We start from the raw sequence: 52,899 nt of genomic DNA, 5'->3' as shown, positions 1-52,899 counted from the left end.
CACGTGCCCACCCAGGCCCACCCTTAGCTACGCCACTGCATGCATGCATACATGCAGTGTAACTCTATAGAGATACAAACTTGTTACTAACTTAATAACTCAGGTTGTCTCTATAGGCCAATATTAAAGTGAATAGCATAATACGTCTAGTAGTTGCGCTCATATTAGCTTGGATGATTGGTTTGCTATTAGCCTGCTATGGATTGGAAGTGTTACATAATTATTAGCAGTAACACAGGGCATTCGGGATTTTGCCTGATACTATGCTCTTAGCCCTTGGGCTGTCTGGCATACACATCAGGCAAAGCCCTCATGCCCACAATACAACTATTACATGTATCATGTGTTGTACGACTATTGTGTTTATGTTAAGCATCATCATACATTGCATAATTCTGATCTGCAAAATAAAATGATTTCGTACCAAGGAGGCATTCCTAAGGAACAATACAGGGGAACCAATACATTGCCAACCTGGACATGTCGTACTCATATTCAAGCAGTTATGACTAAAACAAGTGTGTTGAAGAAAGTGTAACAGCCAATTGATATGTGCCTAACAAAGTGTGAAAAATGAAATTAAAAACACCAGTCCAGTAGTCCATTACAGTGTTTGTAGCTACCTTCCCGCATGCGCGTACATGTGGAAGCAGTTCTTTTCAGATTGCTTTATTCATTTATTACTGATCAGACAGTCTAGCTGGTGTGGTCAGGCAGGGGCGGATTTAGGGGGGGGGGGGGAGGGTTGGGGTGGGCTATAGCCTCCCCCCCCTTCCTTTCTAAGTTAGTACTTGGCCAATAAAACCCTAAATCTTCTATGTGTATCAAAAGCAGACTTATTTCAGGAACAATGCATCACTACCAACACAAACAATGTCTATGTAACTATACCTATTGTTCAACTCTGTTCCAGGAGAATATATCAACTCTGTTCCAGGAGAATATAGCTTCCTTTTCCTCAAGAGTTCTTCAAAAACAGGTTTCGATTGTGGGTTGCATCTCCAGCTACAAAATTTTAATTGTGGGTTTTGTTTTATTCAGATAATTAGCAGTGTTTTCCACTATGGCTATAAGAGGTGATTAGTGTGGTTTTTATATTTTAAAATGAATATATGATTCAAAAAGTGTTGGTTGGTTTAATTGGTTAGAGTTATCAGCTTCAGTATAATAATAGCTACCAACTCAGCCATTTAGCAAACTATAGTCTTTTGGTAATTTGCAGAATTACAGTCTCATAAGGCAGCTATAGCATATTCACCCACTTTTGTCTATGAATGTAAAATCTGTATCAGTTACCTTCTGATATGACCCCATGCTGTGGACTACGGTGCTGGCATTTGTAGCTAGCCTATAGTTCAGTCTTCATAACCCGGCAGATCTAATAAGTTGACTACCACAACAGCAAATTCAGAAAGCCCATAAATGCAAATATAGTTGCACTTTGCTAAGGATTGCCAGTGGACTAGCTAATAGCTACTAGTATCCTTCACTGCATTCTGCTTTTCTATATTGGTGTTATGGCGAACAGAGTGTCACTAGGCTAAGGAGCATGCATACTAATATTTGTGATATTCAACACCACTACTACTTAGCTATACATGTTTCTGCCTCACAGATTTAGCTGATTAGAGCATGGCTAAGAGGAGCTGATGCATTATGGTATATATCTAAATGTTTGGTAGCTAGCTACAAATGAAAGGATTTATCATGCATGTGTGGTAGTTATACTCAATGTATTGCAATCAGTCTTCATTTAATGGAAAAGTAAAATGAAGGATATAAACTGAATTCCATTATTTTCCACTGAAAACTGCTAAAAACACTCTCAGATGCACCTTTAAAGGGCTGAATTTTCAAATTTTCTGGAGGGGGGCAGACCCCCTTAGGTTGGAATGCTTCGCACACTAATGTAGTCACTAGTCCAAATAGCTAATTTGACCATGGATACTACATGAATCTCACCAGTAGAGACTTGTGGAAAAGCCTGGTATCTTCTAATGTCTGGCTAGTAAGTTACCTATATTCTTGTCCAGCTTAGCCCTCCCTTTCAAAACATCCTAGATCCGCCGGGTTACCCGGGTAATGCACAATCAGAAAAATGTTTAAATAAAATTTATCAATTTCTGCATGAAATTCCAATCTTTAATTGTTTTAAAAAGTATAGCCGGCTGTTCTGATATGACATGGTGGATAAGCATGGAAGGATGAAATGTTGTGGATGGTACTGTCTTGTTTCACATTCTGGGGTCACAGTCATCATCCCAGCACTATATTATATAGTGAAGTTATTGTCAGTTCGATTCAGATAAAAATATTACTGTAATAATTGTAGTACTTCTAAGGGAGACTTTGTTTGGAGCTTAATTAAACCCTCCAGACATGTGGACGTCACAGGATTTCAAAACTTCCATGCACTCCATCAACAATTATCCATCCGCACTATTCCATCTTACTATTTGAAATTCATGACAGAGAAAAAAAGGCAGCTAGGTTGTAAATAGAAGTCATGTTGGCTTATCAGGTGTTTTAACCTTGTTGTCGTAACAATTCCTAGCTACTTTTCCAACACTACCTATCCCACCCACCACTCCATTTTAGGATTCCTTTTTTCAGAACAAAATTAATCACTATACATTCAGCTATTACCCCACTGAAATCTGTCCGTGATTAGAATAATCTACCCACTGACATTCGATAAATTATAATTTAGTTTTGTGATTTGTAAATTTCTCCTTTTTTCCCTGAATGTATCAGTGTGTTACCTACTTTTCAGTACTCATAATCATAATCAAAATTACTGTAGATACACTTGTTATGTAGTACTCTGTTTGTAGCAGTAGCAGCAGCAGCAGCAGCAGCAGCAACAGCAGCAGCAGCAACAACAACAACAACAACATCAAACAACATGCAGCGAGCAGCAGCAGCACAACAACAAACAAACAAACAAACAACATATGTGCTTACGCAAAATTTGCTGCATAAAATGACGTCACGATGTATCGGGGGAAATTCCTTTCAATGTCCATTTAAAATAATCAGCAGGGCAGTGATCACTTAGTAAGTTCAATGTTGTTGTTTTATATGATTTAGTGTGGTTTATATGCGTGTTTTAATAACTGTGCCAGTTTAGATGTGTAGCTATAATGGGATAAAGCGCACTCGTAAACAGCCCTGTTACGTTACACAACTCAGTTTTTTTTTGCTGCTTAATCAGAATTTCTTTTTTGTTTTACATATGTCAGAATAGCTTTAACTGCCAAGAGTCTTTTTGTGTTCTGATACATGACTGTTACGATTGATTGTCAGTGGCAAGGTCAATGGACGATTTTGAGGGGTGGAGCAGCACGTGCCCCGAGTCTTGAGTATGTGTGCGCGTGCCGGCTTGTTTTCCTATTGCTTGAGTTAGATTTTATGTTGTTGATTGCACTTGCAGAATACCATTGATTCTGTCTCACTGGATTCAGGAATATAATCGTTTGTCCAGTATGTTATTTAAACTTTGTCACTCTACTCAGCCTAGCTATATACAAACAACCATGTCACGCGGTTTTAACTGGTTGTACCATTGCACTTGATCAAGGGCAGAGATCAAGGGAGACACACTAGCCATCTTGACTCTGTTTTGCAGGTTTTTGTTCAGAACTTTAAAAAGGATTTACCACCTTGTTATAAGTTTATGCTGATCTTCCTGGCTACCAGGCGAGTGTTAGTCTCCCAAGTACTATTACACCTCATATCACATCTACTTTAAGCAGACCTGATCTCGTGCTAGTCAGTTTCCACAGATGTTAGAAAATCACTGTGGTTACTAGTAGTCAACATTACTTTTTGGCTGAAGGAACCGTAAAGAAGATTGCTATATAGTTCATTACTGCTGGACCTTCAACATGCTGAATTTTCGGTTATTGTTATTGTTATATGGTTGATCTTGTGACAGTTGAAGTTGACTGTCTAGGCCATTTCATGCCAGTGACCATTATGTCATCTACCAAAGAATGCAATACATTGCATTCTTCAGCAGGCAGCTTGTGTTGCCATCTCTTGTTCGTACAGGATATTTAACTCTCAGGCTTCAGCATCATTGGAAGTATGTAGCCAATCTGAACTGTTGATATAATTGTTTACATTTATAAGTAGCTACAGTTTAATTTTTTTTGTCTTACCAGTGCTCCAGTTATTATTACTTTTTTTAGTAACTTGGTAACCCTGAGACTAGACTCCTGACCCCTTGTAATATATTGTACATGTAATTATGGCGTTATCATCATCATTGCAACAGGTGTGCTCATGTAATGTTCATGTTAGTAGCTACGTATGTAGAAGCTTTGTTATTATTACTGGCAGTGTGTCGTGATGCTCTTTTACCTTTGCTATTGTCATCCTTGCATTGTTCCATAATGTTAGCTGTTGAAAGGGGTTCTTCCAGTTGGCTAACTACACTCTTCCTATCTGAACATGGTTTTAGTTTACACAAAGGGATGTTCTATGGCTGGCAACCACCATTACTATGTACCTTCAAGCTCTGTGTGTGTGGCAAGCAATTCTCAATTGAGCATGCCTTTGGATGTCCCTGTGGAGGTTTTCCTACAATACGTCATAATGAACTACAAGACATAACTGTTTTGACTGAAGTATGCCACAATGTTAGGGTTGAACTTCTTTACAAATGAATCAGCTAATGTTGAAGATGGTACACTTCTTGATGTTGTCGCTGATGTTCTGGGAATATGGGCAGAAGGCGCTCTTTGATGTGAAGGTGTTCAATCCTCTAGCTCCTTTGTACTGTTCAATATCTCTACCACAGTGTTACAGGCAAGCAGAGTTGGAGAAGGAAGAGATGTACAAAGAGAGGATATGGGAGGTGGAACACAGAACTTTTACTCCTTTGGTTTTTCATGCACTGGAGGAATAGGTCCTGACTATTGAGTTTACAAATGTATTGCTACTTTAAATTTGTTGTCTGAACATTCTAGGGAGTAGAACACTTCACTGACTGTGCAGCATAATTTTATAGATTCTAACTAGCTAATCTAGCCATAGTCAGACTACTTGAGGTCAGTGGATGGTCAATAATTGGGAGTTGACCATTAATGTTCTTTATGTGTCTTTCTTTCTTGTGCTTGAGGATACATCTGTGCAGGTTTGTGCATATTTTCTAGCTATATGGCTGTAACAAAAGCTGTGATCTGGTGCAAAATAGTTCTGGTTAGGTTAATATGGTCTAGCATTAATGGCCTGCATGGCTGAACTACTGTGACAACAAAAATGGGACTTGTTATTTTACTATGGAAGGACCTATACAGACAGGTGTTGAATGTGGTCCTCAGATCCTGCTATAAAGTTTTTTATGCTGCTAAAAGTTGATGACTACATACTTCTAGCACCCTTCTTTATTTTTATTAATGTGTTATGTCTCCTGGCACAGTTCAGTGCTCCTGCCTCAACTTTTAATTCAAACCATCAAATTGCTAAGCATAATATACTCCCTGTGTTTTCCCCAAACAATTTAGCTATTGCTGTGATAGTGTCTATATATTGTCAAGTGAAATATTTGAGTCAGTTAATATGCACTTTTTATCAACTTGTACTTGACATGTCAACTCAAAATATTAATACCATGTAAAGTGTTTTTTTGTTCTTCTAGCTAATTATGTACATACCGGTTGGGATTGTTTCACTAACAACTGTGTTGTTGCTGGTGGCCTTCAGTGGTTGTGCATTGACACAAATCACTGATACAGGCAGTGGATCTGGGAGTGGTACTGGTGAGCTCAAAACTTTTATATATAATCTTGGTAGCTATATATGTCACTATGTACTAGCTATATGTGACTGACTGGTCTTATCGCCCATGGCATCAGATTTGATTTTTCACCAAGACCACAAAGCTACATGAATAAACTATCAAATTTCATTATCAAAATCAGCTAAACTTGAGTGGTCTGCTTTTGCTGCTGCTTCTTCCAAGCACAATGGTGATCTGTACAAGCAGTCTGGGGTCCTAATAGAGCTCTCGTCAGGCTGTAAGTGGCTGTAAAATGCTGTGGTGCTGACTGCTAAATAAAACCTGTGCTGTAAATATTCTTTCATTTTAACCAGTATTGAGGCCTGAATGGGCCATAACTTGGCCTAATTCATCCATACGGCTTCCTCTTTTAAGATTTTTAAACAGCCTCTGGCCCTCCTCTCCCACCTTGCCTGATACAGTCAATCTTGGTTTTAAAAAACTACCTAAAATGATGGGAAACTTAGCTGTTGGCTACTTGTACAGTGGATGCTGTGGAAGGTAAGGAATTGGTGTAAAATGTGTGAAAATTTGGTACACACATATAGCTTCAACCATTGGCAAGCTACAACACACTGAATACTTAAAACTGGTATTTCTCGATACTTTTAAATAGATGATAAGACTGGTTTTCCCAGACTGGGTCACATATAGGGACCACTATGATAACTTATATTTCTACCTATGCATGCATGTGTGTATAGACTATCTGTCAACTCAAGTTATATTTGTAATGCTGACAATGCAGCTAGTAGAGCTGATGATGCAACAGGAAAACAGGAAACATTATGCACCAAATATGGTATTTGTTAGCATAATTATCATGGGAAGTTTACATATCTAAAAGGTGTTTTATGTTTGAAATTTTGCCATAGTATAAGTATTATACATTTTAATAAACATTGTTTGGGTTTAACACTAAGCTATACAACCGATTGTTATGCTATACAATTTCTGCAGGTAATATGCCAAGTTCTGCTGTGCTTCCATTTCTTTCATTTGCTGATGGGAAGAAACAACTAAGACGGTACCTTGATGGAGTGTCTGACACAATCTATATCCCCAATGGATTTCCATTTGGGCTTCAAACCCACACACTGGCTTATGTAAGTTCTTACTCACTCTATGTAGTATAAATATACAAGTTGAACTGAACCCTGAGAAAACAGCTAAAAAAGAAAAGTAGCATTTTAGCCAAGTAGATGATTAGTGGTGACAGTAAAGATGTCAAGAGCAGACAAGTGTAATTTGGCTCCATTACAAGCCCAGGAAAGGGTCATGTATTTTATGGCTCCCCCATAGAAAATGTATAGCTAAAACTCAGAATGTGTTGGACATTTGACTGAAATCATTTCAAAGTATTTTTAAGCAGTACTACAAATTAGCCAAATTTTAAGAACTTGTGTAATTCCATTCATGAGTTATTAAATGTTTTTTTGTGGGTTCAGCACAGTGCGTACATATGTATGACATATATTTATATAGGCATTGTAATCTCCCAGTGTATATGTACATATATATGTTCCATCTAGGTTAGTACCAATGGAGTGATCTCGTTCAGTAGACCGTTCTATTATTGGTGGCCTTTTCCATTTCCTGGTTTCTACTATCTGAGACGATTTCATGTTGTGGCTCCATATTGGTCTGATAATGACATTCGTAGAGAAGGAGAAGTGTCTTATGAGATATTTGAGAAAGGAAGAAGTAGCTATGATGATGTGTTGTTGGATAGAGTGAATACATACCTTACTGCTAATATGATGACAAACTTTTCTGGTACATTTATGATCCTGGCAGAATGGCGAGATGTTCATCCTTACCCTCATGGATCCAGCTATTTCTATTATTTTCAAATTTACTATCCTACAATCAGAAGTTTTACAAATCAGGTATTATATGTTCAGAGACAAGAATGGTCCATTCATACATATAGTTGTATTGCACGTGTGGAGTATGTGTACTGTTTTGCGTTACTCACTTAGTGAGATCTCTAATAATACCTATATAGTTTTGGTTAAAAACCTCAGGTAGGAAGCTGATGTTGGGTAGATTCTTTTACAGAATCTGTCCATCACAGCATTTTTGCAAAACTCAGCATGAATCATACAATTGGGAATGTTATATTGAAAGTATTGCATGCGTGATCAGAATGCTGCAGTTGTATAGATAACACTTCAAGTTTTGAAATTAATGTGTCAACTTTAGTATTCAAGGGTTCACACAATACAGGAAAGGCATGCATTATGTATAGAGAGTGTTATAGTATATCTGTGTACCTTCCAGATGAACACTTATCAAGCAGTGGTGATCACTGATGGATCAGAGTCTTATGCAGTGTTTACATACATGTGTGACTTGATGAAATGGAGTGGCTTGTATAATAACCCTACTATTGGATTTAATGCTGCTGGAACTTTTTTTGCCAACCATCCTTTAACTGCTAACCGAGATGCCAACCAAATTGACTGCACTGGTGAACACCAGTACAACAATGTTATGTATAAGATAAGTGCTGATCCTGATTTAATCGAGCAGCAACGAAGGAAGTGTCTTTCATGGTATTTCTCAGACATAGAGTCTTATGGAAGTAGTGAAAGCATGACCGAATTTAGCAAGGGTCAAATTGCATGCCCTTGTTCCTGGCGACAGGCACGATGGGAGAGACGGTACTGGTTCTTCACCATCAAAGACGATTCATTTTGCTATATTGAAAGATTTCGAAATGCATTAGGTGGAGCACAAGAGTGTTGTTACTCAAGATCTAGCACTTCATTTGGAGCACTAGTTCTTCAAGGAAGAAGTAGTGGAGGATTACTCAGATATCATCCATACTGGTCATGGATAATAAACTATCCCAACTACATTCTGTATGACAGGAATGCTCAGGACACATGTTGTTTAAGCGAAGTAGGCTTTTGTAAGTTCTATCATGAGAGGAGACCACCAAATGATTGTACAGGATATGTTCCTCAACGTAGAGGTATGTATACATACCAATCTAATTATAACCTGAAAAACCATCTGTCTGTCTGTCTGTCTGTCTGACTATCTGTCCATCATGTTGCTTATTAGCCAGTCCTTGTGAATCGTGCCTAGAATTAAGTGCTTGTATAACCGTAAGATATTTATTGCAGGTTTATGCGTGCTTTCATTTATTTTCTATAGTGTGTTGAAGGCCATAGTATAGAGAAACTTGAGCTTACGTGCATTTGAAATTATGGTAGAGTGCCTACTGTATGTCATGTGTTCAAATCCAGCTGGTGGCTATTTTTTCTTACCATCTATACCAACTTTAAAGCCAAACAGTTAGCTCATAGTTATTCAGCAGCATCCAAAGCATGTATTAACAATTTAACTTGATATTTTAACAAACACAACTTAAATATTGTTGCTATAAATCAACACCTGCTCTTTACAACACGTTGAAGGTGCTGGTGTAAGGAAGACCAGGGTGGGGTGGGGGGAGGGGGTTTCTGAGGTTTCCAAAAAACTGTTCAAGTATAACTCTTAGGCTGCATTGACTTGCAAAAGTTCAGGTCTACTGGAGCAGTCAATCACCCTAATAGAGCACTCACATTTTCTTATAAACTAGTTATTAGTTTACCTGTACCAAGTACCAACACAATAAAAAATAGTCTAAAATTGTATTTAAAACCCTTAGGAGCATGCCCCCAGACCCCCAGAATGACATCCATTAAACTTCACATTACTCCAACTCTGTACTCTTTGCTGATACCTGTGCCAGCAGAGCAAGCACAAGCAGTCTATATCAATAAAATTCCTACCATGTGCTTTATAAATGTCAGCTTAAAGATTTTTGTGGCAAAAATTGTTACTCAGAACACATATTTTTAAAAATTCCTGAGGGAGCATGCCCCTAGACCCCCTAGTTTTTATGTCTGCATGCATCAGAAAGTTTGGAAATCTCTCACCAATATTCTTGGAGCCACCCTTTCAGGCTCACTGAAAAGTTGGATGCAACTAGACATCTGTTGCAACTGTTATATAAAGCATATGTTATACTGCAGCCTGGGCAGGAGGAGATCCTCACATCACCACTCTTGATGGTCGCAGATACACTTTTAATGGATGGGGAGAATATGTGTTATTGAGGACAACTAGTAGTGACTTTAAATTTCAAGGGAGAACCCAACCTCCTGCTAACTCCACTGCCACTATATTTTCTGCATTTGTGTTACAAGAAGCAAATGATGTTGTTGAGGTAGGTAGGTGTGATAAGCCAAGGTTTTTTAAATGTTAACATATACGTAGCCATTTGAGCAGTACAAAACACTGAGAAAACAATATCTAAATCCCTCACTGTGCCATAGTTTTAATGAACATATAACGTGACAACAATTTGAATATAACAGATCTCCTGCTCCTTGTTGTTGTGTATATATATGTCATTATTATTATTATTATTAGCACTTTACAGTGACCAGCACTGAAGGTCTGACAGCAACATGTGCTGCAACACTCTATATCATGGCTTATCCCAACCCTATGATCATTGTAAAATTGTAAAATGTACAAGTTCATGTTGGCCACAGCACTCTCTCCACTATAAGTGTTTAAGTACCACATATAATTGTATATATAACTATCTTGTACATATGTAGGTCAGTATTGATACCAGTGGTGAATCGTTTGCTGTGATATTCAACAGTGTTGATATGTCTGATAATTTGACCTCAGTTGGTGACAACATCACATCTTCATCAGCTTTTGTTGAAAAGAGTAGTAACAATTCCATAGCAGTATCATTTCCATCAGGAGTAGGAATAACCATCAATGTTACAGCTGGATTGTTAGTGTATACTTTAGAAGTTCCACCATCTCTTGAAGGAACCACTTCTGGTTTATTGGGTAACTACAATGGTAATAATTCTGATGAATTTGTGTTTCGTAATGGAACTATGATTTCAAACTCATCACCAGATGCAGTAATCCATCAATTTGGACAATCCTGTGAGTTCATAATGTAACGTACGAACAGTAGCAATTTTACCAATATTCTTCCAGGGCAAGTCACTGGTGCAGAAAGTCTCTTCACGTATACATTAGGTGAAAATGTGGACACCTATTCAGTTCCTGACCACATCCCACCATTTTTGGATGAGATTTTATCTAGTTTAATGGGGAACTCATCTTTGCTAGACGTATGTGGTGATAATGTTGAGTGTTTGTTTGATTTCAACCAAACTGGTGATCCTAATGTTGGCATGGCTGCAATGATAGTTGAAAATCAAATAGCAACAGAGATGAATGATGCATGTAAGTCATGTTTTGTAAGGACTGTGTTCAGAATTGCATTTTGTTCAGGATTAAGTCTTTAAATGAATGACTATATATCAATAATACTGTTAGGAATTCTCCAGGGGTGGAAAACAGTACTCTAAAGTGAGGGGCAAGTCATTTAAAAATCGTACTTGTATGCATGCCAATATTAGTAGCCTGGTGGTATGCCCCTATAGGAAAGTTTGAAATTTAAATGCTTTAAGATTGAATCTGAGAGCATTTTCAGTGCCTATCTCCATTAATAGATGTAACTATACATAATTAAGTGCATGAGTCTATCTGTAATGCCTTCGTTTATCAATGTATCTACTTGCACGGTATCTTAATGATAGGAGTATCCCATTCAAGTACAGTAAACTATCTGAACACCTGTGTGCCCGTTCAATCATAAAAGTGTTCAGACAAGCGAATTTGTTCAAATAAATGAAGCCCACTCATTTATATAAAGAGAAAGGTTAAAAATACTCTAATAGAACATACACCTGTTGACAAAATAGTCTAATAGAACAGTCACCGCTACTGTTTGGATAATCATTGAGGTCCTACTGTATACATTTACCTGAATAGCAGAACCAATTATGTTTCCTCTGAATGCTCTATTAGAGTAGTTAGGTGACTGATCTATAGAGTAATTGATCTTGTGCACTCCCAGTACTGATTCACATAGCATTCTATTCTTGCATAGCCTTTAGCATGAATCCCACTAAGTCAAAGCAAAGTAAGTTGGCTAATGACTAAAAAGAGGTACAATAGTGTATTTTAGCAACTGGGCAATGGAAAAAATGACGGGGCACTATACTCAAGTGAGTGAGGAGGAGGGGAGTTTCCCCTTCCTCTTTCCCTTTATTTTTCTGCCACTGGCATTCTCTATTGGTATGCTCTTGAAGGATCTAATACACTATCCGGTGCTGAACCACAAAAGAGGGATGGAATTTACTATGACTACACGAACTATCATGCATAACACGAGCCTATGTAGTGGCTGGCTAGTCACTCAAACAACCATCACTGTTGTCACAATTCTATCTGTATTACAAGTACATCACCAGCATGCAGCTAGACATATATAAAATGGTTGAGTAGATTCTGTAGAGACTCAACACACAATTAACTTCCAAGAGGTTCAGTGTGTGTGTGTGTGTGTGTGTGTGTGTGTGTGTGTGTGTGTGTGTGTGTGTGTGTGTGTGTGTGTGTGTGTGTGTGTGTGTGTGTGTGTGTGTGTGTGTGTGTGTGTGTGTGTGTGTGTGTGTGTGTGTGTGTGTGTGTGTGTGTGTGTGTGTGTGTGTGTGTGTGTGTGTGTGTGTGTGTGTGTGTGTGTGTGTGTGTGTGTGTGTGTGTGTGTGTGTGTGTGTGTGTGTGTGTGGTGTGTGTGTGTGTGTGTGTGTGTGTGTGTGTAAGAAACTTTGCTCACATTGGTCCAGTCTACCCAGCTGTTAAAGTGGGGACCTGGTGGTCTGGTGCCAACTGGGGGAAGTAGCCCACCCAGCTGTAACATCAATGGGTACCTGGTGTAAACTGGGGAAGCAAATGCTCAACTGCCCATGTCTCATATAGCAGTTTAATTTGGGTGTCCACGCCTTCAACTGTGAGACATGGTACAGCCTCCTGCAGGTTACTAGTCCTGCCCCAGGAGGGCATGCCTGCGCTGACTCATAGCACCTGAGTAGCGCACAGGTGCCCCAGTGCTGGCCACTGGGCAGTGTGACCGCTTAGTGGCAGCTGAAGACTTTGCTTTGCTTTGTGCGTGTGTGTGTGGTTGTGTGTGTGCGTGTGCGTGTGTGTGTACACTGATCATTGATCCTTGACAACGCACATGGTCACACATAATTATCACTGATGCCTTCATACAAGTGTCACTCATAACTAGCATATAAGTCATGTATCTACAATATTGACAAACATAAATTTATGCTAAAGTATACATTGCATTCCTTCCCTTACAGCAAGTTTCCCTCCAAACATAACTGCACCAGAAATATTCCTGGCTACAGTTGGGGAAGACTCAGTGTACACATTTACAGTTACTAGTGATAGTGATAATATTAATGTGATGGTACTACATGATGGGGAGGATATGTTACCTGATAGTGTGATGATGAATGATCTTGATGGTGACAGTTATTCCATAACATGGACTGCTGATAACTCTACTGTACTAAATCTGACAATAGTAGCTAATGATCCCAGTAAAGAAAATATCTCATCATTGTTTATTCCAACTGTTCATTTGTGTGCTTGTGAGAATGGAGGCAACTGCACTACTAGTGGTTTATTGAACATTGACACTACTTTTGTAGTACTGAATTGTGAATGCCCAGCAGGTGAGTTTATATACAGAACTACAAGCAGAAGGAAAAATTAAGAATTTCAAGGGATCACATAATAAAGTATAATGAACAAGAGAGGTTGTCTATACCTGCAGATATACTAAGTTATAGTTAAACCCCACCATGAGTAGGATATCATAGTTATCAACCCAAAGCTGAGGCCGAGGTGTTGATAACTAGATATCCTACTAGTGCAGGTGGGGTTTCACTGGCTTCTATCCCACACTTTGAAGCAGTCAAGTTCACAAACAACGTGTTAATAAGGCTAGACAAGCATGACAGTTGTGCATGGCTCAATTTTTGCTGAACTTGTAGTTTTACTATATACTTAGTCTAGATCTTGTCCCCATATGCCCACACACTTGATCATGTGCCCTTCGCATGATCGGGTGCGTGGGAGACTGGGGACAAGACTATACTTTTACAATGTGTATGGCTTCAATTTTGTTGAGCTTGTAGTTTTATATGTGTAAGGCTTCAATTTGCTTTGAATATGTTTGTTTAGTTTTTTGATGTAGCACAGCTAGTTACAGTGTAACTTGTGAGCTAGTTATTATGTTCCTGTACAGATCTATGACCTGTCTCAGTATGGTGGTCTGCGTTCTATTCACCCGGGCCGGAAGTTGTTCAAACGAACAGACCCTTTCAGTTATCTGAAGTTGAGTCTCAACTAACAGGATGAAGTAATTCAATTTCCACTCGAGTACTATCCAATCACTCGCTGATTTTGCCATCCGGCTGAGTCAATGTGTTCACAGGAGCAAGCCGTTGAGTATCAGTCCGTCTATTACTGTAAGTAACAAATCTCTTTGTTGATTGCAGTCCAGGCATTGGCAAAAGTCGAAGTGACAACTCAGCAGCCTTAATGTTTCTCCAGATTTCACGTGTAACACTTGAAATTATATGCGCCCCACTCTTTCAGCAGCATAAGCGCTTTCCAATTTTGTGGTGTCCACAGAAAAGTGTTGATATGGAAAATTAATGCCTCAGTATGCTTTCGATGCTTGAAGAAGAAGACAACCTGATTGAAGATTAAAGGAAAGACAAGGAGCACAGGGCGTACACTTGTCGGAACCCCAAAAGGCACATCCCACCAGTGAGTTTGTTGTTGTGGTGTAAAATGGTGACTGTGCGCTGCTTCAATTGAGCTCTAGGCTTGCGACTGGTGAGTGAGTGAGTGAGTGAGTGAGTGAGTGAGTGAGTGAGTGAGTGAGTGAGTGAGTGAGTGAGTGAGTGAGTGAGTGAGTGAGTGAGTGAGTGAGTGAGTGAGTGAGTGAGTGAGTGAGTGAGTGAGTGAGTGAGTGAGACGAAATTTCAAGTTTAGGAGTTATTTTTTAAAATTCTATATCTGGTCACCAGTAAGTGTTTTCTTGTTTTAATGCTGTATTTCATGTTAGATTGACTAATACTATTCTGTAAAGGTGATTTCCATGGTGTAAGATGTCTCTAGGATGATTTTAAAAAGCAGCATTTTTGGTGGCGCTCATCATTTTCGGGGGGATCCCTACTTAAACAGTACTACCGTACTGTTTGATATATGTTGTCTTCCACAGCCATAAGCACTGCATGGGGTTTAACTGCCATTCCCAGGGTTTAACTACCATATACTCCAAGTCTTTTACTTTGATGTAGGGCTTTAGTGGGATAAAATGGGAATTTAATCCCTGTGCTGTATACTATGTCTAAAGTAGGGATTAAATGTCCATTAGTATAGCTGGTATAGACAATCTCTCTTGTTTCACTACTTTTTATCCCTAAACTACACGTGCCCAACAACCCATTACAGTGAAGTGGCCATTATGCTTCATTTTCAGCTATGTTCCATCCATTACACAGCATAACAAATGAAGAGCAGTACGAGAAATATCTCTGCAATCAATTTAGTCGCTAATGAAAATACAGGCAATAATCGTGATACTGTATAACTTAAATATTTCAAGGAAGAAAAGTTTTGCTGATTTCAAGGTTTTGGAGGTTAGCAGCAAAATTTTATTCTTGACTTCCATATCCAGTAGTTTAATACATTTTGGGACTGTTAACAAATCTGTGAAAAATTTAATTAATTAAACTCGAAAACTTTGCAACTCGAAATATTCAGGCTATACAGTAGCTATACAGTAGTCACAGGGAAACCATATCATGGTATCACTAATTGACACCTTACGTTGTCAGTGAAAATAACTGGAAGACAAAGGTAAGTCCATGATGTGTATATTATATGTATGTACTGTGGTTGGCGAAAAGGCACATCTCAGGCGAAGCAACATCAAACGGTGAGAAATCAAGCCTGGAGCCTTATCCATTGTTGAGTTATGCTTGGCTGGAGCATCAGTTAGTCAGGCAGTAGAAAATTCAGCTAAATAAAAGAATTTCATAGAAACGTGTTGGAAGGGTCTGGCATTGGTCTGAGTACATTTTTGATAGCTAGTGCATGCCAAGCTGCCATGAAGGAATAGTACTACCATATTGTATGATAAACTTGCAAACAGTTAAATACTTTCTAAAATCAATTCTATCATTAGCATCACCAATGGAAACTTCAATCTTTGTGAACGTAACCTAATCGTATTGTTCATACAAGGTAGACTAGCTTGCGTTTAACCATTATCTGTGGAACAAAATTTTTGTTACATACACAATAATACAGATAAGAAAAGCATTTTTAAAGTTTACTTAGATACTCTTCCATAAATGACTCTACTGAGTGTGAAACTTGCAATGTACACCCATACAAATGTACTCCATAACAAATATGCTGCAATAGCATTACGAAAATTCACTCAACACATGCAAGCTAGGTAGCTATCTCTGTGTTGAACTGTTGTTCAACTGACTATCTAAATAGTTTGAATATTATTTACAGGTTATGATGGGGAATACTGTCAGAATGATGCTGATGGTTGTGACATAATTTCATGCCTTGAAGGTCAACAATGTTTTGACTACCCTGCTCCACTGGTTGGAGCAGAATGTTCTTGTCCTAGTGGATATGCTGCTGGAAATGACTCTAAATGTGTTGGTGGGTGTAATGCAATGTAACATGAAATTGTTCACAATTCATCCACAATAGATATTGATGAATGTGCTAACAGTTCCAGTAATGTATGTACTCAACAGTGTGTGAACACTCCTGGTAGTTATCAGTGTGACTGTTATGATGGATATCAACCAGTTGATGTTAATGCCACTCAGTGTGAAGGTAAGGTAACCTTGTAAAGGAACAAAAACAGCTTAAAAGAGCAGCCCTAATAGCTACTAGCAATTTTGTTCATTGAATTGTTTATGGGTATAGTATAGCTAGCAGGAACATGCTATTCATTTCTTTCTTTTAAGGTGCAATACTGTATACATACATGTGTATGGACATAATTGTGTTTGGTTTTTTAGACATTGATGAGTGTATGGAGTACAATGATTGTCATCAGATATGTACCAATACTAATGGATCTTATGAATGTAGTTGTAACCCAGGATTTATGTTAATGAATGATAATAGGACTTGTACAGGTGTGTGTATGTATGTGTGTGCGTGCGTGCGTGCGTGGGTGTGATGTGTGTGTGTGTGTGTGTGTGTGTGTGTGTGTGTGTGTGTGTGTGTGTGTGTGTGTGTGTGTGTGTGTGTGTGTGTGTGTGCATGTGTGTGTAGCGTAGTGTGTCTGTGCACACACGCGCGTGCATGTGTGAGGCAGCATAGCCAAGTGGCTAGAGCATCAGCCTAGTAATTGAAAGGCTCCCGGTTTGATGCTCGGTTACACCAAATTGGTGGCATTGTTGTTGTTGTTGTTGTTTCGTTTCCTTGAGCGAGAAACTTTACTCACATTGCTCCAGTCTACCCAGCTGTTTAAATGGGTCAACTAGGGAAACAGCTCATCCAGTTATAACATCAATGAGTACCTGGTATTAACTGGGGAAGCAAATGCTGCCAACTGTCCAAGTATCACACAGTGGGTGAAGGTTTAGGTGGGACTTTAGGTGCCCACACCTTCACCTGTGGGACATGATACAGCCTCCTGCGGGTTACTAGTCCTGCCCCAGGAGGATTTGTCTGTGCTGACTCTGAGTAGCACACAGTTGTCCCAGTGCTGGTTCACTGAGTAGGCGTGACTGTGTTAACACAACAGTGAAGGCATTGCTTGCTTTTGTGTATGTGTGTGTGTGTGTGTGTGTGTGTGTGTGTGTGTGTGTGTGTGTGTGTGTGCTTTGAGGTATTGTTTCACAATTTGCAATTGCTTCATTATCTGATTCTACATGTAGCAGTTCGCCAAGTAGATGACTGCATTGTACATGTTTTCGATTGCTTGTGCAAGGCATGTAATAGATGCTCAATATACATGCATACATTTTTTTGTTTCCAGAGAATTTTATGCTAGCACATGCAGTTCACACTCCCAAAATGCTCTTTGGCATTAACATACATTTGTGAGATGAGCTGTGTGCTTTAGGACAATATCATTCATGAAAGGTGTCTACATACCATGTTTTGCATTATCTTTAGCTATCACTGAATGCAATGTTGACAATCCATGTCAAGAAGAGTGCGCCATTGTTGACCTGATTGAAACATGCTTTTGTCCTCCTCATTATGAAGTAGACCCAAGTAATTCAACAACATGCAGGGGTGAGTGAAATAATGTTGTTTTGCACTGTTCCACAAAATATTTGTGCATACTTAAATTTGATAATAAACAGTTTGTTTATATAATATAGCCAGGGCCACCAATAGGGAGGGGGGAACTGGGGAATTTTCCCTAGACCCCACTTTGTAAGGGGCCACCTCCAGGGGCCTCATGGCTGCCCCATAGCTACATTATCCACACACACAATGTACAACAGTGCGAAGACACAGGAAGCCTCAGTAACAGCTACCATCTATTAGCCAGTAAGTTCAATAAGATCCATAGCAATATCTCATAATGATAAGCATGACCTTTGTGTATTAGTGCTTCAAATTATCTATCAATTATACCAATTGCATACAATATGCATGCATTTGGTAGAATTCTGAATAATTGTCTTGATAACATTTCTGCTTATAAAATACATAATAGTATACTGTACCTATCAGGCAGTTCTGACAGAGAGGTGGTATGGATCTGCCAAATGGATCTGCCAAGAGAGGTTTTATGGTATATTTCATCACTCTTGGGTATTTGAGTGATGAAATATACCATAAAACCTAGTGCAATTTTGGTGCACAATTAAACCTGTACAATTGATTTGTGGATTTTTTTTTGCAATTGTATTTTAGTTGCTTACACTCACATTCATTTCTAATGGTTTTGTTTATGTATAGTAAAATAGAAATATTCTGTGATTGTGGTACTGCAGATATTGATGAGTGTGGCATGGATGGAGCTTGTGATCAAACCTGTACAAACACAGATGGCTCATTTGTGTGTTCATGTGATAGCGGATATGCATTAGATGGAAATGGAAGAGATTGTAATGGTACGTACTTAAACATGGAGCCATGTGGAATGCTATTTGCTTGTGAATGCTTCTTCTGCAGATATTGATGAATGTCTTGCTGTTGTATGTCCAACAAATATGATCTGTATTAACACAGTTGGTGGTTATAATTGTAGTTGTCCTCAGGGAACAATAAGGAATGGATCAAACTGCGATTGTAAGTATTTTGACTTGTGATGACCATAGCATGTTGTCAATGGAATACTTCTTTACAGTGGAAGTACTTGTACCCCCACCAAGACTGGTCATTACTCCATCAACTATAACAACTGTTTCTGTATCATCACCCACTAACTCTCCCAGTGTAACACCAACTTTGAATGTAATACCAACACCTATTGAAAAATCAGATGACACAGAGCTTTCTGTTGGAGCTCTTGTGGGTATTATATTTGGAGGCATTATTGTTATTATTATTGTAGTGTGCTTGGCAACACTTTTGATCTACGTAGTAAAAGTTAGGTAAGCACATTCAATTAATACATGCATTCCTTTGAGCAGTGGCAACTGCTTGCAGCAACTACACGTGCACATAAACTAGACAATTTTTTTACTGTCATGTACAGAACAATGCATAATAGCAATCATAATGATATATTGTTATTTGACAGTTCTGGCTTAGAGCTCCGCCAAAAAATTTTCACCTATATACGTGGGCTGTAAACCTATTTTGGTCAATCATGAAATTCCAAACACTAACCAAAGCCATTTGCATATTTAAGCGTGCACTTAGTTGCCTAATACCATATGACAGAAGGAAACTTTGGGTGAATTTACCACAACAGGATTTTGGCAAGAAAAGGTTTAAATTTGTTAGTACCTTATACTAAATTGTATTGGGTAAACAATTTGGCAGATTTTAGTTTGGAAAAACACACCAAATTTGCCCAACTTTCCTCCCGCCAAACTTTCCAGCTATACATACGGTATACAATTGTCATGTCTTTTACATTGGTAAGATGGTGCACACATATATGTGTATTACTGTTTCAGGATATTATCAGCTAAAAAGATATCTAAAGTACTTCCAGCAAATGAATCCTTGGTAATACATAACACTAAAGCAGCTGAGTTACAGATGGATATCATATCAATTGATGAAAATGAATAGTATATAAATTTTTGCATGGTTATGTATAATTGTTGTTACATGACATTAATCCTGTAATTGTTTGTAACAATATTTTTATGTGTGTTATATATTTTTGTTTTACAGGTTACACATTTTAAGTGTCTTGAAGGTCAGTACCCTGTACTGGTGGCCAAGCTAATTTGAAGAAAAATTATTTGATTAGCTAAACTACATGACTACAAGTAATCAAAATTTGGTACATTGGTTAATTTGTTACATCTATACTACATGGAAATAGAAAAGAATACAAATAATTCTGAAGTTTATATTTGATTGTAGCAGGACATAACAGTTCATGGCTATTTGAATGCTACATGCAGAATCATGGTTGGACAGTACAGATAAACTTATCAGTATGGGTAAAAATTTTACAATTTGCAATTTTCCCATTGTACATGTACTTTTTACAGACCTCTGAACCTGATTTAATTATTGCAGGTGACTTTAATGCACCAGATTTCATATGGACTGAAGCGTTGTATGGCCAAGTGAAGTGTAACCCATCTTATAGCACTGCAGTAAATTTTTCATTATTAGATCTATATAACTATATAATGACAACCGGTTAATACACAACAATACTCAGCAATGCCACATATTAGATCTTGTGTTTCACACTAATCCTGCACTGAAGTTAACAAAAAAAGTCTTGTGAAGGGAAAGGTAATGCACTAAACAAACAATGTTATTCTAAGCCTATAATACTATTTCCTTCACTACTGATGGTATAGTCAACTTGCTGCAACAGTTTGTATGTAAACAAATCCTCTGGGACCTAATAAAATCCAAGCAACTGTTCTCAAAACATGTGCTTTAGAGATTTGTGCCAATCTTACAAATGATTTTTACACAATCAGTAACTACAAATACTATCCCTGATGACTAGTTCTTGGCAAATGTAGCTCCAATTTTTGACAGGGAACACTTAGCAATTATAGAAGACAAATTTTGTTAACTTTTATCTGCTGTAAGCTAATGATAGTCAACACTTGAGTTTTTTACGTTTTCACTTTTTTTTGTCTAAGTTTGTACTTGTCAGTGTCAATAGCTTTGGCTTTTAAAAATTGTCAAAGCCAGAGGCCAGGGTTTGCCCTCAAATCAGGGCTGTAACCATGGAGAGACACAAACTATAGCTCCATTGCGTGGCCCAGACTATTCAGAAGGTATTAGGCTCACTGTGATAGGGAATACAGCTACTGTACTCAGTGACTACTAGCCCAACCTAACCATTTCCACCCCAAAAGAAATGAACTTCTACAGGCCTGTCACAGCACTTTACAAGTGCCTTGGATTTGGGTTTATATTGAGAAGGCAATCATTATGTGCATGGCTGATACAGCTCAGGGGGGTGCAACTGCATAACAGTATTACGGTTACCCCAGGTATCAACCAACATACATACAAATTTAATGTGTGGTCCAGCTGACAGTTATACTTGATCACAAAAATTCATGTGATATATAGGAGAATTCATCCAGGGTATATATAGTATGTCAGTATTAATGGTGAGTGGGGAAGAAGCCGGCTTTTCCAGTAGTAAGTGAATGATGTTAATGGTGGTATTAATCACAGATGGTGAGATGTGGGACATGGTGTGAGATAAACAAGTGTTCTGGGATACTAATATCTGGTGGGTCTTAATTTTCTTGGTCTTGGTCTTAATTGTAATTAATCTGCGGCTGTATACCTTCCTGACCAAATACCTAGCTGCAGTGCTGTATTTTTTGCATGGTGCAAAACTTTTACAGCAAAACTTCTAGAAACCTGTCAGCCACACCCACTTAAAAAACTCATAATATTATTATCAAAAAGTTTTGCTCCCTTGACCAGATGACGATAGCCAATTTACGTCACCATAGCTGCATAATGAGGTTAAGATTTCCGGTTGACCTTACCGGGTGTGGTTACTAATTACGGAAATTCAATAGAAAATAATTGAACTGACCACCCGGCGGAGCAAGTAGTGAGTATTTTGTTTTGTCTGCCAAAGATTCTGTACCAAAATACCGTAATACTGATAATTCTGGTGCGTTGATATACTCGTTAGCTACATTGCCAAGTTCTCAGTTCCGCGAGAATATAGATGTAAATTTGAACGAGAATAACAGACTATGTGCAAATTTGAACGTTTGTTTACTGGTTACTAGGCGTGGCTCTTACTCAATTTTCATCGTTGACTGACTGCCGGCGCACCTCGCCAGCCTAAGCCGGCTTATAACTATTAAACATGTACATTTAAACCATTTTGCAAGCCGTCCGTTTAAAAAGAAATGTGTACTAGATCACCTAGCTCCAATAAAAAGGGGCGTAGCATCCGGGGCTTTCAAATGCATGCCGGCCGGCGCTGCATTTCGAGTGGTTAATTTAGTACACGTGAGCTCTGCCTTCTGTATACACCCTCCAGTGCCTAACTGGTAAAGCAGATAATAACAACAACAACGTGAGGTCAATATGGCGTCTCTCTTTATTGCCAGCAAGTGATGACATCTTATTGCTGATGGATTTCATACAAATGCAGCCATCTGTGCTACGTAGAGTTCTGCTTGTCAGCAGTATAGCCAGCTATAGTCATGACTGAAGTAGGGATTAAACAGAGGCTGCAACCTTAGATCTTTCTTGGGAGTGAACTTTTCACAAAGTTAACAATGGAGATACAGTCCTTTTCAGCTGCAACCATGCATTTCAGCAAAGTTATATTATAACTAGCACTTTAGGATTCATGGCATTATTATTTTTTTATTTTTTTATTAAGGCTTTACAGCACAATTGCTGAAGGTCTGTAGGACACTTGGTCCTACAGCCTGTTCAAAGTTGTTACAGAAAGTATGCTTGAAAATATGGCCTCCTTGTACTAGTTAGCTATATTTGAAAGTTGCGTATTACTAGCTACTAGTGTACTATATTAATAACTTGCAAGGTGTGTGTGCTAGGTATACATTACGATTGTGGAAATTCATTATGGTTACCATGGCAACCGTAACTGGATCATGTGATCAGCTGTACTACACACTTTAATGATCATCTTGTGTATTTACGAGATGCCTTGCAAGTTCAACTACGTGGATTCTATCATGTCCACACAGTGTGGCTATCTTGCAACTGAACTTTACAATAATAATATCCCGCCTGGATTCCGAGTGACCTTTCAAAGTTCCAGTACACTGTTTGTGGGTACCCCTGTTTGCTGTCCTTATACAACCCATCTCTAAAAGGAATCAATCAACTGCCATTGAGAGTTCCAACTACCAAAAGAAAATTTGAACGAGAGATCACATGACTGCTAATACATCGGCATTCCAGCGAGCACTGCTAAGTTTTGAGTTGATAAACGTCAAGTAAAATGTATAACTAGTCATAAAAAATCCTGGGAGTGAGGAAGAAATTGTAGGTGCGAGATTACAAATGTTGGGCGTGAGAGCATGACCAAATCGTGAGAATCACTTCTAAGGTGTGAGAGTTGGAGCATCTGATTAAATGTCCTCTATAGGTGATCTTTGTTTTGTCACTTTTATATTTCTGTGATCCCTACTCAAATTCAAATGCTCAAATCCCTACTCAAGCCCTGAATATTATTATTGGAAAGTGAAGTGGCTGATCCACAGCCAGCCACTCATTGTTTGCGTTACAAGAATAGTACGAGAAGTGCATCTGCAATTAATCCAGTTACCATAAAAATTACAATTATAGTCAACCCAAGATGCCATATATGTGCCACCTACTTCTCAACACCTATGTGGTAGTGGAGAAAAAATGGATCATGAAAGAGGACATGATACATGTAGCTATTGTAGTGGCAAAAAGGCACATCTCTGGTCTAAGGAACATCAAACAGCAAAGAAATCAAGCCCGTAGTCTTAACCATAGTCAAATGTAGGTGCCATGCAGTTAGTTAGCTCATCAATAGAAAATTCAGTTAATTAGAAAACTTGTTGAAAGCGTTTTGAGTCACTTTGTAATACATTTGGACTTTATTATGCCTAACCAATGCTGCCAAGCTGTCATGAAGGTTTTGTGAACTTGGTTTTTAGGTTATATTTTTAGGAGAAAAGTTAAAATCCTACTATCATGCTGTGTGATTATGGTATATACATAAACATACTTCCTTATTGCAGTTGAAATATTCAAGTAGATATGATTCTGAGAACTATATTGCTGGTCGTCTTCAGTGGCCATGTGTTGGGGCAAGACAATACTACAGGTAAGCTTTGCTACCTAGCTTGTAGCATTGTGTAACAAATATAATACACCAGTTATATAGATTTTTATTGCTTAGTAGTTAATATTACATCAACAAGTCCTGCATTTGCAAATACATCTTCAATGATAACAGCCATGGGTGTTATCAATACAACTGCTGTAATGACTGCTAATTCTTTGATGACCCCAGTTGACAGTACTGATGCTACAGGTAAGCTTTGCTACGTAGCTTGTAGCATTGTGTAAACAAATATAATACACCAGTTATATAGATTTTTATTGCTTAGTAGTTAATATTACATCAACAAGTCCTGCATTTGCAAATACATCTTCAATGATAACAGCCATGGGTGTTATCAATACAACTGCTGTAATGACTGCTAATTCTTTGATGACCCCAGTTGACAATACTGATGCTACAGGTAAGCTTTGCTAACCTTGTGGCATTTAATATACTATAGTACACTAATTGTGTTGTTTGCAGCAGGAGTGAATACATTAGTAGTTACTACATCAGCAAGTCCTGCAGTTGCAGATGCAACCACCATGGTTTTGATGATAACTACTTCTGGTGTGATCAGTACTACTGCTGGAGGAACTGTCGGTTCTTCAATGACCTCTGGTGCTATTGTAACTACAGCTGGAGGGACTTCTAGTTCTTTGATGACCTCTGGTGCCGTTGCTACTTCTGCTGCAGGAAATGCTAGTTCTTCAATGACTATTTCTTCAGTGCTAAGTTCCTCAGGTGCTGCTAGCACTTCTGCAGTAGGAACAGCTACTGGTTCTGTGACAACCAGCTCAGTGACTAGTTCCATTGGTGATATGTCTACAACTTCAATAATGAGCACATTAACACCAACAACCACCACAAGCAGTGTGACTCCCAGCATAACACCCACTCCAGGACCTACAGGTAACTAGTATGTGTTTAAATCACTGTATGTATGTAGTTTTATACATTTTTGTTGTGCAGTATTGGATTAAGAAAAGTAAAGTGTGCTCTATAGCTATGGTACAAAATTTCAGGAGAGGATAATTATCTGTACCTATACAATGTTCTTATACACTAACAATAGTACAGTGAGACATGGGAAGGTTTCTCATGCCCTACTTAGTTGGTATGATTATGATTATGATTATGATTATGATTAGATACTGGAAAGACAGCACTCAGTGCTGGTTACATCCAGGAGGGGGGGGGACCCTCAAAACAAAAAGGGGGTTAATTACAACAAATCTAGTCCAAAAATACAATTATTAAACTGTTCTAGTGACTCTGTATCGATGATGTGATTAGGGAGGTTATTCCATTGCTTGATAGTTCCTGGAAAGTAACTCTGTTGGTAAGCAAGTGTTCTAGTTGGAGGAATTATATATCTGTATTGGTGATGCAATCTAGTTGGATATGGTATAAACCAGGTCACACCTCTGTTTGATTATGAGAAATGATATTTGTTTGATTATGAGAAATAATATTGTGTTAGCATTCTTAAAGATAACCCATACATATTAAATCTTCACAGATGATAGCGTTCTTCCATTTCTTGAGTTCAGTAATCAAAAAATGAAACTAAAAACACGCCTTGATGGAGTCTCTAATACTATTTATATCCCTAATGGATTTCCATTTGGATTGCAAACACACACATTGGCTTATGTAAGTTGCCATAATCTTTATCTTCTAATTCTAAGCATGTTCTTTGTGTACACAGGTTGGTACCAATGGGGTGATCTCATTCAGTAGACCATTCTATTACTGGTGGCCTTCTCCATTTCCTGGTTTCTACTATCTGAGACGATTCCATGTTGTGGCTCCGTATTGGTCTGATAATGACATTCGTAGAGAAGGAGAAGTGTCTTATGAGATAGTTGAGAAAGGAAGAAGTAGTTATGATGATATGTTGTTGGATAGAGTGAATGCATACCTTGCTGCTAATACAATGGCAAACTTTTCTGGTACATTTATGATCCTGGCAGAATGGCGAGATGTCCATCCTTACCCTCATGGATCCGACTATATCTCTTATTTTCTGAGTTACTATCCTGCAATCAGAAGTTTTACAAATCAGGTATACACAACAGACAATGATATTACGCTATACTGTTTTTATGATTGCAACTATTATATAAACTTCATCTTTGTAAAGCTGGTGAAGTTTTAAATCCAAATAAGCTCAAATTTTATTCTCTTATGACTTCTTAATGCAAAACGTCATGAGGGTTGAACTGTGCATGCATGTGACCATATCATAATTATGCATGAATGTAAACATCTTAGGTCTTTATAAGGCCTTCTGGTATACAGGCTCTGCCTTGGCCAGGTACTTTAATCATAATAATCATAATCATAATGAATGCACATATTAAAACTCAGTGTATGAAGTGACTGTCCTGGCAAAACCAGGCCAACCCTAGCTTGCCTTTAACCCATCAAAAATCATTATGCTTAATGGGGGAAACCTCAGTTTAGCATTAGGGTTAGAACTGGGTTCAGCCTTGGTTTCTTCACTGGGTATGGCTCCTTCTTTTTAATAGAGCACTCTTCTTGACTTGTATTTACGATGTAGAAAAGACAGGGAATGGGTAGCTGGGAGCATTGGTTGAACAGTAAGGATCCTGGGTTTGATTACGCTGTGGCTATGAGTCAGCAATTTTTTTTTCTCATTTTCTCTATGTATTTTTGTCTAAGTTTTTGCTGATCAGTGTCAGTAGCCTTGGCCCATTTAAAACTGATGTATATAATCTGTCAAAATCCTATAATGTATTAAGTTAAGTGCTCAAATCAAGCAAGGAAAACTTGATTCCTTATTTCTCTTTACTGGTCATATCACTTCCACCCCACTGCTTCAAAACCAATTTTTTTTGTTATTGATTACTTGTGCAAACATTTCAGTGTTGAGAAAGACTGGCCATCATTTTAGTGCAGCGAAGAAGATATTTCTTCCTGCTTAAGAAAAGGCTAAGTATTTAAGTATTAACTTGTAGAAGACCTTAGATAAGATAACCTATTTGGTGATGCTGTTGCTGTGATGTCTTGGTATTTCCACCCACATCAGAATTGAAGAAGTGACTGATGAGAAATAAGGAATCTATTTTGCTGCACATATAATGCACATATTTTTGTAATCAATCCACATTTCTGGTGAAGTTCATGATTGTATTAAGGAAAGTAAAAATGATGGATCCAGAGACTAAAGACCAGGAACTAGGAATTTAACAATCACATTGATCAAGAACACCTGGAGATTTTCTTTAGTTGTAGCTACACATATGCACTTAGCAAGATAAATGGCATGCTGGTAATAAAATTTTACAAGTACACAGAAAAATTTGGAATTTTCAACTAGAGTAGGGACCATAGCACATTGATAAAAAGTACTGAAACAAGCTGGAGTAGTGCATGATATTAAATCACAGTAAAACAATAAGAAGTGTTATATCCTTACTGTGCTCAAGATACCATAATGGAAATGCACAGTAGGGATATAACACTTCTTATTGTTTTACTGTGATTTAATATTGTGCACTACTCCAGACTGGGTTTCAGGAAATATTGTTCCGATACACAAGCGTAATGACAAGCATAATCCTAGTAACTACAGACCAATCAGTCTCACTTCTGTTGTAATCAAAGTTTTTGAGCGTATTTTGCACCGACACTTAGTTTCTGCTTTGGAGCGTCACCAACTGCTTAGTCCTTCTCAATCTGGCTTCAGAAATAAAAGATCTACTGTAACTCTTATGACTGAGGCTGTTGATGATTGGTCTCAATGTTTAGAACAACGAAGCACTGTACATTGTCTACTGCTTGACTTTGCGAAGGCTTTTGATTCTGTACCACATGAACGCCTTCTGCTTAAGTTAAGCTCTCTAGGAATTCATGGTAAAGTACTGTCATGGCTTAGATTTTTTCTAACTAAAAGAAAACAAAGAGTGGTAATCAATGGTACTTTTTCAGATTGGACCATTGTTACTTCTGGGGTTCCACAGGGAACTGTCTTGGGTCCACTTTTGTTTTTGATTTACGTAAATGATTTGGCTTCTGTTGTAAAACACTCCACTGTTAAAATGTTTGCTGATGATGTTTTACTTTATGCTCCAGCTAACACTCTCAAGGAATGTTCTTCCCTACAAAATGACCTTACTGCCATTTCTTCTTGGGCTAGTCGCTGGCAATTAAAGTTAAATCCCACCAAATGTGAAGCTTTGATGATTACTAACAAATGCAAACCAATTCCATTTACATACTCCATTAACCATCAACCTATTTCATGGAGTAATCCTGTGAAGTATCTTGGTGTGCAGGTAGATTCCAAGTTAAACTGGTCTAAGCATTGCAAGTATGTTGTCAGTAAGGGCACCAAGTCTTTGAACTATTTACGTTTGGTTGCAGCCATGCAGCTAAGTGTGCCGCATACAAAGCTATCATCCGGCCAATGCTAGAGTATGCTGCAGTCGTATGGAATCCCCATAATTTGGGAGATATCCAACTACTAGAGTCCCTACAAAAGCGGGCAGCTTAATGGATCTGTGGGAGTCGCTGGAGTCCATCTACCAGCTCTTGGACCATTTCTTCGAATGATTGTTGCTCCCAACTTCACCTTCCTTCTCTCCAGTCAAGACGAAGTTTCCTTTCGGTCAGTTTCCTCAATGACATATATCACCAGCAAACATCTATTACATTTAATAGTCACTGTTCATTTAATTCCATGGCATCTACCTGAAGTCACCATCTTTCACTAGTCCCTCCACAGTCCACCATTAATTCTAGGAGATATTCTTTTTTTGTCAACACAACTTTCTTCTGGAACACTGTGCCATTACATATCCTTGAAGACAGTAATCGAAAGTCTTTCCGGCATCACCTTTATAATTACTTATGTGTCCAGTAACTTCTTAATCACTGTTTTGTGTTTTGTTGTGTACTGTTTAGTTTGTAGTGTACTGTAGGTATATGTATATGTATGTTTGTTTTTTGTAGGCGGACACCTTGTACAGGCTTTGCCTTTTGTGTACGCCTTCCTTTTTGGTAAATTGATAATTATACAACCAAGTACTAAGAATAATACGAAACGCGGTTAAAATTACGTCATAAATAAATAAATAAATAAATAATTAATAATTAATGTTTGAGAAAACTACGAGGCCTAGAGACATGAACTAACCGGGGATAGATTCGCCTGTGAATGAAGGCACAAACGTATAATCGTCGCTCCTGTTTGTGCTGATGACTTGACCATACGTGTAATTCTATATAACGCCCAGTACCACACCCTTGCTTAATTACTTACATATTGCGCGAAGAAGATTGGCGAAGAAGATTAGTGATGCCCGTGCAGGAGAGCCAGAAGCCACTTGTGTAAACAAGAAGATTACAAGTAAGTTTTTATGTTTGTAACATCTCAAGTCTCCATGCCAGCTGCCAGTGGATTCATTCACGTAAATAAACAATACAAGAAAACATTAAACTGACATATGCCACGCTCTTTACAATAAGCTTACAATTACATATAAAATACAAGTAAACAATTTTGTCTTGTTCAGCTGGCATGGCGAACTTTCTTTGTGTTGGTGTCAGGCAATTCAATACGTGCTTAATCTTTTTTGCCTTCACCTGGCGTAGCTACTAGGCTCTAGTGGCTTGGCTGTCTTCCTTTATCTGGTTCATCTGGCTTGCATATGCCTACAGCATTGTGTAGCTATCTCCTGAAAGTTGTGTATGCATAACTATAGTGTGTCACCCATCACTGTGCCATTGCTACATCACTGATGAACCGTACTTAGCTCTAGTTGATGTTGATATGCATTGCTGTATATTGGCTAATAATTTTTATCTGCATGGTGATGTTGCCTATAATGTATTGCTGCATACAATACTGCAATAATGTATAGTTCTCTCCTGTATGTTTTGTATACATATACTTTGTACACATCACTGTGCCATTTATGCCATACCAATGATGTACTGGCACTTAGCTACTGGTGGCCTTTAGTTACGATGCCACTATTGTGTTATATCTGTCACTACTGTGACATATTGAGTTGATTTGGGGATAATGCATTCACCACCTAATAGCCTCACCGGGGGGCTGTCACGTTGGTGTATGTACTTGGTTGTATGTGACGTGGTCCTAGTAATAATAATAATAATAATAGCTTGTTTCAGTACTTTTATCGATGTGCTATGGTCCCTACTCTAGTTGAAAATTCCAAATTTTTCTGTGTACTTGTTTGTTAACTTTTTTTGTAAATAATTATTATGACTGGTGAACCCACGCATCTGAAATGGCACCGCATGCCCCAATTGTCGTCTGAAAAGTGAAGTATCCATTATGCTTCGTTGTCAGCTTTGTGCAACCCGTTACACAGCATTTCGAATCAAGAACTGTTCGAAAAGCACCTCTGCGATCCACGCATACCGAAAGAAACGATGCCGCGCACCCTGGCTATATCAATTATCGTCTGAAAAGTGAAGTATCCATTATGCTTCGTTGTCGGCTATCGTTACACAGCAGTACGAATGAAGAACTGTTTGAAAAGCACCTCTGCTATCAATATAGCCACTATGACAAATACAGACGATTTCCGTTACACGGAAGGGAAGCCATCACGTGCTATTGGCAAATTGACACTTTTTGCTGTCAGCAAAGATGAATGGGACACAAAGGAGGACACTGGTAAGTCCATGAATAATGCATTGTACGTACTGCGGTATGCCAAAAGGTATCTCTCGGGATGAAGCGACGTCGAACAGTGAAAAAAATCAAGTCCGTAGCCTTAGCCGTTATCGAGTTACGCTTGTCTGAAGGTATCAGTCAGTCAGTCACTAGAAAATTCCATTAAATAAATTATTTTAAAAATTCCGTAGCAACTTGTTGAAAGCGTTTCGGGTCGATCTGAAAGCTTGTTTGGACTTAATATTACCTAACCAATACTGCCTCATTGTCATCAGGGGAAATTGAGGCTGTTTTTTGGGTCATCAGTATTATTTCGTGGGCCACACTACTCCTTTGTGGTCCCTACTATACAGTTACTATCATACTGTATGATTGTCATAATAAACAGTCAGCACCCACACTCTCTTTTTTCTCGGAATCTTACAACAGAATTTTGCCTAGTTCCTTTACACTAATTCTCTCACTAGCTACTGAATTTATAAACTTAATTTAATTTTCAATTTGTTTATAAATTGCTCACATAAGCTGATTTAATGTACTAGTAAAATAAAATACTGTGATCTCTTGGTATACTCTTGGTTTGTGTATTTCTAACTCATCAACTCATCTTCTTAATAGCTTATCCCTCATCTGCTGGATAATAGTCATTTACCAAAGAAAATATAGCATGCTGCATTACATGTTTACTAGTCATTTCCTGTATTCTGCCTTATATTTTGTGCACTAATCTTACTGTTTATTCCAATCCACACAAAAACAGCCAAGCTGTGAAAAAATGGTGTGGTCTTCAAGTTGAAGCATAATTAATAAACCATTTCTTTTGCTTCAATGCTTTAATACAAGTACAGTACACTATTGACCTCAGAGTTTGTTCAAGGAGTAGCTTGTGCTCACTAACAAAACATCAGCAAAAATACCCTTGATCACATTATTAAACACCTAGGCAGGGTATAATACAGCAAACTGATAGTGGGCCAGAGATTACACAGTCACAGTGATTAGCACATGTCAATAAACCATGTAAAAACCTCATGGGTGTACATGTACTTTGACAATTCATAGGTGATTCTAAGGGGGACCAGGGGTCCATGGACCCTCTTGCTGAAAACTAAATTTTGAAAACTTTTGGGGGAAAGATGCAGTATAGATTGGCTTGATTGTTATTTTTAGCATTTTTTCATGCTTTAGCATATAAACTTTTGGAGATTTTGAAGCCTTCAAATTGCAAATATCCTGCAGTCAGACCTCCTACTTTATATTACAGCCATACAACAATAGTAATGCTGTGCTCTACTTAACCTCTGTATATAGTCAGGTCTAGAATTACAACAAAATGTATTTCTCTTCTAGAAAAACACTTATCAAGCAGTGGTGATTACTGATGGATCAGAATCTTATGCAGTGTTTACATATATGTGTGACTTGATGCAATGGAGTGGGCGATGGAGATACCCAACTATCGGATTTAATGCTGCTGGGATTCTTTTTGCCAATCATCCTTTAACAGCTCGAGAAGAGGCCAACAATATTGACTGTATTGGTGACAACCTGCCATATAATAATGTTTGGTACAAAATAAGTGCTGATCCTGAGTTGTTTGAGCAGTTGCGAAAGCAGTGTCTCTCATGGTATTTCTCAGACATAGAGTCTTATGAGAGTAGTGAAAACCTTGCTGATTTTAGCAAAAATGAGATTGCATGTCCTTGTAGTTCACGACAAGCATGGTGGGACAGGCGGTTTTGGTACTTCACTAGAAAGGATGATTCATTTTGTTTTATTGAAAGATGGCCCAACTCCTTTGGTGGAGCACAAGAGTGTTGTTATTCAACTTCTAGTAATTCATTTGGTGCACTAGTTCTTCAGGGAAAAAGTAGTGGAGGATTGCTCAGATATCATCCATGGTGGTCATGGACAATAAACTATCCCAACTACTTGGAATATGATAGGGATCCTCAAGAGGACTGTTGTCTCAGTAATGTGGGCTTTTGCAAGTTCTATCAAGAGAGGAGACCTCCAAGAGATTGTACAGGATATGTTCCTCAACGTAGAAGTAAGTGCAACGTGTTGATATGAGTTCTCTGCATAATTATATGCTTCACAATACATACTTGAGCCTGTTGCATAAAATACCCATTAAAAAACTTAATAGACTCCTCACTAAAACAACTGGTGTGGAATGCTGAGTAACATTGGTTGAGCAAGGCTGAAAATTAATGCTGTTAATCTCTCATAGTAATAGCATTAAATAGCATCAAGGCACTTCCACTCTGACAGTAAGCATGGTATCACCATAGCTAGTTCCCATCTGAGACTTTGACACTTTTAAAAAGCCAACCCACTGTTACTTGATGATGATCTGCAGACCACTGGCCAAGTTGGTGCCAACTAGGAAGGCTACCTATAGTAAGTAGGGAAATGTTTATGTCTTCTTCACCAGTTGAGTACTGGAAGGTGAACACAGAAGGCAGAGCCTGTGAGAGGTATTTACCACTATCCTAGATGACAAAATTATCAAGGATGAAATAGCTTTAAACTAGGAAATAAAAAGCTTCATTTCTTCAATGCAAAAGATATTGGCCTTGTGGTATTCCTTTCATTTGTCTTCTCCCATTTTGCTTTATATAGTTTCCAAATCTGTCCTGTACCCTCCATTCCCATGTAAGTACTGATCGATGGAACACCAATGAAAGTAATGTCTACAACTGAAAAATTCTGAAGGGGATATCAATAACAATGCACACAGAATAGTAAGATTAGTTGGGCTGTCATGAAACAGAGTGCTCATGTGTATTTTTATAGCAGTTAAGAGCAAATTTTGATGCATAGTTTACTTTGGTGGAATAAAAACTGCGAAGCTCCCATCATAAAAGTTCATCAAACAGCATGCTAGCTAGTACTGTTTAGTTAGGTTTCCCCCTAAAATTACAAGCACCACCTAAAGTGCTGTTGTTAAATTAGAAGCATGATGCATGATGAAAATCATTTTTATGGACTAGTTTTAGTACATCTACTGTAACCTCAAATCCAGCATTATAATTCAGAAACACTTACAGATGAAAGTTTTAACAATTGCCAAAAAAAAGCACCAGCTTGCTTAATCACAGTTGCAAGGTTATTGACCAATTTTACACCACAATAACAAACTCACAGTTGGGAAAAATGATTCTATGCCCCTAAACAATCAGAACATGTCACTATATCCATAACAGTATTGTAGTGGTTATTCATCTGGTTCCAGATGCTGACTTATACAGGCTATTCTTCTGGCACTCACCCATCATAACTCAAGTATCAAGCACACTAGTTGTATGAAGGTAAGTTTTGGTGAGTTCGAGGAGAGCTAGGGTTGGAGCATGTAATGAGTGTCCTGGCAAAGCCAGGCCAACCTTAGCTCTCTTCAAACTCACCAAAAACTTACTTTCATACAGACAGTGAAGGGTGTCATTATGCTTAACAGGCAACTTGACTTAAGATTAGCATTAGATTTGGGTCTGGTTCAGATTTGGTTTCTTCTTCACCTGGTCTTCTTACTATTTACAGGTTACTTATTGAATTGCATTTATAAGATAGAAAAAAAGGGGAGCTGGGTAGCTAGCAGCGGTAGCACAGCTGGTAGCATACTGATGGTCCAGGTTCGAGCTCCAAAGTTTTTTTTCCCATTTTGCCAGCCATAAGTTTTTTTTTATGCTATGTACAAAACTGGATAAATAGTCCCTTCCTAACAATAGAGCATGTCATGGCTATGCCCCTTACTGATCCAGCTGCAGTTTTGCTGTAGAAGACTAGACATGGAAAATCATGCTCCGTGCTCTATTGCAAAGCTCACTTATAACAGGCAGGGAGATCAAGATACTCATATAAAGCAGTCACAGCCACATAGCTATTGCATATGCCACAACAAAAAAGTTAACAAGCTAAGAATTATTAATTTAAGGTTCCAATAATAAAAAGTGTGAAATAAGAGATATGAATTATGGTAACCATTGCAACACGGCTATGTGAGAAGATTCCTACTTTGGAATTGAACAGTTGGTGGTAACATGCCAAGGTGGAAATTTTTCCATGCTGTAACAGCTATGATCATTTATTATGTCTTGTTTCACTACGTTTTATTGCTAGAACCCTACTTCATTTTTAATTGCACTAGTGTGATTAGTTTTTCAAAATAACATGTAAGAGTTGGTTGCAAAATGTCCAACAGCCATAGAATGATGTCACCAGTTGAAGAATTGTATGTTTAATTTCTTTCTATTGTAGCTTGGGGATGGGGAGATCCCCACATCACCACCCTTGATGGCCGCAGATACACTTTTAATGGATGGGGAGAATATGTGTTATTGAGGACAACCAGTAGTGACTTTGAATTTCAGGGAAGAACACAATTAGCAAATAATTCAAATGCTACTATATTCTCTGCCTTTGCCATCACAGAAGGCAATGATACTGTTCAGGTATATAGTAGTAAAATAACTATGTATTAAAACCAGTAGTAAAGAACACTGTGCAACAGTTTATAATAATTGTGTTGACTAGTATGCAAAAAAACACATTATGTAAACATATTTATTTTGCTGCTAATGAAATTTAAAGTTTTAAATTTTTCATGTGGAGCTTTGCATGTCACCATGCAGGTGCTACCATTGTATGACTAATGCTGTTTTCAGAGTTTTTGTCAAAGTATGCAAAAAATTCCTATCATAAACTGTAACAGCTATACTAATGAGGCTCAATACTGAATCCTTCATGCAATTTGCAAACTTAAAAGTGCTTATGAGGTTTGACGGCTCCATTAGAGCATTTTGAGTATAGGCGTATGCTGTATTAAAGTATCACATTTATTCATATACAGTGGAACCTCGTTATCCGAACCCCTTGAGACCAGGGGTGGTCCATAAGTCTGAAAAGTCCATACCTCTGAAATTGTGTAGAAACAGCCTTAAAATATCATAAAGAACAGTTTAAAATTTTCAGTATTATCAGCTACCTTAATAGAACAGTCACTACTCTAATAGAGCAGTCATTTCCATAGTTCGGTTAACTGAGAATCCAGGTCCGGATAACTGAGATTCCACTGTAGTAGCTTTATTCCTGTGAATGAATTTAGTGAGAGCATTTATATAACAGAGGTGTAGGAATATATTTGACTTATGGGTACCCAATGGTAAAGCTGAAGACAAAAAAAAAAAAAGGTCACAAGTATGACTGTTTTATTAGAGTCATTGACTGCTCTATTAGAGTATCTCGATCTTTTCAGTAATATATGGTACAGTGTGCTGACACCCGTTAGTTACGCCACTGCAAATATTTATGGGTGCCCAAGCACCCATGACACCCACGCTTCCTATGCCCCTGATATAATTTGGAATTTTCACTTGCAACAATAAAACACATCTTGAAATAGGCCATTTACCATGTGACTCACTACAAACAGTTGTGTCTCTCAAAAATTTTTAGCCATCATACAACAGTATGGAAAATTGTATGTAATAAGTTTGTAGTTGTCTAAGCTTTGTGAAAATTTAAGTGACAAAATTTACCTTATCTATTTTACTTACTAGTGCATGGTATATCATACAGTATAGTAGTACTGTGTATTAGGGATCATGGAGGTTTGCACTTTTTCATAAAAATACTGACCGGAAACCAGCTTCTCAATATGTGTTTTGGCAGTTGGCATACCACAATATGCAGAATGCATGCATTGTGTTTGTCCTCTTTTCAGTCATTTGTGTCCCCATATTTTGCTGACAGCACAAAGTGTCAATTCGTGCTGGCATGTCATGGCTTCCCTGTGGCTACATAAACACCTGGTAGTTACTTAAGAATCAGATAACTTTGGTTTCATTGTTGTATGATTTCTAGTGACTAACTATTGTTTCCTATATGTACATAGATTGGAATAAACAGTACTGCTGAATTTACGATTATAGTTAATGGTGTTGATATGTCCAACGACTTGACCTCAGTTGGTGACAACACCACGTCTTCATCAGCTTTTGTTGAACGGAGCAGTAACAATTCCATAGCAGCGTCATTTCCATCAGGAGTAGGGATAACCATTAACATTACAGCTGGATTGTTAGTGTATACTTTAGAAGTTCCACCATCTCTTGGAGGAACCACTTCTGGTTTATTGGGTAACTACAATGGTGATGATTCTGATGAGTTTGTGTATCGCAATGAAAATATGATTTCAAATTTGTCATCTGATGCAATGATACACCAATTTGGACAATCATGTGAGTAAATAACATTTATAAAGTGAAACATGTTATTTAGAATTCTGCTAATATTCCAGGGCAAGTCAATGATGCTGAGAGCCTATTCACATATGGACTTGGGGAGACTACAGCTACATATTCAGTTCCTGATCATGTTCCACCATTTTTGGATGAACTAGTGATGTCTTTAATGGGCAACTCGACTTTAAGAAATATTTGTGGTGATAATGTTGAGTGTTTGTTTGACTTTAGTCAAACTGGTGATGCTGATGTTGGCATGGCTGCAATGATGTTTGAAAACCAAACTATGATAGAGATGCAGGATTCTTGTAAGATTTGTGTCTCTGTGTGAAGTTACATATTTAGTAGGTTGTTTAGAGATGTAACAGTCTGTTAGGTCATGTCACTCTTTCTTGGAATAAAAGACTTTCACTTATAATTGTGAATGCATCAAGTAAATTTCAAGAATAAAACATGTTTAGAAATCCCGAGAACAAGTTCTTGAAGTTAATTTGTCCTACACTACATCGACTTTCATACACTGTTTTCACATATTCATACCTTTGGAATGGTTGGTCCTATTGGCAAAACTAAATGGCATCTTGCTGTACATGATGTAGCAAATCTGTTGAACTATATTCCAAGTCTGTGCACTATAGCATATAAAAGTTGTTGCCATTTGTATTTTAATAAAGAATTTCAATGAAAATATGTTAGCAGTCAAAATTTTACATGATGCCATCAATTATTACATTAAAATTCAAAACTTAATACTGTATAGCTAATGCCTTGTGTAGTGATATTATCAAATAAAAAGGAAAAAATATTGGGTGTGAATAATTCCTGATTTTTATTTGATGTATTCACAATTAGTTTTATCAGGTGGACAATGTATTAGCATAGCAAAAGTTAAATTATGCAATGTGCCTGGATATCTATTGTAGCTGAAGAGATAAGATGATACCATTGTATAATAACTGTCAGAACATCCAAAATGACTTTTATCTAAGTACTTTTGTGCTTAGTGTTAACTGATGTCAGAGAGTACCGTGTATGTACTAAGTTTTGAGGGATGTAATTTTTGTGGATTTCGCAGTTGTTTGGCCATCCACGAAATTTTCATTCTTGAAAATTAATGGGTAGCTCTATGCTTTCTATAGGTAACATCAGGTAAAAAGAGAGTGACTCTAAAGAGTAAAACTGAAAACCCTGAAAATTGTCAATCCACGAAAATTGTGTACCTTAAAATTCTGTACTTATACGGTATTAAAAATTCAAAAGTAGCATACAATAATAGTACAGTTACTACTATTTTAGGAAATATTGTGGTGTTATGTATAAATATTGTAGTATCAAAATAAAAATTGATAGCTGCATTTAGTTTAGAGATACAAAATAATAGGCTGACATTATTAGCTATGTATCTTTAATTTTACTTGCCCTAGAGAGATTATTGCTATCAGTCCATCTAATATCATTAATTTTAGATAAACTCAATTACCAAATAGTTGTCAAGGATATTCCAGGTTGACGTGAATGGCCATAGTTACATAGGTCACACATATCTAAATCTTTTCTAGTTTAGAATGATGTCTCGCATGTATGTGGATGATAATGACATACCTAAGTGCTGTATACTGTATGTTTTTGTATGTGTTTTTCCTTACAGATAGTTTCCCTCCAAACATAACTGCACCAGAAATATTCCTGGCAACAGTTGGGAACGAATCAGTATACACATTTACAGTTATTAGTGATAGTGATCATAGTATTAATGTGACGGTATTACATGGAGGGGAGGATACGTTACCTGATGGTGTGGTATTCAATGATCTTGATGGTGACAGTTATTCCATAACATGGAGTGCTGATAACTCTACTGTACTAAATCTGACAATAGTAGCTAATGATCCCAGTAACGAAAATGTTTCATCAATGTTCATTCCAACTGTTCATTTGTGTGCTTGTGAGAATGGAGGCAACTGCACCACTAACGGTTTATTGAACACTGATTTTACATTTGTGGTGTTGAATTGTGAATGCCCTGAAGGTAAGTGTACAGGTACAATCTTTGAATTTCTTTGTTATTTGTTTTTGTGGGATGTATACACCATACACCAAGACATGTGATAGTGTTTCAGGGAAGCAAGTGCAAACCAGCCGGATGTGGTCCAAGAAAATATTTTTGTAGCTAAAATTGGCACATGAAATCTGGATTACAGTGTAAATGCTGGAAATACTGAAATACTTTGTAGTAAACAGCTCGTACTGGCTTTGCCTTCTGTGTTTGCCTTCCAGTACCTTACTGGTACTGATACAACAAACTGATGCATGACATAACGTGTCACAGCAAAGTGATTTATAGCATGCAGAGCAACAATCCTTGCCTTCAATTTGTAGTGTTACTTTGTACTACTGGAGGAACTAATCACATGTGAATGGTGTGTGTCATGAGTCAAACAGCAACATTATGAGTGGTTGCACAAAAGTTGGACTGCTTACATTCCCTTACACTATGTGGGTATTTGAATATCATCTATAATACATGACATGATATACTCCTTACACACTGCGAAACATGTTGAAAGCTGAGTTGAACATATTTACATACAGGATATGATGGAGAGTTCTGTCAGAATGATGCTGATGGTTGTGACATAATATCATGTCTTGAAGGTCAACAATGTTTTGACTACCGTGCTCCACTGGTTGGAGCAGAATGTTCTTGTCCTAGTGGATATGTTGCTGGAAATGGCTCTAAATGTGTTGGTGAGTGTAATAAAATTTGTTACCAACAAATTGTTCACAATTATTTTATCCACAATAGACATTGATGAATGTAATGGCAATTCCACTATTGTATGTTCTCAACAGTGTGTGAACACTCCTGGTAGTTATCAGTGTGACTGTTATGATGGATATCAACCTATTGATGTTAATGCCACTCAGTGTGAAGGTAAGTCTTATTCTTATAACATATTTGTTGCCAAATAAACCCTCTTTCTTAACAACTTTACTACTGAGTTACGTATTGAGCATTGTGGCAAAGATATAGGTTGAATTTATTGTCACAATGTTTAGATGTCAAGGATAAAAATTTCTATGTGCTTAGTTTAGTACCTGTTATTATTTACAAGTGCACTTTTCTGCTTCTTGTTTCTTGTGGAAGTCAGTAAAGCTCAAGTAAATGTGGACCTACTAATAAACAATAGATTTTTTAAATGCCAAAAGTTTTTAGAGGAATTTTCATGATTATTAAACTGAAATGAGTGTTTTAATTGCATGAGCACAGTAGGGAATACCTTCTGTCCCTAGTGGGAAGGATACCGTTTACAGAATACTTGGTAGACATCTATATAGCTTCATTGCAATGGACCTTTGAAACCATGAAAGTAGGTTTTATAATATACTTTCGAGTGCTGTTTGGATTTATGATTGACAAGTTTTCAAGTATGCAAGTTTTGTCTCAAATCTTTGTTTCATGTCTCTTGGTTGTTCCGTAGTTTTTTATTTTTCTAAAATGTATAAGGAAAGCCATTCCAGAGGCATATGCAGGACGGGTGGTTTCCAAATTTGGTAGTGAGTTATAGATGTAGAGGTTTGAGGACACCCAGCCCCCAGCTACTGACAGATTATGTACAATAAATTGCTTCAAACTTTACTAGACTCATGAGATACTAGATTCATGAGAGTGATAAACTGTTATCAATAATATGCTTGGTTCCCTTTTTTAAAGTCCTAAATGTAAATGTTAATCAGCTATATGTACTGGCCAAGTTATGTAATAATCTGAATGACCACATTTTCAGTTTCTCCATTTAAAGCTGAATATTTTTTCATAACTAAACTTTAAATTTCAAATTGATCTTAGAATTTTAAAAATTGTATTCCATTATGAATGTTCTATTAGAGTAGTTTGACTGCTCTATTAGAATACACCTGACTGCTCTATTAGAGTATCTCGATTAGTAATGGTTTTTCAATACATAACCTTGTTCTCTCTGTGAGAAATTATTGTACAAGGTTCCTATTACACTGTAGCTATGTCCTGTTTTTATAGCTAAATTGTGTGTATTCAGTTGTGCTGTTATGTTACTAAATGCACCCTTGCATTTCCTTTGGGCCAGTATATTCTGTGCATGGTGACGTAACATGAAATTTCTAAAGTAAGCACTTCCCTCTACCTGTACATGTTCTTAATTTAAAAGTATTTTTATAGCATTCACAGACCCATCCAGAGGGAATGGGGGCATATGCTCCCTTCCCACCAAAGAAAAATCCATACAAATGTTGAGATGCTCTAATAGAGCAGTCAGTCAAATACTCTAATAGAACAGTCATGGCATGTATATGTAACACTAACAATCCTCCACACTGCATAGGCGGCAGAAAGGGGGGGCCCTCAGTCTGCTGAGGGAGGCTTATCCCCCTTCAGAATGATATCACGCCGAAATTATCCTTCTTGGAGTGGGGCTGAAAACCGTGATAAAGATCAAGATACTCTAATAGAGCAGTCACTCTAATAAAGCAGTCACAGTATTAGAGTAGTGTGTAGTGAGCTATGTAAAGATTTTTATGTAGTTTATCAGCTATAAATACATAGCTGATGAGGTGGGCAGCTATTGTCAGCTGGTTATGACCTTTTTTTTTTTTGCTCTCACCTTACCAAACCAGAGACAATATAGTTCCTCATTTCCATAAGTCTGGGTCAGCCCAGCCCCCCTTCAGCTACTTCTTCCACCCCTGTTCCACAGTTACTGCTGAGTGTAAAATCTCACACCTGTTGCATCAACCTATGGACACATGTACACTTAGCTATGTAGTCTGCTAGAATTTTTGGTTATTATTCTATGACAATTCACTTGAGGCTCATAACTGAACTCATGTTAGAAAACATGATTTATACTAGAGTCACCTTACTTAATAAGTTCAGTTATGAATCATATTAATCAAATACCTATAGCTTCTGGGGGGCATGCATTCCAGATCCTCTGCTTAATATAGCTACCTACTACCCTGCATGAACATGGTGCACCCCTTGCCAAACCTTGGCTCCACCCCTAAGACCTGCATCAGTACCCACAGTTCTACATGCTTATTTACACAGCAATAACTGGTCACTCATAGATAACACACTATTTTATTATACTAAATCATATGTACGAAACATGGTTTTCTAGACATCGATGAGTGCACGATGTACAATGATTGTCATCAGTTATGTACCAATACTAATGGATCTTATGAATGCAGTTGTAATCCAGGATTTATGTTAATGAATGATAGCAGGACTTGTGCAGGTATGTATTCTGGTGAAAGACACATACTTTTATTAAGATTGTAATTCTGTCAATCTGGTCGGTTGCTTACAGTTAGCATTTCACTTTATCTTTAGCCGTTACTGAGTGCACTAACTCAACATGTGAAGAAGGATGTGCCTATATTAATATGACTAATACATGTTTCTGTCCACCTTTTTACCAAGTAAACCCAAACAATTCAACAGATTGTATTGGTGAGCAGTAATTTGTTACCTTGAAGGACGTATGCTATGTGGCACACATTACTGTAGATATTGATGAGTGTGCTGAGAATGGTACATGTGATCAGAATTGTACAAACACTGATGGTTCATTTAATTGTTCATGTGATAGTGGGTATGAGTTAGACGGAAGGAATTGTAATGGTAAGACAAGTATGAAGCATAACAGTTGTTTAAAATTATTTGGTGTTGACTTTGCAGATATCGATGAATGTTTAACTGGTGTTGCTGAATGTCCAACAAACATGATCTGCATCAACACAGATGGTGGTTATAATTGTAGTTGTCCTCAAGGAACAATGCTGAATGGATTAAATTGTGATTGTAAGTATATTAGTAAAACATTTAATTTTATCTATACATATAATAATTTTTCATACAAACACTACTGTATTTGTTTGGTCAATAATACCATTATCTTTGTAGTGGTAAATGTTACAATTCCACCAAGAGTGTTTACCACACCTCCAATGTCTCCAAGTGTAACTCCAACACCGCCACCAGAATCAGATGACGATGGACTGTCTGGTGGAGCTATAGCTGCTATTGTAGTTGTGTGTACATTGGTTCTGGCAGTTGTTATCATTGGAGCAATATATTTCTGGTTAGTTGTTTTGTGCTTGTACACCATATATGGCACTATTGTTCACCAATTAAATGTGCTTGCACACCATAATAACTATTTATGATATTGACGTTCGAACATCTTTATATCCTGTATAGTATAGTTCTGTGCTGTTTTGGAAAGTAAATTGTTTCTGTATACCTGTGTATATGTGTATATGTGTATATGTGTATATGTATACCTGTGTATATGTGTATATGTGTATATGTGTATATGTGTATATGTATACCTGTGTATATGTGTATATGTGTATATGTGTATATGTGTATATGTGTATATGTGTATATGTGTATATGTATACCTGTGTATATGTGTATATGTGTATATGTATACCTGTGTATATGTGTATATGTGTATATGTGTATATGTGTATATGTGTATATGTATATTATATGTGTATATGTGTATATGTGTATATGTATACCTGTGTATATGTGTATATGTGTATATGTGTATATGTATACCTGTGTATATGTATGCAGTGCCACAAAGTCTTCAGGTGATCATAAAATCAAGTGTAGTTCTAGTGGGTTTCATTGGTTTCCATAAACCTATTAGCATTTTAAAAATAATATAATGCTTTAATAGAAAAGTTGGAGTAATTTGAAGCCAAAAATTTTCTAGGGATAAGTTTATGACTAAATTGATGCCTTTAAAAATAATCATCATGTTGCAATTTTTTGCCTCCTACAAATTTAGAGAGTGTGCTTGTCATAGCTATGACCAGCAAAACTGTTCTTCTACTTTGAATTTGAAAACCATGCAGTCACCATTTGGTGGTAATTAATAGAACTGACTCAATTAATTTTGTCCTTGCCTACGAGCTCAACTCTAGCAGCTTTAAATTGTTGTGGCTTACAGTAACTAACAACAGAACAGTGGAAAGCAAAGGGTCAAGGGCAGCAGAATGCGGGGCCAGGGAGGCATGTGCACCCCTCCTCCTCCCCCCCTCCCCAAATTTGTAAAGTAGGGGGCAGTATCCATCAACAATGTCAACAGTTACAAGTTGCAGCAACATAAATGCATGACAAATATGCACATCAAAAATGTCAGCAGGTGCCATTACAAGGGTAGATATAACATACTGGACAGCTAAATGACTTATACAAATTTATATACACAACTTACAGCTTAGTGAATCATGTGATGCATCCTATGGGAATCAATTCCTATACTTTTGCATACACAGTCAAAGTTCATGTGAGAAATTGCTTTAAAATTTGCTCTATTAGAAGATGTAACTAATGAAACTTGGCATAATCAAACTGTTTGTAGGCCCTGCTACTGCTGGGCATTAAAAAGCTGAACATTCTGTGTCAGAATACTAGGCTGTTGATTGTGCAAGTGGCCCCCCTCCCAATCATGGACTACTGCTTCCTCCACCTCTGGTATGGGTCAGTCTCCCAAATGATATACATTCTAAATTTGGCTCTCAGATTTCATATTCGATTCAACTTCAACAAACTTCACTTAGCAAAAACCCATGCAACTAGTTTACATTTTCCATATTTTCTGTAACAGCTAGATTGATTGCAGAGGCATTTCTCAAAGTGTTCTTCATTTGTAACACTGTGTAACAGCATGAACATAGCTGAAAATGAAGTGTCATGTCCACTTCTTTTTAAGCCAGTAATTGATAGTACCGAAATAGTAAACAAATAAGTACGAGGACTTTGATTAGGAATTATCACAAAAAAGCAGTAAAACAAGGAATAATTAGTGCCTACACCTACAGATTTACAGAGTAGTGGACATTTAATCCCTACTTCAGTCTATATGCACTAAATGCATTGAATGTCCACAAGTATATCTGCGACCTTCATTGTCTCACTACAATTTTTTTTTGCGATGAATCCTAATCAAAGTTTAAATTCCTTGTATTTGCATAGCTTAGCTTCCTAAAAAAAATCAGCAATTTGTTAGGCAATTTATTGCTTTAAAATTCATCATAGGCTCTTTAACACGCAAACATCTTATCTTGCATTTTATTTGTGATGTTTCTTTCAGGGTATCAACAACTAAACAAGGGAAAAAAATAACCCCAGAGGTTGGCAACCTCATTAAAGAAGACAAAGCAGCTGACTTACAAATGGAAGTCATGTCAAATGATGAAGAAGATCCATAACAACACTTTGTGATATTGGTGATGTTCCTGGACTTTTTTTTGCAAACGTATGCATAGTTATTTTTGTATTCCACAGGTAGTTAATATTTTTCTATGATTTGCACGTAGCTACATGTATGTACTGTAAGTGCACACAGTTCTGTTCATTAAACATTCTAAGATACAAAATAAACAACTGGTTGTCATGTATGAATACCATGCAGTATATGGTGCAAAGCCATGCAATGGAATGACCTAGATAACTACTAGACTATGCACATATTGTATGCAGTTAAAATATTATTATATAGCAATAATGATATAGTGCCTCTACAACCCTGCAGTATTTTGTTTAGCACTGAAATAGTATCATAGGTAATATGAAACACAAAAATGACATTTTGAAACATCAATATAAAAACTAAAGGAAAACAATACATGCACTGTTCAGATAAATCCACACTACTAGAGCCGTGCCATTTCATAAAACTGAGTTGACTATATGGTAACGAAACTGAATTAACATCCCATGGCCATGATCACAAATATTCAGACACACATTTATTGCAATACCGTAAACCACCATAAGTCACACAGTACTGTATGACGCACATCTTATATGGTGTATAGAAGCTATAAGCATAATTATAGTTTGTGGAGAAGAGGTATAAGGATAAAATATCATCCAGTTTGATGAATGAATCAGAGGACAATTCCACAAATTGATGTGGGTAGAGAAATTAGGAAATGATTTATGCATCAAAACGAACATGCTGCAGGAAAATTCATCAGTATAAATCACTACAAAATTCCTGAAATGCTGTTTACATTACAATGATATATTTATACAATTATAGAGTATTCATTCACTGATTACTTAATGAATTAAGATAGTTTTGTTTGCTATATACTTTATGTTCAGTGAACATTGAACATTGCATGACACATTTTACTGGCCCAGCTCTGTAACAGCTAACAGGAGTAATCAGTAAAACAAAATATCATGGTTACATCAGCAGATTCACCACAGCCATCACATAAAATAAGTAGGATGAAGATATATAGCATGCATTTTTCATCAACCAAATAGCTAAATGTCTAGCTATATTTGAGAACATTTAATTTTTAGTAGTAAATTGTGCATGTAGAATTATAGGCAGTTAAACTATACCATTCAGCATATTTATCAAATACCAATGATACAGGTCAAGCTAGCTCAATGGGCAGAAACATTGTTTATTGTTGACTGCGTTACCATGTGCACACAACCCATGGATGTTGTGGCTATGTAGCTACATGATGTATACATGTGCTTGTACATACCTCACTAGTGTTGCTGGAATGATGGTATTTGGTTAAAGTTACATGTTGAACTATATCATCAGTTACTTTGCCAGGGTGTAGTATCCAGACCATCTTTAAGCAGAATTATATATGTTCACCGAATCTTTAGTGGCCACTTTATTTAGATAGTGGCCATCTTTTGTAGGTCCCAAACATATGATAAAGTGTCCTCTATGACCTTATTAATAAGACCACCTCATCATTGAGGCCAAATGTTTGTTCACTGTCCCATTAGGGATCTGCAAGAAGGCGAAAGCCTCAGCTGAAGCAGGCAGTCAGTAAAAATAACTTATAAAAGGATCAATGTACTTAGGCACTTGTCTAGATTGTAAGGATGTCTAGAGATGAAGTCACCACCTGGGCTGGTTGCATTCACGGAGTTTTTAATGACATGATTCTGGCACCCTGCTGTAAAGGCTATTGTAAATGCGTCCCTAATGAGAACTATAGTCTACATGCACATGCACAAACCAGCATGGCTATAATAAGCCTACCTTGGTAGTGAATACTTTATACTGATTTAAGATTAGGTACTGGGCAGTCAACTCAGCTGGTTTGCCCAGGGGGTGAAAACCCCAAATGGTATATACAATCAAATACATACATACATACATACATACAATTTGATAATTGATTACAGTAGTGAAGGTTAAGTACGTAAATAAATTCATCCAAGTTTCTTGATTAGTATATTGTTTACCGTAATATACAGCCCATATAATAGGCGTCCAAGACGTTCGCTGATCATCAGACACGTGCATCAGTTTGCAACAATGACGTCATAGGTATCTTGTGATTGTGGGAAATCACTTCAACCTTTTTGGGAGGCACGTAGCTACATATATTCTTGTGGTGGATATAGCTGCCATCTAAAACTGTGCGTTACAGATCGGTGGTGAGTTGTGTGTGATTTGATAATTTGTTAATGGAGTTGAAGAGCGTAACTATGATGTTGCTAACGGGCCGCCTATATCCAGCTGGTCTACCCGCCACAACTCTGATTGTTTACCTGCTAAGTATATCTAGTCAATAAGTCCTTTGTACAGCTTTGAATCACTGAGTTTCGTGCAGCCAGGCTGCTTCGACTCTCACTACGTAAGTTGCTAGATATAGCTAAGCGGCCCCATGCAGTTTATTGTCGTTTTCACACTTTGAAGGGTGATTGTTTATTGCGCCATCCTGGCACTGAAAACATGGTAATTGACTGTTTCCTCCCATGCTATAGCGGTAAACTTGAAGGCGGGTTGGCTAAGCGAGACTATAGCTAGCTACAGCCTGTTAGCTGTACAGCCACCTGGCTCAGTTGCCGTAACGCCGGACCTTATAGTATTTCTGAAACGCAAGAAACTCTTCTTCGCTTGTTTACTAGTTAAATATGGTTGATCCTTCAAAGGATTGTTATGCATAGTTGAGGCTTAGGTGATTAAACAGGGGCAGTGAGTCCATTAACCAAGTGATTTGTTGTTAAATGCCTACATGAGTACATGTTGAGCTGAGCCCTTTAATAAGCATGTAATAGTTCATGGATGAAAAACACAAGTTCTTGAAATTCGGCCCATTTGTAGTATATAGCTACTGTTTGACCTGCTAACAATATTTCAAAATATTACATTCAAATGTCTGACACATTGATGACCAATTGTTTTCAACATACATTTCCAATTATGTGTGTTCGTGGTGCCTGGTTCAGTTTGTATTTCCCAGTTGTCAAGGCTCCAACTGTTATGTAGGTTGCAGAGGCTTGTATTTAGGCCCCTGCTTTGATAGATGTGAACCAAAAGAAAAAAAAATAATGACTCCTTTCTTTTAATAGTTGTCTGAAGTGATTCTAAAAAACAGAAGCCATAAAAGTATATAGTTTCTTGATTATGCAATGAAGCTGGACCACACATGTCTGCTTTTGAAACCTTTGCAATCATCACTAAATCATCTGGTTGGTGATTAATTTAACTGACTAATTTAACATGGCTTTGGATTAATTGTGCTTTTCTGTGATAATACTTGCTTATTACCGTCAGTTATCATTAAGTCATAATAAAAGTGGTATTATCAGTGCTACCATATGTAGTAAATATATTTTCACTAAAGCTATTGACACTTGAGATATGTACAGCTTCTCTTGTCACACATGTTCTGTTTTCTGTGACGTAGAAATGTATTTATATTGGATATGTACTGTAACTATATTTTGCTGAAATAAAAGAGAAATCAGCTAAGAGTGTTATTTTCAGGTATGTTCAAGTGAACCCTAATCATATCCCTAACCTAATGTAAGCATACTTACTGTCTTTCACTCATGATACCATAAAATATAGAGAAGATATACACATAGTTACTATATTGCTCTTATCGTATGTAGGTGCTATAATACAAGAAGGAAATGTCTTCAGTAGATTCATTGTTGATAATATTGATCATGAGCAGTTTTGCTGCTTCACAGAATACTACCATGAGCACTGATGGCATGCTTATGACTGACGTGACGTCTTTTGTTCCTCTCACTGTAGGTAGGTTCATCATATTGATGTTCCATTGTCATTATGAATTCAGGTTTATTCTTTTGTTATCATACTGGTTGTACTTTGCGTACCCTCAGATTAATGCTACAACACTAGCTTATGAATTAGGACTAACAGAAAATGGCTGATACCCGATATATGTTATAATACAGTGAAACCTCATTAATAGGGGTACTGTACATATGGGGACTCATGATAAGTGGGCCTTAGCAAAATGGCCCTATTTCTAAAACCCTCATTAAAGTAGTTATTAAACAAAGTAACCTTATTATCAAGGCTTTCTGCAAACCTACACCTGCTGTACGAGGAATTTACAAAATAACTAGTTATGAATTGAATAGTAAAAGGTAGGAATAAATGTACCAATTATTATTTAATGAGGTGGCCCTATTAATAATGTGTGTAGATACATCTTGACTTGCTGGACCTGGCCACTATAACAAGGAAATGAACTGGCCACTAAGTGAGGTTTCACTGTAACTTCATTTAGGAATTCTTATGAGTGCCACGTTTAACTGCCAGATTTAAGAAGTTATTGCCTTCCGCATAGTGGTGTTTACCAAAATCATTATGCGATTTAGATTATTATCAACAATTCACATATTGTTACTAATGGCAACGTTGGCTGCCCTCAAACTTTGTAGCTCTAATTGTGAAGAGACTATAGGGAAAGTGAGAATTCAGGATATTAAATCCCCTAATACCTGGGGTAAGGTGTAAATATTTTATTTATTACACTACAGGGATGCGATCTACAGTTACATTAGGATTTGCTATGTTTTTTTTTTTCTAGAGTAAGTATGTCAGTGTTAATGACACAAATTATTTTCCAGTAGATGGAACCATTACTGCTACTGCTACTATGATAGAATTAAGTCCTTCACCAACAATTATGTCTGGAGTCACTGCTGCTCCCAATTTGACGTCAATTTTAACAACAAATTCCTTATCACCTATGGGAGTCACAAATGTTTCTAACACACCGACACATACTCCTTTAGTAACAACCATGTTATCATCTACTGGAGTTATTACTCCTTCATTGGGAGCTTCTTCTTCAGCTGGCATAAATGTTTCTACCACGGTGACACAAAGTCCTTTAGTAACGACTATGTTATCATCTACTGGAGCTATTACTCCTTCATTGGGAGTTTCTTCTTCAGCTGACATAAATGTCTCTACCACAGTGACACAAAGTCCTTTAGTAACAACTATGTTATCATCTACTGGAGCTATTAATCCTTCATTGGGAGCTTCTTCTTCAACTGACATAAATGTCTCTACCACAGTGACACCAAGTCCTTTAGTAACAACTATGTTATCATCTACTGGAGCTATTAATCCTTCATTGGGAGCTTCTTCTTCAGCTGACATAAATGTCTCTACCACAGTGACACCAAGTCCTTTAGTAACAACTATGTTATCATCTACTGGAGCTATTACTCCTTCATTGGGAACTTCTTCTTCAGCTGACATAAATGTCTCTACCACAGTGACACAAAGTCCTTTAGTAACAACTATGTTATCATCTACTGGAGCTATTAATCCTTCATTGGGAGCTTCTTCTTCAGCTGACATAAATGTTTCTACCACAGTGACACAAAGTCCTTTAGTAACGACCATGTTATCATCTACTGGAGCTATTAATCCTTCATTGGGAGTTTCTTCTTCAGCTGACATAAATGTCTCTACCACAGTGACACAAAGTCCTTTAGTAACGACCATGTTATCATCTACTGGAGCTATTAATCCTTCATTGGGAGCTTCTTCTTCAGCTGACATAAATGTCTCTACCACAGTGACACCAAGTCCTTTAGTAACGACCATGTTATCATCTACTGGAGCTATTAATCCTTCATTGGGAGCTTCTTCTTCAGTTGACATAAATGTCTCTACCACAGTGACACAAAGTCCTTTGGTAACAACCATGTTATCATCTACTGGAGCTATCACTCCTTCATTGGGAGCTTCTTCTTCAGCTGATGTAAATGTCTCTTCTACGCTGACGCAAACTCCTTTAGTAACAACCATATTGTCATCTACTGAATCTGTTACTGCTACAGTTGAAACTTCTTCAGCTCAAGTAACAAACTCTATGTCAGTAGCAGAACTCACAATCTCTTCAGCTCCTCTGAACCCAACTTCTTCATTTATAATGAACACTCCTACAAGTGTCATTACTGTTATACAGCCATCATCCTCACTAGTAGCTACAAGTCTGATATCATCTGTAGGAGCCACTGGAACATTTTCTTTAGAAGTGGTAACAACTTCTGTTGTTGCAAGTTCAACCATTGGGATAGCACCAACAGGTACTCTTGTTCCCATGGCTACAGAGAGCAGTCCATCATCACCAACTACAACATTTATAAGCACATCTGGTCCTATTTCAAGTTCTGTTATTGGAACAACTCCCACACCAGGATTGATGGGTATGTGTGTAAACACATGTTGAGCTGTATGTTTGTATGTTAGAGGTAGTTACTTAAGCCTGCAATGTTGTCCTCTGTGTATGTACCACTGTGAGAGCAGTATGTTGTGATGTGTGTACTTGCCTTAAGATGTTTTCTTAGTGTACAGCAAAGTTATTGGGATCCTGAAATAACAATTCTTTGCATTCCATTATGTACAGGTAAACTCTGTAATTACATTATGGTATCTATATTAGATATTAGATAAATATTAGGGGTGAAATGAATATCAAATTTTAACAATCCAAATATTCTTCAAATTAATGAACAAATTAACGAATTATTCTTTAAGAATTTTCTGTATAAATAGGTGCTCAAAAGGGACAAAATCACTTTGATTACTACTACAACTTATTATGAAAGTCCTTTACATGCATTTGTTTGTCTTTAAAAGATGATAAATTACAGTTTTTAAAATGACAGCTTTCAGTTTTTTTCTTTTCAAGATTAAATGTGTAATTGTCTGATTAACAAATATTAAATTAATAACGAATATTTCTTAACGAACAAATAACAAATATTCGTACTATTCTTTTCAGCCTTAATAAATATCCACGTATGTACCACTCTGCGTGGGCAGTTCAAAGACACCGCCAGTGCCATAATTTGTATATTGCACTGCTGCAGACCACAGCGAGTGCATTATAACTTATAACGCACTGGTTACGGTTTTGTAGACCGCAACGAGTGCATTATAAGTTATAATGCACCGACCGCAGTGCAATATACAGATATTGCACTGGCTGCGGTTTTGTGCAGCATAGCACAAGTGCCGGTGGCCAAGACCACTACAACACCTCACCTAATAGGTGGAAAGACACTTCACAGGTCGCTAGAATTCTTTTATAGCCTGACATGTAAAGGTCAATTGTGGGCCATAACGTCACCAATACGTATAATGTTTACAAGCAGCCATTGACGATCGAAAAAGCCAACGAGGTGGCCACAACTCTAGTCTACATATATATAAACGTACTTATACACCTTACTAGTCTGGTGCCATCTTAGCCCAGATTAAACTGTAGTCCACTTCGACAATGACTCAATAAAACTAATATATTCTAAATAATACTCACCTTTACGTTCGATTGTGGTAACCAGTTTTGTCATGCCACCAGATTCGAGTTTAGCCAGTGTGAATAGTATCGTTTAGTAGTTAGGTTTTGTTTACTTAAACCGTCTGCT

General features: G+C 37.5%; 3 protein-coding genes across 6 annotated transcripts in view; all 3 read left to right on the top strand.

The window, feature by feature from the left end:
- The first annotated feature begins 2,990 nt into the window (after positions 1 to 2,990).
- LOC136237815 (mucin-like protein) lies at positions 2,991 to 20,182 on the top strand. Of its 3 annotated transcripts, XM_066028028.1 has the most exons (18): positions 2,991 to 3,057; positions 5,645 to 5,765; positions 6,746 to 6,891; positions 7,318 to 7,674; positions 8,069 to 8,765; positions 9,814 to 10,007; positions 10,408 to 10,756; positions 10,811 to 11,062; positions 13,030 to 13,407; positions 16,277 to 16,432; positions 16,484 to 16,612; positions 16,801 to 16,920; positions 17,909 to 18,031; positions 18,742 to 18,861; positions 18,923 to 19,039; positions 19,098 to 19,261; positions 19,305 to 19,344; positions 19,876 to 20,182. In XM_066028028.1, the coding sequence occupies exons 2-17, from the start codon at positions 5,651 to 5,653 to the stop codon at positions 19,323 to 19,325; spliced, it is 3,438 nt and encodes a 1,145-aa protein (XP_065884100.1). In that variant the 5' UTR covers positions 2,991 to 3,057; positions 5,645 to 5,650; the 3' UTR covers positions 19,326 to 19,344; positions 19,876 to 20,182. The 3 variants fall into 3 exon arrangements, with proteins under 3 accessions (XP_065884100.1, XP_065884097.1, XP_065884099.1); XM_066028025.1 differs by having other exon boundaries at positions 19,098 to 19,344; XM_066028027.1 differs by lacking the exon at positions 2,991 to 3,057 and adding an exon at positions 5,823 to 6,023 and having other exon boundaries at positions 5,633 to 5,765; positions 19,098 to 19,344.
- A 1,751-nt stretch (positions 20,183 to 21,933) lies between these two features.
- Positions 21,934 to 45,687, top strand: LOC136237631 (mucin-like protein). The gene is made up of 20 exons (XM_066027847.1): positions 21,934 to 21,977; positions 24,127 to 24,212; positions 24,291 to 24,422; positions 24,502 to 24,633; positions 24,696 to 25,124; positions 25,735 to 25,868; positions 25,924 to 26,280; positions 32,239 to 32,938; positions 35,146 to 35,339; positions 36,782 to 37,127; positions 37,187 to 37,438; positions 38,779 to 39,159; positions 39,723 to 39,878; positions 39,937 to 40,065; positions 42,290 to 42,409; positions 42,505 to 42,624; positions 42,682 to 42,795; positions 42,853 to 42,975; positions 43,078 to 43,255; positions 45,284 to 45,687. The coding sequence occupies exons 2-20, from the start codon at positions 24,146 to 24,148 to the stop codon at positions 45,399 to 45,401; spliced, it is 4,182 nt and encodes a 1,393-aa protein (XP_065883919.1). The 5' UTR covers positions 21,934 to 21,977; positions 24,127 to 24,145; the 3' UTR covers positions 45,402 to 45,687.
- A 1,841-nt stretch (positions 45,688 to 47,528) lies between these two features.
- The window catches only part of LOC136237814 (mucin-like protein), a 20,389-nt gene continuing 15,018 nt past the window's right edge, over positions 47,529 to 52,899 (top strand). Inside the window, exons 1-3 of one of the 2 annotated variants that reach the window (XM_066028024.1) lie at positions 47,529 to 47,619; positions 49,084 to 49,231; positions 50,080 to 51,675. In XM_066028024.1, coding sequence (XP_065884096.1) covers positions 49,105 to 49,231; positions 50,080 to 51,675 — 1,723 coding nt within the window. In that variant the 5' untranslated portion in view covers positions 47,529 to 47,619; positions 49,084 to 49,104. Of the gene's footprint in view, positions 47,620 to 49,083; positions 49,232 to 50,076; positions 51,676 to 52,899 lie in introns of both variants that reach the window. The other variant, XM_066028023.1, reaches the window with a different exon arrangement.

Source organism: Dysidea avara, chromosome 11, assembly GCF_963678975.1.
Source record: "Dysidea avara chromosome 11, odDysAvar1.4, whole genome shotgun sequence".
In the NCBI taxonomy this organism is placed as follows: Eukaryota; Metazoa; Porifera; class Demospongiae; order Dictyoceratida; family Dysideidae; genus Dysidea; species Dysidea avara.
This window is presented reverse-complemented; position numbering and strand designations above follow the sequence as displayed.

Coding starts and splice junctions, on each gene's coding strand:
- LOC136237631 (XM_066027847.1), top strand. CDS start 24,146: ATGATTCTGAGAACTATATTGCTGGTCGTCTTCAGTGGCCATGTGTTG. Junction 24,213..24,290: donor GGGGCAAGACAATACTACAG/GTAAGCTTTGCT, acceptor ATTGCTTAGTAG/TTAATATTACATCAACAAGT. Junction 42,976..43,077: donor GAATGGATTAAATTGTGATT/GTAAGTATATTA, acceptor TTATCTTTGTAG/TGGTAAATGTTACAATTCCA.
- LOC136237815 (XM_066028025.1), top strand. CDS start 5,651: ATGTACATACCGGTTGGGATTGTTTCACTAACAACTGTGTTGTTGCTG. Junction 5,766..6,745: donor TGGATCTGGGAGTGGTACTG/GTGAGCTCAAAA, acceptor CAATTTCTGCAG/GTAATATGCCAAGTTCTGCT. Junction 19,040..19,097: donor GAATGGATCAAACTGCGATT/GTAAGTATTTTG, acceptor ACTTCTTTACAG/TGGAAGTACTTGTACCCCCA.